This window comes from Aegilops tauschii, chromosome 7 (assembly GCF_002575655.3).
Source record: "Aegilops tauschii subsp. strangulata cultivar AL8/78 chromosome 7, Aet v6.0, whole genome shotgun sequence".
NCBI classification, from domain to species: Eukaryota; Viridiplantae; Streptophyta; class Magnoliopsida; order Poales; family Poaceae; genus Aegilops; species Aegilops tauschii.
In genome coordinates, this window is record NC_053041.3 from 539761415 (window position 1) to 539831804 (window position 70390).

A 70390-nucleotide genomic window follows, 5' to 3' on the forward strand; every position below is an offset into this window, starting at 1 on the left:
CTCTTGATGTGTTTGGTTCTCTTGTGAAATTTGGATTCCTTCGCGAAGGCAATTGCTCCAGTATTGTCACAAAAGATTTTCATTGGACCCGATGCACTAGGTATTACAACTAGATTGGATATGAACTCCTTCATCCAGGCTCCTTCATTTGCTCCTTCCGAAGTAGCTATGTACTCCGCTTCACACGTAGATCCCGCCACGACGCTCTGCTTGGAACTGCACCAACTAACAGCTGCACCATTCAATATAATACGTATCCGGTTTGTGACTTAGAGTCATCCGGATCAGTGTCAAAGCTTGCATCGACGTAACCATTTACGACAAGCTCTTTGTCACCTCCATAAACGAGAAACATATCCTTAGTCCCTTTCAGGTATTTCAGGATGTTCTTGACTGTTGTCCAGTGCTCCAATCCTGGGTTACTTTGGTACCTCCCTGCTAAACTTATAGCAAGGCACACTTCAGGTCTGGTACACAGCATTGCGTACATGATAGAACCTATGGCTGAGGCATAGGGAATAACTTTCATTTTCTCTCTATCTTCTGCAGTGGTCGAGCATTGAGTCTGACTCAATTTCACACCTTGTAACACAGGCAAGAACCCTTTCTTTGACTGATCCATTTTGAACTTCTTCAAAACTTTATCAAGGTATGTGCTTTGTGAAAGTCCAATTAAGCATCTTGATCTATCTCTATAGATCTTGATGCCCAATATATAAGCAGCTTCACCGAGGTCTTTCATTGAAAAATTCTTATTCAAGTATCCTTTTATGCTATCCAGAAATTCTATATCATTTCCAATCAACAATATGTCATCCACATATAACATTAGAAATGCTACAGAGCTCCCACTCACTTTCGTTTAAATACAGGCTTCCCCAAAAGTCTGTATAAAACCATATGCTTTGATCACACTATCAAAGCATATATTCCAACTCCGAGAGGCTTGCACCAGTCCATAAATGGATCGCTGGAGCTTGCACACTTTGTTAGCACCTTTAGGATCGACAAAATCTTCTGGTTGGATCATATACGACTCTTCTTTAAGAAATTCATTAAGGAATGCAGTTTTGACATCCATTTGCCAAATTTCAAAATCATAAAATGCGGCAATTGCTAACATGATTCAGACAGACTTAAGCATCACTACGAGTGAGAAGGTCTCATCGTAGTCAACTCCTTAAACTTGTCGAAAACCTTTCACAACAAGTCAAGCTTTGTAGACAATAACATTACCATCAGCGTCAGTCTTTTTCTTGAAGATCCATTTATTTTCTATGGCTTGCCGATCATAGGGCAAGTCAACCAAAGTCCATACTTTGTTCTCATACATGGATCCCATCTCAGATTTCATGGCCTCAAGCCATTTCGCGGAATCTGGGCTCATCTTGCTTCCTCATAGTTCGTAGGTTTGTCATGGTCTAGTAGCATGACTTCTAGAACAGGATTACCATACCACTCTGGTGTGGAACGTACTCTGGTTGACCTACGAGGTTCGGTAGTAACTTGATCTGAAGTTTCATGATCATCATCATTAGCTTCCTCACTAATTGGTGTAGGCATCACTGGAACTGATTTCTATGGTGAACTACTTTCCAATTCAAGAGAAGGTACAACTACCTCATCAAGTTCTACTTTCCTCCCACTCACTTCTTTCGAGAGAAACTCCTTCTCTAGAAAGGATCCATTCTTAGCAACGAATATCTTGCCGTCGGATCTGTGATAGAAGGTGTACCCAAAAATTTTCTTTTGGGTATCCTATGAAGACGCATTTCTCCGATTTGGGTTCGAGCTTATCAGGTTGAAGCTTTTTCACATAAGCATCGCAGCCCCAAACTTTAAGAAACGACAGCTTAGGTTTCTTGCCAAACCACAGTTCATATGGTGTCATCTCAATGGATTTAGATGGTTCCCTATTTAACGTGAATGCAGCCGTCTCTAAAGCATAACCCCAAAACGATAGTGGTAAATCGGTAAGAGACATCATAGATCGCACCATATCTAATAAAGTACGGTTACGACGTTCGGACACACCATTATGTAGGAGATATGCCCTAGAGGCAATAATAAATGCTATTATTTATCTCCATTTTCATAATTATGTTTATGTTCCATGCTATAAATGCAATGATTCTCGAGTCTGCAATATCCACGAGGCTCGGAGGGAAACTCATGTGCACGTGTGGTATACTAAACGGTAAAATGTATTCCTAGTCTTGCCTCTAAGACTTGCTCATATATTGCATGATGATCCTGTTTAACTGATCATGGGCATGTCTATGCTGGCAATTTTGAGGGCACGATGTTGGTAGAACAGTTGTGTTGAATCGACCCAAATTGATGTTATGCTATGAGATTCTTTTCGTCACAAGTTTATGGTTAATATCACAGAGATAGTTAATGTTTGCACAATTCCTTAGACCATGAGAGTATTGAGTTCCTTCGTGCTTGCTTCGTGAACTTTGGGGTTTGTTAAACGTCATCCGTAACTGGGTGGCTATTACGGCGGCTTACGGGTTCACGGAAAAGTATGGCAAGTAACAAGATAGCTCAAGATTGGGATTTGCTCCTCCAATGATGGAGAGATATTCTCGGGCCCTCTCGGTGTTACGGTATCCATAATCGTCTGGCCAGACACCTTGTGGTTTGATCACTGGGATGCCGGAACACGGAAACGAGAAAAGAGAACAAAACCGGTAACGAGGTAACTTGCATGGCGGACAAATTGTTCATCCGCGGGGATGCAATAAATCTCACCTCGGGTGTTTGTGACATATCGCGAAGCAAAAGAATAGCTCACTGTAACTGGAGGTTCACTCGAATATTTATTCGTGCGGGTATAGGGGTCAATATGGGTGTCCACGGCTCCGATGTTGATCATTGATCGGAAGGGGTTCCGGGTCATGTCTATACTTCATGGAACCTATAGGGTCACACGCTTAAGGGTCATCTATCTGCTGAATACTAGACAGGGAGTGTGAGAGAAATTCGCCGAAAAAGTTTTGGAGACAACGGAAGAGTTCCGGAGAGAGAATAGCGAAATAGTTTCGTAAAACCGAAAAGTTGTTTCGGGGTATTCCATTAAGTCAAATTGGTTCCGGGACATGCCTGATAATTCTTGGAGGGTGCCAGAATTATTCTGGAAACTTCTGGGAATTTTTCGGGATGAAAACCGGAAATGTTCCGGAGCTGCCGGGACCGCTTCAGATGCTTTTCGCAGATGAAGATCACTAAACCGGAATTGTTCCGGAACGCGTTGAAAATTATTTTAGTGGGTACTGGAAATGTTCTAAGCCCACATAAATATTTTCAGTTCGAACGGACGCTGAAAAATCTTGTCGTGAATAGTGAAAAGCACTGATTGGTTGCTTTTTGAGAAAATATCTAAAGGGGATCTTCCAAAAGATCTAGGGATGACATGGAAGGGTGGGAACCACTTTTTGGGGGGCCCCACAAGGGGTGGGACGTTCATGGGTGCAGCTCATCCATGGGGCCCCACTTGTCCCTTGTTTTCACTCTTTAGGTCCTTGGGAAGGACTGCATTTCATGTGGGTTTTGGGTTTTCTTGTAAAACCACCCTACCCCTTGGGTTTCCTATAAATAGAGGAGGTGAGGGCTGCCATCTCTTCACTCCTTTCTCTCATACAAATACCATGCATGATCTGGCTCTCTGTCTCCCTCCCAGCGAAATAGTTTCGTAGAGCCGAAAGGCTGTCTGGGTTCCGGCAGGAACTAGTTCTGGACGGTGAAGCCCTGCCGGATAGATGACATCGTATGTGTGCAACTCTGTAGAGAGATCGTAGTTTCGGTCTTAGTTCAAGAGTGACTCCCAAAGGGCTGTCCGTGTGACCGTCCGAGTTTCAAAGGTCCTCCCGAAGGGCTGTCCGAGTGACCGTCCAAGTTTCGAAGGTCCTCCCGAAGGGCTGTTCGCGACACCGTCTGGGGGACTGTCCGACCACCTCCCGGAGGGCTGTCCGAGGGGCAGATGAGGGTGTACATCCTCACAGTTGGGAGGTTGTAAATCCTAGCTGCGGGGATCTGCACCGCCGATCGTCATCGACTCTACTTCCCGCTGCGCTACGAGTTGGTAACAAAAAAGATCAAACCTTGTATGCAGTCTCCATAGTGGTCCTGGGCTGGTGCTTAAGTCGGGAAATTTTTGTTTTCTGCTACATTTCCCTACAGTGGTATTAGAGTCGTGCTATGCATAGATGCAGGTTGTGATCTAGTATACATAGAGATGTATGGGTGTTGCATAATATAATTAGGTAATAGATGAGTTCTATTACTAAAAATTATTTGTGCGGGTAGCAGATGAAATCTGTTACCCGATGTTCTTGTTGCTTCCCTTGAATTTGCATAATCCTGATCTTGACGGGATGGTGGAATCTCACAAAGTTCTGGCAATCCGCGATCCTTTCATGCTGCTCCTGAGTATGCTGATTGACAGATCAACGAAGTGCTAACAGTTCTTTGGGTTCCATCATAGTTAAAGAAAGATGGATGTTTCGCAGACGAAAGGGCAATGTAGATATGGTCTGCACGGGGGTCATGCGTATGACGAAGTTTAGTATGGGGTTCGAGATTTTATTATCTCGTGCTTCATACACCCCGCAAAGTTAATCTAGCGACTTGAATTATCATACTTGATGATGGACGTTGGTAGCTTCGGTTTGTTTCGAAACCTTAGAAGCCACGAAAAACAAGTTTTTGCATGAACCGATTAGAGGCATCTAACTTGGTTTTGCAGGCGGGTTTTGCATGTGCATGTGATGTGGTATAGCAGTGCTCATAATAATTTGATTATGTATGAGATGACTATATGATGTAAATTGATTAACATGACCTGCGTGTCATGATTCGGCATGATGGCTGGAGCCATATGATTGTCACTTTAATGACCTGCATGTCAACCTTAAGTAATGCACTTATTTTATTAGCTATAGAGATAGCAATATTATCTGGTGCATCGACAAGGTGGTGGCAATCTTTGTGAAGGTGAACACCGACGCGAATGTCGAAGACGAAAGAATGAAAGACTTCTCTGTCATAAAGGGCTATACCATATCATGCTATTATGAATTGCCTAAGATGTTTATCCCTTTGATGCACCCTTTTTTATTGCGCGGTAGTCGCTTTTTATTAGGGTGATCTCTCACTAAAATATCAAGTAGTTAGTGTTCTCCCAAGTGTAGCACCATCACGGCACCTATCTATTCGGGGTGCGCCATGGATGCATGGGTACGAACGATTAGAGAAGTGTGAGGCGGGTGAGGTCAGACCTCGCAGCAAGATCACTTGGTTGTCTTGACGTTCATCGCAGGATCATCCTGAGCTCGGAACACACGCATCGAAAGATGAGCAAGAGTCACATAGAGATGTGATCGGCAAGTTGGCCTACCGACTAAAGTTCCCGTTATGAGATGATGATTCTATGGTGATGAATTGAAGTCTGGATCTTGTATCACTCAAAATTAATTATGAGAGATATTGATTTGAGTGGGATCGCACTGTTGAATTAACATGTTTAATTCTCAGTGCAATTAATTATGAACATTGTCTAAGTGTTTCTTGCAAAATAGTTGTAGAATAATGGCTCACGTTTCCACCTTCCCTATTAAAATTGAATAGCTGTTAAATATCTGGTTAAAACTTTACGATTGGTAACGTAATGTGAGGATTGTCCTCAAAAGTGCCGAGAAGGACTTTGTCCTATCGCATGCTTTCCATATACTCCCGCTAATTGCAATGGATGATGAGACTCTTGTCCTTCGATCCAAAAGCTAGAATTCTGTTGTGGTCAAGTGCAATATGTTTGCTTCCATGAAACTCGAACTTCGAAAGTTTGGGATAGTTATGTGATATTCATGGAACTGGAAATTAATTTTCAGATACAAACAAAGGCTGAAAGATATGAAATATCCAAAGCAATGTTTGTTTGCAAATTATTAGTAAAGTGTTTACTATGCATTAGACTGATAAGAGAGGGATCCAGAAGAACGCATGTCATATGATATGAAGGTGAATAAAACAACAACTTAAAGAGAAAGGAAGTGTCCGAAGGGTGTTAATGAAACTTTCACGCCTAGGAAGTCCGGGGCTAACGCCACTCTTAAGTTGGGTGCTTCTTCTGAGAGTAGGAGAAATACTGAAAGTTAAACTGTTAGAAGTATAAAGGCAGAAAGAAAGATGACTGGAATGTCCATCTCATGTATGAATGTCATACAAGTTTTTGATGTATAGAAGGCTGGTCAAAGATATAGTTCTTGGGAATTATGGTTAAACAAGTTAATCACTAATTCTTGGGTATTGTGAGTTAATCACAAAGATACCCGCTCGATTGCATTCTGTTGCGAATCAATGTAAGAGCTACTATGGCCTAAAAAGACTAGCCAGGAATGAGGTTTTAATACGTGCTGGGAACATAGTAAAAGTTACTATACCTTCCATCGGTGTATTACCTGTGTATTTTCTTTCATAATTCATTTTAGAGTTTCTCACACTCTAGCCCTTTGCATAAGGTATCTTGCAAGAAGGTTGTTCATAAGAGAACTTTTCATGTTCAGTATTATGAATAAACATAAGGGCCATACTTTCATTATGAATGAGATGTATGTTATGAATAATGATATTAATATATTACCTCTGTGTTTACTTTCATAATTCATTTTAGAGTTTCTTACACTCTAGCCCATTGCACAATGTTTATTGCAAAAGGGTTATTCATAAAAGAACAATTGTTGTTCAGTATTATGAATAACATGAAGGGCCATGCTTCCATCCAAGATGGGATGTATGTTATGAATATTGATGGTAAATGATACATCCATAACACTGACGCTAAATGTCGCAAGACTATGAGAATACCACACATGTTTGGCACTGCATTTGGTCACATAGGAGAAACCCGCATGAAAAAATTCCATTATGATGGATTTTGAAGTCGTTTGATTTTGAATCATCTGACACTTGCAACTTCCCTCCGAAAAGTGAAGTGACTGAAATACCGTTCACAGGCCATAAGGAACGAGCACCAAACTTATTGGTGATCATACATTTGATGTGTGTAGTTCAATAAATGTTGTTGCAAGTAGTGGATTTATATATCTTCAGAAATGACTCAAGTAGATATATGGATATTTGCTTGATGAGACATAAGTCTGGATCTTTTGAAATCATTCGAAAGGTTTTCAAAAATGAAGTAGAAGTTATTGTAACAAGGAAATTATGTTTCTACAATTTGATTGCAGAAAGGAATATCTGAGTTACAAGTTTAGAGAATGTCTAAAGAGTTGTGAAAAGAGTTTCATAACTTACACCTCCCGGAACACCACTATGAGTGGAATGTCTGTGAAGATGTAATCAAACCATTTATGACATGGTAAGATCAAAGATGACATAAATAAAATTTGCCATTATCACTTTTAAAGAGTAATGGTTTAGAGACTGCGGCTTTTACATTGAAAAGAGCTCCACCAGGTCTGTTGAAATGACGGCATGGTATGGTATGCCCAACCATGTTATATCTTTTCTTAACATTTGGAATATGGGGCTTGTGTAAAAGGTTACAAACCTATTCCAAATCAGACAAGTGCTACTTTGTAAGTTATCCCAAGTCATTGGGTATTCCCACACCACTATACCGAGGCAAAGGATTTTGCCACAAAACAGTATGCTTTTAAAGAGAATAGTTGATACGTCTCCAACGTATCTATAATTTTTTATTGTTCCATGCTATTATATATTCTGTTTTGGATGTTTATGGGCTTTATTAAACACTTTTATATTATTTCTGGGACTAACCTATTAACCCAGAGCCCAATGCCAGTTTCTGTTTTTCCCTTGTTTCAGTGTTTCGCAGAAAAGGAATATCAAACGGAGTCCAAACGGAATGAAACCTTCGGGAGAGTTTTTTTGGAACGAAAGCAATCCAGGAGACTTGGAGTGCACGTCAGGGAAGCAACGAGGTGGCCACGAGGCAGGGAGGCGCACCTGCCCCCCCCCCCCCAGGGCGCGCCCCCCACCCTCATGGGCCCCTCGTGGCTCCCCTGACCAACTTCTTTCGCCTATATATATCCATATACCCTAAAAACATCGAAGAGCAGAAGAGATCGGGAGTTCCGCCGCCGCAAGCCTCTGTAGCCACCAAAAACCAATCGGGACCCTGTTCCGGCACCCTGCCGGAGGGGGATCCCTCACCGGTGGCCATCTTCATCATCCTGGCGCTCTCCATGACGAGGAGGGAGTAGTTCACCCTCGGGGCAGAGGGTATGTACCAGTAGCTATGTGTTTGATCTCTCTCTTTCTCTCGTGTTCTCGAGATGGTACGATCTTGATGTATCGCGAGCTTTGCTATTATAGTTGGATCTTATGGTGTTTCTCCCCCTCTACTCTCTTGTAATGGATTGAGTTTTCCCTTTGAAGTTATCTTATCAGATTGATTCTTCAAGGATTTGAGAACACTTGATGTATGTCTTGCATGTGCTTAACTGTGGTGACAATGGGATATCACGTGATTCACTTGATGTATGTTTTGGTGATCAACTTGCGGGTTTCGTGACCTCGTGAACTTATGCATAGGGGTTGGCACATGTTTTTGTCTTGACTCTCCGGTAGAAACTTTGGGGCACTCTTTGAAGTTCTTTGTGTTGGTTGAATAGATGAATCTGAGATTGTGTGATGCATATCGTATAATCATACCCACGGATACTTGAGGTGACATTGGAGTATCTAGGTGACATTAGGGTTTTGGTTGATTTGTGTCTTAAGGTGTTATTCTAGTACGAACTCTATGGTAGATCGAACGGAAAGAATAGCTTCGTGTTATTTTACTACGGACTCTTGAATAGATCGATCAGAAAGAATAACTTTGAGGTGGTTTTGTACCCTACCATAATCTCTTCGTTTGTTCTCCGCTATTAGTGACTTTGGAGTGACTCTTTGTTGATGTTGAGGGATAGTTATACGATCCAATTATGTTATTATTGTTGAGAGAACTTGCACTAGTGAAAGTATGAACCCTAGGCCTTGTTTCCTAGCATTGCAATACCGTTTGTGCTCACTTTTATTACTTGTTACCTTGCTGTTTTTATATTTTCAGATTACAAAACCCTATATCTACCATCCATATTGCACTTGTATCACCATCTCTTCACCGAACTAGTGCAGCTATACAATTTACCATTGTATTGGGTGTGTTGGGGACACAAGAGACTCTTTGTTATTTGGTTGCAGGGTTGCTTGAGAGAGACCATCTTCATCCTATGCCTCCCACGGATTGATAAACCTTAGGTCATCCACTTGAGGGAAATTTGCTACTGCCCTACAAACCTCTGCACTTGGAGGCCCAACAACGTCTACAAGAAGAAGGTTGTGTAGTAGACATCAATAGTTCTTACAAAAGGGTGAGTGGGAGGACAGTGCAACTCGACGAGATAATAGGTATCTTCGTCATCAGGTCAAAGGAAAGGAACCTTGGAAGTGATTCCAGAGTTTCCTACTGCGATTGATACGGAATCCTCTACATGAGATGTATGGACTTCGGTCGAACTTGCAGCTGAACAACATAGGCAAAGCTCGTGCAAACCTCTTAGGTGCGCAAACGAGATATTGTTGTTAGACAACAGTATACCTACGATACATAAGGAATCGTTGATGGCCCCTGACTCCGGAATTGGCTAAATGCCAATATAATCCGAGATAGTTTCCATAAATGATTCAAGATTTAAATCTTGATCAACCCTCCGAAAGACTTGGAGTCTAACGGATTGTAATAGGACTATAAACTGATACGGATAAAAATGTTTTATCCATTAAGCTCGACTTGTTGCAATAACAAGTTCAAGGAGTTGACTACAATGAGATTGTCTCACCGTAGCAATGCTTAAAGTCGGCTCGGGTTAAACTAGCAATTAATACATATTTCAAAACGTGAGATATGAAACATGGATGACAAAAGAATTTCCATGAAATGGAAATACAACCTAGGACTTGTATGTGATACAATGCAAAGTAATTTGTCGGTCCAGAGGATGCTAGTAAGTATGCTAGCTTCAGAGTTCCAGCACTGGACAGAAGAGAGCAAAATGGAGTTGGAATCTTCGTTTTTGATGGAATGGTCAAAGGGGTTTGACATCATCAATGGGTAATGAAGATGCTTGTGGTTTCAAGAAAGTAAGTGGGAGCATAATAATATTTCTGAAAACCTTGTAAGCTTGACACATTGTTAATTGGAAATAAATATCTTGACACGAATTAGGACTTCATTTGAAAATAGTTTTTCGATGAAGTACTTGGGCTAAATAGCCTTGATATTAGGCATAATGATCTATGGAGATAGATTTACCTAATAGGGCTGAACAAAAGTACATATTGACAAGATGCTAAAACCGTTTAGCACTAAGAATGACAAGGAGTGATTCTTGCCGAAGTCACATGGAAAGAGTTGTTGCAAGAATCAGTGTCCCAAAACACTAATGAGCAAAATACATGATGGAGATTCTACACACTCATGTGTTTGGATTAATCATGTATTCCATGGTATGTAAACAACCAGATATGTCCAATACTCCCAAGCTGTTGCGAGTATAGATACCAAAGTGATCAAAAATACTGATCATGGGACAACAGTGAAAAAAAGGTCACTGAGTACTAAAGTAGCACCGATGACATGTTTTCTCGCAAGTGGAGATCATGAAGAGTTCGTTGTAAAAGGTTACATCGATACAGTATTCATCATTTCTCCATGCGATTTTTGATTTAAATTCAGGGTTTGTGTAACACACAATATGGTGGCGCAATTAGTTGGAAATTGTTCCAAACAAGTTACTGTGGCGAATTCTATAACAGAGGCGAAGTATGTTACCGCTTTAGAAGCGACAAACAAGATGTTGAATCATATAGTTCATTCATGAACTTAGTATGGTTCCAAGAAGGCTTTGGTCAATGGGACACTATTGCAGATAGTTGATCCATAGCTCAGTCAGAGGAATCGGGTTTCAACCAATGATTCACATATATACAAAGCCAAGTCGGCACAAAATATGAATTTTGTGAAAGCGTGAAAACGCGAGGATATGCAGAGATACACACGGAGTTGAAGTTGTCAGATCCGAAGGACATCAGGCTATACCACATGCGAAGCATTTTTTACACCAGTATGCCATATGTGTAAAGTGAATTAGCATTCACTAGATTATTGACTCTAGTGCAAGTGGGAGTCTGTAGGAGATATGCCCTAGAGGCAATAATAAATGCTATTATTTATCTCCATGTTCATAATTATGTTTATGTTTCATGCTATAACTGCAATGATTCTCGAGTCTGCAATATCCACGAGGCTCGGAGGGAAACTCATGTGCACGTGTGGTATACTAAACGGTAAAATGTATTCCTAGTCTTGCCTCTAAGACTGGCCCATATATTGCATGATGATCTTGTTTTCCTGATCATGGGCATGTCTATGCTGGCAATTTTGAGGGCACGATGTTGGTAGAATAGTTGTGTTGATCGACCCAAATTGATGTTATGCTATGAGATTCTTTTCGTCACAAGTTTATGGTTAATATCACAGAGATAGTTAATGTTTGCACAATTCCTTAGACCATGAGAGTATCAATCCTTCGTGCTTGCTTCGTGAACTTTGGGGTTTGTTAATCGTCATCCGTAACTGGGTGGCTATTACGGCGGCTTACGGGTTCACGGAAAAGTATGGCAAGTAACAAGATAGCTCAAGATTGGGATTTGCTCCTCCGACGATGGAGAGATATTCTCGGGCCCTCTCGGTGTTACGGTATCCATAATCGTCTAGCCAGACACCTTGTGGTTTGATCACTGGGATGCCGGAACACGGAAACGAGAAAAGAGAACAAAACCGGTAACGAGGTAACTTGCATGGCGGACAAATTGTTCATCCGCGGGGATGCAATAAATCTCACCTCGGGTGTTTGTGACATATCGCGAAGCAAAAGAATAGCTCACTGTAACTGGAGGTTCACTCGAATATTTATTCGTGCGGGTATAGGGGTCAATATGGGTGTCCACGGCTCCGATGTTGATCATTGATCGGAAGGGGTTCCGGGTCATGTCTATACTTCATGGAACCTATAGGGTCACACGCTTAAGGGTCATCTATCTGCTGAATACTAGACAGGGAGTGTGAGAGAAATTCGCCGAAAAAGTTTTGGAGACAACGGAAGAGTTCCGGAGAGAGAATAGCGAAATAGTTTCGTAAAACCGAAAAGTTGTTTCGGGGTATTCCATTAAGTCAAATTGGTTCCGGGACATGCCTGATAATTCTTGGAGGGTGCCAGAATTATTCTGGAAACTTCTGGGAATTTTTCGGGATGAAAACCGGAAATGTTCCGGAGCTGCCGGGACCGCTTCAGATGCTTTTCGCAGATGAAAATCACTAAACCGGAATTGTTCCGGAACGCGTTGAAAATTATTTTAGTGGGTACTGGAAATGTTCTAAGCCCACATAAATATTTTCAGTTCGAACGGACGCTGAAAAATCTTGTCGTGAATAGTGAAAAGCACTGATTGGTTGCTTTTTGAGAAAATATCTAAAGGGGATCTTCCAAAAGATCTAGGGATGACATGGAAGGGTGGGAACCACTTTTTGGGGGGCCCCACAAGGGGTGGGACGTTCATGGGTGCAGCTCATCCATGGGGCCCCACTTGTCCCTTGTTTTCACTCTTTAGGTCCTTGGGAAGGACTGCATTTCATGTGGGTTTTGGGTTTTCTTGTAAAACCACCCTACCCCTTGGGTTTCCTATAAATAGAGGAGGTGAGGGCTGCCATCTCTTCACTCCTTTCTCTCATACAAATACCATGCATGATCTGGCTCTCTCTCTCCCTCCCAGCGAAATAGTTTCGTAGAGCCGAAAGGCTGTCTGGGTTCCGGCAGGAACTAGTTCTGGACGGCGAAGCCCTGCCGGATAGATGACACCGTATGTGTGCAACTCTGTAGGGAGATCGTAGTTTCGGTCTTAGTTCAAGAGTGCCTCCCGAAGGGCTGTCTGTGTGACTGTCCGAGTTTCAAAGGTCCTCCCGAAGGGCTGTCCGAGTGACCGTCCGAGTTTCGAAGGTCCTCCCAAAGGGTTGTTCGCGACACCGTCCGGGGGACTGTCCACCTCCCGGAGGGCTGTCCGAGGGTCAGATGAGGGTATACATCCTCGCGGTTGGGAGGTTGTAAATCCTAGCTGCGGGGATCTGCACCGCCGATCGTCATAGACTCTACTTCCCGCTGCGCTACGAGTCGGTAACGAAAAAGATCAAACCTTGTATGCAGTCTCCATAGTGGTCCTGGGCTGGTGCGTAAGTCGGAAAATTTTTGTTTTCTGCTACGTTTCCCTACACATTAGGCTGTGGTATTCCAGGTGGCGTGAGTTGCGAAACTATTCCACATTATTTCAAATGAAGACGAAACTCGTAACTCAAATATTCGCCTCTGCGATCAGATCGTAGAAACTTTATTTTCTTGTTACGATGATTTTCCACTTCACTCTGAAATTCTTTGAACTTTTCAAATGTTTTAGACTTATGTTTCATTAAGTAGATATACCCATATCTACTCAGATCATCTGTGAAGGTCAGAAAATAACGATACCCGCCGCGAGCCTCAACACTCATTGGACCGCATACATCAGTATGTACTATTTCCAATAAGTCAGTGGCTCGCTCCATTGTTCCGGAGAACGGAGTCTTAGTCATCTTGCCCATGAGGCATGGTTCGCAAGCATCAAGTGATTCATAATCAAGTGATTCCAAAAGCCCATCTGCATGGAGTTTCTTCATGCGCTTTACACCAATATGACCTAAACGGCAGTGTCACAAATAAGTTGCACTGTCATTATTTACTTTGCATCTTTTGGCTTCAATATTATGAATATGTGTATCACTACGATCAAGATTCAAACAAAAAAGACCACTCATCAAGGGTGCATGACCATAAAAGATATTACTCATATAAATAGAACAACCATTATTCTCTGATTTAAATGAATAACCATCTCGCATCAAACAAGATCCAGATATAATGTTCATGCTCAACGCTGGCACCAAATAACAATTATTCAGGTCTAAAACTAATCCCGAAGGCAGATGTAGAGGTAGCGTGCCTATGGCGATCACATCGACCTTGGAACCATTTCCGACGCGCATCGCCACCTCGTCCTTGGCCAATCTTCGTTTAATCCGTAGCCCCTGTTTCGAGTTGCAAATATGAGCAACAGAACCAGTATCAAATACACAGGCACTACTACGAGCATTAGTAAGGTACACATCAATAACATGTATATCAAATATACCTTTCACTTTGCCATCCTTCTTATCCGCTAAATACTTGGGGCGGTTCCGCTTCCAGTGACCAGTCCCTTTGCAGTAGAAACACTCAGTTTCAAGCTTAGGTCCAGACTTGGGCTTCTTCCCTTGAGCAGCAACTTGCTTGCTATTCTTCTTGAAGTTCCCCTTCTTCCCTTTGCCTTTTTCTTGAAACTAGTGGTCTTGTTAACCATCAACACTTGATGCTCCTTCTTGATTTCTACCTCCACAGCCTTAAGCATCGCGAAGAGCTCGGGAATTGTCTTTTCCATCCCGTGCATGTTATAGTTCATCACGAAGCCTTTATAGCTTGGTGGCAGTGATTGAAGAACACTGTCAATGACACTATCATCAGGAAGATTAACTCCCAGCTGATTCAAGTGGTTATGGTACCCAGACATTCTGAGTATGTGTTCACTGGCAGAACTGTTTTCCTCCATCTTGCAGCTATAGAACTTGTTGGAGACTTCATATCTCTCAACTCGGGCATTTGCTTGAAATATTAACATCAACTCTCATATGCTCCATGACGTTCAAAACGTCTTTGAAGTCCCGATTCTAAGTCGTAAAGCATGGCACACTGAACTATCGAGTAGTCATCAGATTTAGCTTGCCAGACGTTCATAACGTCCGGAGTTGCTCCTGCAGCGGGACTTGCACCTAGCGGTGCTTCCAGGACGTAATTCTTCTGTGCAGCAATGAGGATAATCCTCAAGTTATGGACCCAGTCCGTGTAGTTGCTACCATCATCTTTCAACTTAGCTTTCTATAGGAACGCATTAAAATTCAAGGGAATGGTAGCACGGGCCATTGATCTACAACAAATAGATATGCAAAAACTATCAGGACTAAGTTCATGATAAATTAAAGTTCAATTAATCATATTACTTAAGAACTCCAAATTAGATAGATATCCCTCTAGTCATCTAAATGATCACGTGATCCATATCAACTAAACCATGTCCGATCATCACGTGAGATGGAGTAGTTTTCAATGGTGAACATCTCTATGTTGATCATATCTACTATGTGATTCACGTTCGACCTTTCGGTCTCAGTGTTCTGAGGCCATATCTGCATATGCTAGGCTCGTCAAGTTTAACCTGAGTATTCTGCTTGTGCAAAACTGTCTTACACCCGTTGTATGTGAACGTCGAGCTTATCACACCCGATCATCACGTGGTGTCTCAGCACGACGAACTGTAGCAACGGTGCATACTCAGGGAGAACACTTATACCTTGGAATTTAGTGAGGGATCATCTTATAATGCTACCGCCGTACTAAACAAAATAAGATGCATAAAAAGATAAACATCACATGCAATCAAAATATGTGACATGATATGGCCATCATCATCTTGTGCCTTTGATCTCCATCTCCAAAGCACCGTCATGATCTCCATCATCACTGGCTTGACACCTTGATCTCCATCGTAGCGTCGTTGTTGTCTCGCCAACTATTGCTTCTACAACTATCGCTACCGCATAGTGATAAAGTAAAGAAATTACATGGCGATTGCATTTCATACAATAAAGCGACAACCATAAGGCTCCTGCCAGTTGCTGATAACTTTTACAAAACATGATCATCTCATACAATAACGTATATCACATCATGTCTTGACCATATCACATCACAACATGCCCTGCAAAAACAAGTTAGACGTCCTCTACTTTGTTGTTGCAAGTTTTACGTGGCTGCTACGGGCTTCTAGCAAGAACCGTTCTTACCTACGCATCAAAACCACAACGATTTTTCGTCAAGTGTGCTGTTTTAACCTTCAACAAGGACCGGTCGTAGTCAAATTCGATTCAACTAAAGTTGGAGAAACACACACCCGCCAGCCACCTATGTGCAAAGCACGTCGGTAGAACCGGTCTCATGAACGTGGTAATGTAATGTTGGTCTGGGCCGCTTCATCCAACAAACCGCTGAATCAAAATAAGACGTTGGTGGTAAGAAGTATGACTATTATCACCCACAACTCTTTGTGTTCTACTCGTGCGTATCATCTACGCATAGACCTGGCTCGGATGCCACTGTTGGGGAACGTAGCATGCATTTTCAAAAAAATTCCTACAATCACGCAAGATCTATCTAGGAGATGCATAGCAACGAGAGGGGGAGAGTGTGTCTACGTACCCTCGTAAACCAAAAGCGGAAGCGTTAGGTTAACGCGGTTGATGTAGTCAAACGTCTACACGATCCAACCGATCTAGCACCGAACGTACGGCACCTCCGAGTTCAGCACACGTTCAGCTCGATGACGTCCCTCGAACTCTTGATCCAGCAGAGGGTCGAGGGAGAGTTTCGTCAGCATGATGGCGTGGTGACGGTGATGGTGATGTGATCCGCGCAGAGCTTCGCCTAAGCACTACGACGCTATGACCGGAGGAGTAAACTGTGGAGGGGGCACCGCACACGGCTAAGAGAATAACTGATGTACTATGGGGTGCCCCCCTGCCCCCGTATATAAAGGAGGGGAGGAGGAGGCCGGCCACCAAGGGGGCGCGCCATGGGGGGAATCCTACTAGGACTCCCCTCCTAGTAGGATTCGCCCCCCCCCCCCTCCTTTTTCCTTTCTCATCGGAGGGGGAAAAGGATGGAGAGGGAGAGGGAGAGGGAAAGGGGGTCGCGGCCCCTCCTCCTTGTCATATTCGGACTCCCTTGGAGGGGGGCGTGCGCCACCCCTTGCGGGCTCCCCTCTCTCTCCACTAAGGCCCATGTAGGCCCAATACTTCCCCGGGGAGTTCCGGTAACCCCTCGATACTTCAAAATATATCCGAGCCTTTCCGAAACCATTCCGGTGTCCGAATATCATCGTCCAATATATAAATCTTTACCTCTCGACCATTTCGAGACTCCTCGTCATGTCCGTGATCTTATCTGGGACTCTGAACAATCTTCAGTCACCAAAACACATAACTCATAATACAAATCGTCATCGAACGTTAAGCGTGCGGACCCTACGGGTTCGAGAACTATGTAGACATGACCGAGACACATCTCTGATCAATAACCAATAGCGAAACCTGGATGCTCATATTGGTTCCTGCATATTCTACGAAGATCTTTATCGGTCAAACCGCAATAACAACATACATTATTCCCTTTGTCGTCGGTATGTTACTTGCCCGAGATTCGACCGTCGGTATCTTCATACATAGTTCAATCTCGTTACCGGCAAGTCTCTTTACTCGTTCTGTAATGCATCATCCCGTAACTAACTCATTAGTCACATTGCTTGCAAGGCTTATAGTGATGTGCATTACCGAGAGGGCCCAGAGATACCTCTCCGATACTCGGAGTGACAAATCCTAATCTTGATCTTTGCCAACCCAACAAACACCTTCGGAGACACCTGTAGAGCATCTTTATAATCACCCAGTTACGTTCCGACATTTGATAGCACACAAGGTGTTCCTCCGGTATTCGGGAGTTGCATAATATCATAGTCAGAGGAATATGTATAAGTCATGAAGAAAGCAATGGCAATAAAACTTAATGATCATTATGCTAAGCTAACGGATAGGTCTTGTCCATCACATCATTCTCTAATGATGTGATCCCGTTCATCAAATGACAACACATGTCTATGGTCAGGAAACTTTAACCATCTTTGATTAACGAGCTAGTCAAGTAGAGGCATACTAGGGACACTCAGTTTTATCTATGTATTCACACATGTACTAAGTTTCCGGTTAATAAAATTCTAGCATGAATAATAAACATTTTATCATGATATAAGGAAATATAAATAACTACTTTATTATTGCCTCTAGGGCATATTTCCTTCAACTTTCCCATGAGCAACTGCCACTCATCAGTGCACTATCCTAAGCATGGAAACATCTAAAAAGAGCAACAGCAAGTGCCACTCATCAATAGCACCCATGTGCACCCATGCAAATTTGGCAGCATCCTAAAATGGTCCTACTACATGCACGTATAACAATCTAAAGCATGCAACATAAACCCTAGCTTGAACATGTATAACAATCTAGAGCATGCAACATGAACATGATCCTAGCTTGAACATGAACATGAACATGCCATTTGCATGAACACAGATCCTAGCAAGACCCTACCATGAACACAGATCCTAGCAAAGCACACTAGCATTGGGGATTCTAGCATGAACACAGCTCCTACCATTAACACAGCACACTAGCAAAGCACACTAGAGCAGAAGAACATTATCCTAGGACACACACTGTAGCAAACAATAACAGACCGGTCCGATTGGATTCGATTCGGATCGCATCCAATCGGATCTAATCGAATCCTATCTAATCCTATCGAATCCACTAAGTACTAGCACATGCCTAAGAAATAAACCCCTAATCTACATCTACGAGCAAGCATTGGGGGGTTTGAATCACCGGAGCACGCGCAGTCGCAGCGAACCGAGGTCGGGGCTAAAACCCCGGCGAGAAGGAGAGAGGTGGCGGAGCAGAGGAGGAGCCGGCCCTGGCTAGGGCCTGCGGCATCGGCACCGTGCTCATGGCCACGCCGGAGGTCGAGGAGGACGGCGCGCCGACGGGAGAAAACCCTTGGACGGGGGTCAAGAAAACCCCACCCGCCCAATGGGGTCCCAAGAAGCGGAGGCTCCGTGGACGGGGCCGGCGCTGAGCCCAGGACCACGAGGTCCGGAATCGGCGGCGGAGCAGGCACGACCGGCACCGCATTGGCCGGCGCTCGTGGTGGCCGGCAGCAGATGGGGGACGGCGCTCGCAGCGCCGATGCCAGGTCCCTGCCCGAGTTCTGCAGCCCGGCCACCCAACGCTCCTGGATGCTGGCGATGCGCTGGTCGACGGGGGTCAGAGGACGGCACGATGGTGGGCGAGGCAGAGCCATCGGAGGAGAGGAGAGGGAGGGGCGGTGAGGCAGACAGGGAGCGGTGGGAACAGTGCGGGCGGGGCGGTGACAGGAGAGTGGGCAGAAGTTATGAGACGTCCCCTCCATCTCCTGCGATGCCCGAGGCTTGCAACCCCCTCGCACGCGTGGCCGCGCCAAGCCAGGCTCGCGAGAAACTGCCGATTCGGCAGTTTCCGCCGGGCCAGGCTCAGGCCTGCTTTAAGTTTCATGCGGGCCACAAAACGCATGCAGCCCAGGCAACCAAACAGGCCACGCACATCCGGCGCGGGCCTGGTTGGGCTGCATGCGGGCAACCAAACGCGCCCTTACCCATTGAGCAAGACATACATGTTAGAGGGAATAAAGAGGGATGTGTTGGATTGTTGTTGTATTGCTTGAGCCTCGTGAATATATATATATATATATATATATATATATATATATATATATATATATATATACACACACACATGCGTGCCCTAAAGTAAGCGCGAGCGCAGATCTCTAATAATGCGCTCCGCCGCACACCGCTCGGCCAAGTCGCACATGCGTGCTGGCTTAATCGCTATTTTCTTCCACCTGCCAGTAAAGTGCTATGAAAAATATAGTAATAGTATTAATTTGGTTACTAGCTCACGCACAGGTTCTCGCCCAGCCACCGTTTAGGTTCTCTGTCGTAACATAAGTAGTACTTGTATGTATATGCATAGTAATGAAACATGGGAAATATAGTAATAGCATTAACTGGATTACTATCTAGCCACCGTCCGGTTAATAAATAATAAAAACTACTCCCTCCGTCTCATAATATAAAAGTGTTTTTGACACTACACTAGTATTAAAAACGCTCTTATATTATGGAACGGAGGGAGTAGATTGCTAGTCCGGTCACCATTTTCTTTTTTCTTATTTTAGAGACAAGCGTATTGAATGGTAATTAGTTTACGACGGCTATACATCTAGTAATTTGGATACTAGTTTACGATGGCATATCTTGTAGTAATAGTGTTACTATTGGGTTTAAGCCATCTGTTAGTAGCCCCAAAGTAACATCGACCACAAAAGTGATACATATTACTTAAACTTTACTACACGGTAATTATTTTACTGTTGGCCTGTTTAGATTTACTACATGGTAATTGGTTTACTACATATTATATATATGAGTTACATGACTATCTTGGAGTACAAGACAAGTTAAATGATAATAATCCAAAGTTAAGCCGACGGATATCCCCCTGCAGTTGTAACAGTCGATGCATCGCGGAAGTTGTGGCTCGAGTGAAAACCGACGAGGTTGCTCAAGCAAGGTGGTAGCCCATTATGCCGATGTCGAGGTAGCCGAGAGCATAGGGTGGTGTAGCCGTGGTCGAGGTAGCCGTGTGAGGGACGCCGTGGTTGATGTCGAGTCGGGGTGGCCAGTGTCGAGGTAGTCGCCATGGACCGGGAAGAAGAGCGGCGGCGGCGGCAACGGCTAGGTTAGGAGCGCAGCAGAGGTGCTTGAAGTGGGCGAGGAAGAACCTGATAGCGTGACGAAGACCGGCGTGGACGGTGGCGTCCCGCGTGCGGCGCGACGCATACCACACAGAAGTCAACGCGCGTGCACGGCGAAGTGGACCGCGTGCCACGATGCTACGGCCCAAAGGAACGACGCAGTGGCAGCGCGCGGGTCGGGGCGACGATGGGGAAGACCTCGGGGCGGCAGCACGGACCGCGTAAACCGATCTTAAATCGAAAAACCAAAAAAACGATCAAATCGATCAGCGAGAGAGAGATAAAAGCCGGGTCAAAAGATCGGGAGAAAAGACTCTCTAGGGCAGTCGGTCAACACAACCGACGGACGATCCCTAGGTAAGGGCGACGTGGCCTCTGGCGGTGATCATGGAGACCGACCGCCCCGGGGGCAGCGTGGAGCGGAAGCGGCAGCTAGGGTTTGGATCAGTTAGGCTAATACCATGTGAGGAGAATAGAGAGGGAATTGATGAAAATTATAAATTGTTGTTGTATTGATTGAGCCTCGTGAACATATATGTAGAAGTATATAACCATCATGGAGTACACGACAAGCTAGAATAAGTTTTGGTCTATCCTATGTTTTTTAATAATTACCATACTCAACAGTACGTTGGTCATGTCGTAAGCTCACGAGTAGAACAACGTGGATATGAACTCAATGATCCTTCAACCTTTTTATTCTTGATAAAGAAAGCTTTTATTAACTCTTATGTGTCTGAATTTGACTGTTTCCACATTCACTAATCAAATACAGTATATAAATAGATTCGTTCGGTGGGTCTGATCTCTGATGGATCAATATGTTCGTCTCGGCAATGACGACACACAGACATGATACAAAATACTCCACCTATGGTCAGGAAAATAAATATAGGTTGCATGTACCTGTCGAACGCCCTTCTTTTTCTTATTTTCGTTTTAAAATTTGGCTACTTTTTCTTCAGTATGATGTATGTGCTTGTCGCACTGACGTTGCTGCAAACATTGGATATGGACATATGGTAACAACGATGAATTGTAATTCCATGGCAGCATGACGTGCCTCGAGGTACGCCCGAGGAGGAGCTGCTTCCACAAAACGGAACTTGACTTGTTAAAAGTAGGTCATGTTTTTCGCCGTGTGACTTATGTTTCGGAAGTCAGTCAACGTTGCATATATTACTCCATACGAGGTGCATGTTTCTATAGTTAGCTAGATTGCTTCCATACGAGGAGGTGCATGTTTCTACCTGCTCAATGGACCTTCTTTTTCTTTATCTTTTCCAATTTGACCTTGTTTTCTTCAGCATTAGGTATGACCTAGTATTATGTATGGCATGAGGAAGTGGAGAGAGAGAGAGAGAGAGAGAGAGAGAGAGAACGCTTGCACTATATATTTGGCATGTTTGTTCTTTGGTACTTGCTTCATCAAAGATATCACAGCTGAGAGGAAGGTGTTTTGCTTCATTATGTTGCCATGCTTCCTTGTACTCTTTCTCCTCTTCATCATCCCTATGTTCAAGCCCTATGCCATTGGTGAAGATGGCTTTAGATACGGTGATGGCATCCCTTTGGGCATGCTCCGGCTTGATGGTGTGGCTTCTATCACAAGCGGAGCACTTATGCTGACCAACAGCGATCCTCAGAGGAGTGGACGGGCTTTCTCTAGGCGCTCATTTGGCTATATTACCTCTTTCTCGACAACCTTTGTGTTCCTCATCATCCCTCCGGATAGCAAGGATGGGGTGAGTGCGCATGGGCTTGCCTTTGCACTTTCATCCACGGTGGGATTTGTGTTCGATGCCCACCCGGGTCCGTACTTGGGCCTGACCAACATGAAGAGCCGTGGTAATGGCACAAATCAACTATTTGCTGTTGAGCTTGATACCATCAAGAATCCCCAATTTTCTTATATTGATGAAAACCATGTTGGGATTGATGTAAACAGCATGGTGTCTATCAATTCCCACACAGCTGGTTACTACGCATCAAATGGTATGTTCTCTCCCTTGAAGCTTGCTAGTGGTCAACCAATGCAAGTATGGGTGGATTATGATGGCACCTCACACAACCTTAGTGTCAGCTTAGCACCTTATTTAGAGCATAAGCCTCAACGTCCACTACTATCAAGCACTGTCAATCTTACATCTGTGTTGGCAAACAACTCATTCTATGTTGGGTTTTCATCTTCAACCGGCCTCCTTAAGTCTAGGCACTACATTATTGGTTGGAGTTTCAATACAACTGGGAAGGCTCAACCACTGAACTACACATCTTTGTCTCAAGTTATAGAAGATGTTAGGCCGAAACCACAGACTCGCTCGCATATCCCTAGGGCCATTATTGTACTGGTTGTCACAATATCAACAGTGATTGTGCTTCTTATTTGTGCTGTTCTTTATGCTCTTAGAAAGAAGGCAAGGAATAATTTTGAGTGGGAAATCGAGGTTGGTCCACCATCTTTCACATATAAAGAGCTAGTCAGTGCAACAAAAGGATTCAGTGATGCAATGCTACTAGGGGAGGGGGGATTTGGAAAGGTGTATAAAGGGATGCTACAAACCTCGAAACAAAATGTTGCAACCAAGCGAGTTTCACCAGAGTCCAGGCAGGGGATGAAGGAGTTCATATCTGAGATTATGATCCTTGGTCACCTCCGCCATCGCAACCTTGTTCAGTTGCTCGGCTATTCTCGTCATCGAAATGAGCTGCTTCTAGTTTATGATTACATGCCAAATGGTAGCCTTGATAGATTTTTGCACGGTCAAGATAGGCAAGACCTAGACTGGGTTTACAGATTTAACATTATCAAGGGCATCGCATCTGGTCTCTTCTACCTCCATTAGGATTGGGAGAAAGTTGTCATCCATCGAGACATCAAGACAAGCAACGTGCTACTCGACGGCGAAATGAATGCAAGACTTGGTGATTTCGGCCTTGCAAGGTTGCACAACCACGAAAATGGAACAGGAGCCCACGTCACAAACATTGCCGGCACACGAGGGTACATTGCTCCTGAGCTGGCCATGCTTGGGAGGGCAACCAAGGCGACTGATGTGTTTGCGTTTGGTGTGTTCATGTTGGAGGTTGCTTGCGGGAGGCATCCGATAGGAGTGAGCTATTCTGGTGAGCAGCTGTTACTAAAAGATTGTGTGCGCCATGCATGGGAACGCGATGCAATCCTTGCAACAGTAGACCCAAGACTGGAAGATTATATAACGGAGGAGGTGGAGTTAGTATTAAAGCTTGGCCTTCTATGCTCACACTCGATATCAAGTGCTAGGCCAAGCATGCGCCTAATTATGCAATACCTTGGAAAGGATGCGCTGCTCCCAGATTTCCCACCGAGTTTTCCAGGAAGAGATGAAGGCTTTGATCAATATATCAGTTCATCCAACTCTGTAGCCACGACCATGACTTATCTTTCAGGAGGAAGATGATCAATACAGTATTTTTTAGTGAAACCGAAAGATGTCATGTATGGTAACGGTGAAGTATGTTTACTGGTGGAATAATCTTGATACCTATGAATGCTCTGCTATTTCATATGAATGCTCTGCTATTACATATGAATGCTCTGCTATTTCTTGAGACTTAACTAGGATACGAGATCGCCCAGGTTGCTCCCGCACCTCCTCCCCGCCTCCCACTTCCCTCGCCGCCGCCGCCGGAGGGCGCCGCCGGGCGAAGCCCAGTTTGGCGTCGGCGGCGGCGGGGCTCTTATCCCTCCTCCCCTGGTGGCTACGGCGCGGGACGTGGCGAGCGGGCGTGGAGCGCGGCGCTCCCGCAGGGCGTTGCGGCGGCGTCTCGAATGGCCGGGCCTTGGGCGCGGTGGTGCGTGGACGCGGTGGTGGCTGTGTGGCAAAGGTGGCGGGATGGGCTGGCGCGGCGTGATGGCGGGGTGGATGGTGCCAGTTCCGTCCGATCTGGCGCTTGGAGTCGCGGGTTGTGAGCAGCGAGGGCCGGTGTCCTCCATCGTGGCGGCGATGGCGTCAACATGATGGAGGCAGCACTGTGGTGGCGGTCCTTGTACTCTTGTCGCATCACGGCATTTATCTCCATGATCGATCCTCTTCGATTTGACTGTTGACGTGTTCCGGAACTACTGCCGGAGATCTTGCCCAAGGATATCTGGACCGGATAGTATCCGGTCGTGCACGTCCATATCAGCCTACGTGGCTCCAGGAGGGCGCGTCGCGAAGCTCTGTCGTTTGTCGACACCATGGAACATGTCGGCATCTCGATTTCCATGGCACAGACAGCAGCGGAGAAAATCTTGATGGCTAAGATCGGAGGATCAGTAAGGCGGATGGGGCCTTATAGGCGATGGAGTCAGCCAGATGTTTGATAACTTTCAGTAGCAGCAGTGTCAAGTGGGGGCGGCAGCACAGGAGGATTTCATTTTTGGTGATGCTCCTCGGGTGCCGAGTTGTGACTTTCAGGGTGAAAACTTAAGGTCTGTCCTTCATTGGATGTGCCTGGTAATTACCTTGTTGAAGGTATTGTTTTGAGAGCTCGGTCTTTCTCCAAGGTGAAAACCTATAATCTTGGATCGGGCGACGACGACGCTTGTGCACTGTTTCTCTTTTGAAGGCGTCGCTTTTGGAGGCCTTTTATGTTTTTCGGGTGCTGTCTTTGATGGTGGTTGTGTGCCGATGTTGAGAGGAGTTGATCACTTTGGCGCGGCCATTTTTTTCATTTCTTTCTCTTTTTTTTCGGGTTGTGTGCATCCTAAATGTCTTTGTAACTTTTTGTTGGGATAGAGGTCGGGTCCCCTTAAAAAAAACTATGTACTACGTATGTTGCTGTATTGGAGGCAGAAGATGAAAACAGCGCTGCTGATGTAGTGATGTTTATATGTACGAATGTAGAGGTGTGGTTTGTCAGAAGATAAAAAAGATAAGATTCATCATCTGTATCGATCCCATGGCGCACAGCCAGAATGATTCTAGTCAATTAAAACCAGAGCTACCGGATGCTGCTACTTCTTCTACACAAAACAAACATACATGCTCAGATCAAGCTGCCGCTCCCGTGGCCATGGAAGGGCGTGCCCTGCCCCTGCCCCTGCCCCTGGGGTAACATAGCAGAGTACGCGTCACCGAACGGATTGGCCTGAGACCCAGAAGCACCGGCACCGGCATGCTGAAACGGCAGCGGCATCCCAAACATCTCCTGCTGCTGTTGCGCCATCATCGACATCTGCACGTCGGTCGGCGGCGCGACGCTCGTCGAGGCGGCGAACGGGTCCCCGGCGGGGTCCGCGTAGGTGGCCTGCGGCTGCTGCCTCCTCGCCGCGTCCTCGTACAAGCTGTCGAGCAGCAGGCCGTCGAAGCCCCCGGCCTGCAAGAAAGCATCAACGACGGCAATGCAAGTGAGAACAGAGTTACAGAAATATGGGGGCAGTTCACATGGATCAATGGATGGTACTGCCGCACGGGGTTCTGCTCTTTGCGTAGTACCAGTTTCATCTCTGTCGATCGGTTGCTGATGTCGGTCCGTGCCGCGACCAACGCCAGCTCCCAGCCCGAAGATCCAGCCATGTCAACGGCAGCAGACGCAGACGCGTCGCTGCTACCACCTGAGCCACAGAGGAATGGAGCAGAGTGAGTCAGCGGCTGTTGAGCTGAATCCATGGGACGACGAGCAGGGAGGAGCTGGGAAGTGGAGCGAGGAAGATGAGAGCCCAGCTGCATGGAACATGCTTGTTACCTGGCGCTACAATGGCCAGGGCCAGTGCGTTGCTCTCCTCGAGCTCAGCGGCAGCAGAGCTCACCTCATGTAAACCCTGCACACACACACACCGGCAGATAACAGTTGGCTAAACATCAGGGCTGTATAATGCAATGACAGACATTGGCAGCTTACCAGTAAATCGAAATCGTCAGTGGTGGTGGTAGGTTGCGGTTCATCGTTGAGCTCAGGTGCAGAGTGGGGTTCCTCTTCGGGCTCCGGCATCGGTTCCTCCACTGCAGGTTCTTTGGTCGTGGCCTCGCGCGGCGGTTCAGGCGGTGGCTGTTCTTCTTGGTCTGCAGTAGGATCCAGCTGCCGATATTCCTACCAATTTGGTTCCAAAGCCAGTGAATTTCACCGGAATTCCAGAATTTTCAGTCGGTCCCGAAATAATTATGTTTCAGTAAAAGAAAAGATCAGGACACACGAATTCGCGGCCAGTATGAACTTGAATGTTAGCAGGATGTTAGTCAAGTTCAAACGACAATGTAACTGGCATTTTGTTCGTTTCAGTGGTAACTGAAGCTGAGAACCTTTTTTAGCTCATAAGCAGTAGGCACTTTTGAGATCAGAGAAAAGACTACTGAAATAATAGCTCCGGGAACTTCTCTGATGACTCACAATGGTCTTATTTGCAACGTGACATTTTTCAAAAATCTATTGAACCTTTCTTAAGCTTAATGACTCACAATGGTCTTATTTGCAACGTGGCCAGCTCTGGGAGCTTCTCTGATGTACTCTTCCATCGTCACAAGAAACGACGCCGGTGGCTGAAGAAAACAAAACACAGGGAAAATAAAATCATCTCAGCATCAAAACATACTCCTGAAGGAGTACTTCCTTGAACTGAAGTGAAACAAATGAAATGCTGAATTAAGTGAGTGTAGGTATCTGCCTCTCTGAGAACTGGAAACTGGAAGTTCCTGGCGAGTTCCAAACCCCTGCAGAGCTCGTAGAATTCAGACAGGCTCTTCGCCTAGCATTCCAAGCACCATCAATTCGCAAAAAACAGTTAATTCCACAGGGGAAAATGCAGAAGAAACGCTGGTCTCATAATAAGTACACGTACCAGAGTTCCTGTTCTTCTGTAGATGTCCTGGGCTTTGATCGCATCGAGCTTGCTCATGTCGAAGAACTGCGCAAGGCCGTCATCCGGTCAGAGCTCAACGATGGAGGAGAAGAGAAAATTTCAGAGATCGCAGGAAGACGCACCACGTCCACGAGGTTGATGATGCCATCGTTGACGGCGCAGTAGATCTTGAAGCTCTCCTTCAGCACCAGAGCTAAGGCGTACTGTATGAGGTAGTTCCCGAACGCCGCTCCTTCAGGCTGCAGTAAAATTTGGGCACGAATGTTTGCAGAAACTGTATGTGCAAAATGTGCAGTCAGTAACACGACGATGGTCTGAACCTCACCTGGCAGCCGACGAGCCGGAAGAGCAGCTGCTGCAGAGCGGGGAGCTGCTCGAGGAGGTCGTCCTTGCCGAGGCCCCTCGTCCTGCCCTGCGCCTTGGTGTGAGGCGTCTGCCCCTCCGCCGCCGGCGCCGGGGCTCTGAGCCGCTCCGCCTCCACGTCGTACCGCAGCACCGCGAAGCACTCGAGCCGCTCCTCGAGGAAGAGCGCGTAGGTGCGCACCCACGCGGAGCAGTCCCAGGCCAGGTGGCCCGAGTCGTCCTTGAAGCTGGACATCTGCAGCGCGTGGCCCCGGCGCCGCCCGTGGCTCAGCAGCTCCTCCCTGAACGCGCCGCCGTCGCCCTCCCGCAGCGCCCTGTGGATCACCACCAGCGCCTTCAGAGCCACCTGCGGGAGCACGATCCGTCCATCAATGCGAGTGTCCGGATTGTCAATGGCGTCGACGTCGTGGTGCCGGCGTGCGTACCACCCAGTTGCTGGTGTTGGAGAGGCGCCTGGCGAGCGCGTGGACGCAGTGGGAGACCTCCGTGCGCGACCGGGCGCTGACGATCTCTGCAGCGACGGCGACGACGCCCGCGGCGCAGGTGACTGGTCAGAACATACGTGTCGCGGGTATGCGGGGGACGATCGAGAGGAGAGAGAGGAGAGGCGATCTCACTGGCGAGGTGTCGGTCCTTGGGCGGCCGCTCGACGTGGCTGGTGGCCTTGACGACGGCGACGTCGAGATCCTTGAGGTGGTCGCGGCCGCTGTTGACCTTGGCGAGGCTGACGGTGGTGGAGTCCTTGATGGCGCCGCACGCCTTGCGCCAGCTCTTCTGCATCGAAGCCGTGCCCATCCCGCTGCCGATGCGCGGCCGGGCGGATACGTGTCGGCGGCTGGCCGGCGAGCGGCGAGCCGGCTTCTCTGTCCAATGTCCGATCCCCCGTCCCCGGGTGTCGCTGGCTTGGTCGTGCTCGAAGGAGTACGTCGTGGCGAGTCGTGCTGGTGCACTCGCGGTCGCGGGTGGACGGATTTTAATTCATTCTCGTGACGGGCCTGGCCCACCCCAGCAGTTCTGTGTGCGGGTGGATATTATTTGGGCCTACTTCTCACATGGGAGCTATCTCTCGCTCCCCTTGGCGTGGCTCTACTAGGTCGGCCCAGTAATGTAGCTGCAGGGCAAGTTTTTTCTCTCTGGGTTTTTATCTTTTTTACTGTTTCCACCGGTTATCTTCGTGTTTCTCTGGTTATCTTCGGTTTTATTTCTTTTTTCTTTGTTCCATAATTTTCCTTCAGATTTCATTTTATTTATTTTTAGCACATATCTAAAAAAATTGTATATATAAGGAATATTTTTTATACATGTTTAACATTTTTTAAATAAACGGTTAACATTTTATAAATATTTTTTTGATCTCTATTTTTTTGTATGCATTGTAAATTTTTCGTATACAAATTAAACAATTTCGTATACACTTTTAACATTATTCATTTCACTTCTAATCTGATTGACAACACACACATATCTTCTCTAGAATGCCAACTCATTCCGCAAACAATAGTTTTCCATGTTCTAGCCCAGAAGAAATATACGGATGCAATTGCAAATATGAAGAACACAAAAGACCCGGTGCTCGTAACTTTCAAACTTGAGTCCAAGCCTTAGTATACCGATAACTCGCTGTCTGGTGATCATCCATTCTTTTTGGTCGAAAACCACCTCATATATTAATTAAATAAAGGAGTCATTACAATCGTTCATTCCAAAATTCACCATGCAGAGCGGAACATTGTTAGCAAGGGCACCATCCACTCTATTATCAAAGCTAAACTTCGCAATCTGACGGGCCATCACATTGGCCAAACGATTGATCTTGGAGATTTTAAAATTACATACTCATCTCACTTCCTTCTTATTCTGTTGGAATGAATAAGATACCATTTATCCAGGTCGTAGTAGCCGGAGAAGCTGCACCTACAAGCAACATGATATAGATCATGTAAAGAATATGGTTCATGTTACGAATTACAAATTGTTTATCATATGGTATATGGTTCGTTTCAATCACTGCCTTTATATGAAATCTAACATTTTATTGATTCAAGTTTTCTTCTACTTTGGAGATGTTCATGTTACTCCAAAAATCAACGGCAAATTTTTGCAATAATGCGGAGGAGGGCATCATCTTGTATATATAATTCCAACGGGCGCTTCATATAGTCGATAGAGTCCAAATAGTACTCGTTCATGGTTAGAGGGAAAGCAAAGATTAATTAACCATAGTTGATTACTTCTTAACAGTTTCACCAAGCCCATTGGATTCAAGTGAATTTCAACATCTAGTGGTTCTCACTAGTGATATCCAAAGCCACGATATCGAGTTTGGCAAGATTGGACATACTAAACTGCAAAACTAAATTGTAAAATATAAATGAAAGTAATAAAATAATGGAGTATATCTCTATTATTAAGAAGTGAGTTGGTGCATTCTCCTCATCTCCTCCGCAGGTTCCCCTACCTTGCCTTTTTCTTCTCCACGCCCCCTCCCCTTGTTTGGAATAATCTAAACCAAATCGTTACTTTCATTTCCTTGTCCTACTAATCAAATTTTACGAAAATCATGTCCTGCATTAACTCAGTCAAATAAAAACAAATCTTACTGAAGCCTCAAACCTTAGATAAATCTTTCATCGACTTCCCTGCCCATACCCAAATTAAATCAAATCTTACCAAAACCTAAACTAAATCAAGGCTTTTCTTGTATTCCCCTAGCCATACTCAAATCAAATCAAATATTACCAAAATCTAGAATATGGTGGGTGTAAAGGTACTACCTCCATTTCTTTATGTAAGGTGTATTATTTTCGGCATGGCGATCAAGGAACATAATTATAGATAATCAATGACGAAATTACACTTGGTCAATTAGTTGATTATCGGCAAATAAATCATTTAGCCTAGGAAGGAAGAGATGCACGCAATCGGGATAAAGATACTTTTCTTTTTTTCTCTACAAGAAGATATTCATGCAATCAGATGAGAGATACTTTGCTTTTTCTGAAGGGTTAATTAGAAGAAATGCACCTTACATTGTGAAATTTTATCGGAAAACAAACACACCTCATATAAAGGAACAGAGGGAGGACTAATATAATATGTTATGCTCCCTCCGTTCCTTAATATAAGTTGTATTAGTTTTTCAAAAAGTCAAACATTGTCTATGTTTGACCAACTTTATAGCAAAATCTATAGATATTTACAATACTGAATATGTAAAATATAAAAATATATTTCATGGTGAATCTAGTGACAATGATTTGGTTCTAGACATTGATATTTTTGTCTAAAAAATTGGTCAAAGTTAGAGAAGTTTTACTTTTTGAAAAAATAATACACCTTATATTTAGGAACGGATGGAGTAATATGTATGCCCCGTTGCAATGCACGGACAATTAACTAGTAAATTAAAAAATGATCAAAATAGCATCTTATCATTTGAAATAGATGTGGTGAATAAAATGTTCTTTGATGATGTAATTGCACTTCGTGACGGTCTTGAGAGCATCGTGTTGATAACGTGTTATAGAGGGCGTGTGTGGGTCTAAGGCAAGAGCTAATCTAGCCTTGCTGGGCAAGGTTATGCGTTTCATATAGACAGAAAAAACTGACTTTTGATGGCTATTAAGTACTACACAATACACACCACAAAGTACAAAGAGAGAGTGGCGTTTTGGCACATGAAAGCATATGCTCCTGGGTTTTAAACAATTTTGAAATGTCATAAAATTCATAAAATCACTTTGGCACATGGGAGCATATGCTCCTGCCATCGAAAAATATACTGTATTTCAAAATGTCAAAAAAAATCCGAACACAAATTTGGCGTGCACATCTCATCACTGTATGTGCGCACGCCAAGTTTCATGAAAAACAGACATTTTATACGCATTGTATAAAAAAGACAAAAAAAGATGTGTCGTGAAAAGCCTTTTTAAACACTAAATTTTGTCCCTTTTGCATATGATATAAAAGTTGTCGGTTTTCCACGAAACAAGTTTGTATGCACATAAAATATTGAAATGTATGCGAGAATCATTTTGTCAGAATTTTATGACATTCTAAAATATGTTTAAAACACATTTTAAAATCCAGGAGCATATGCTCCCAGGTGCCAAAACGCCACTCGGAAATTCACTTTAGCATATGGAAGCATATGCTCTTGCCATCAAAAAAAATATTTCAAAATGTAAAAAAAAATCGAACACAAATTTAACGCGCACATCTCAGCATTGTATGTGGGCACGTCCAAGTTTCGTGAACAATTATACATAGACCACAATATAAATTGAACTAGATTCGTTCTCCAACGGCGGGTGGCAGCGCTTCAGGCCGATCGGTCGGCGCAGCTTAACATCCGCCGCAACGCCGCGTTAGCTCGTCGACGAACTCATCGAAGCTCCGCTGCGATGACCCGCCGTGCGCCGCCGCGGCCTCAAGGGTCGCCCTCACCTTCTTCACCGCCTCCCCGAGGTCCTTCCCCTCTTTTCCGGACATCACGCGCTCGATCCTCGCCTTCACCTCGTCGGCAAACACAGCGCCACGATCCCCGATGGTCACGCCGACGCGCCACTCCCGCACGACGAGTCGCCGGTTGGTGATCTGATCGGTGAGCAGAGGGAAGCACAGCATGGGCACTCCCGCCCACACGCTCTCCAGCACAGAGTTCCACCCGCAGTGCGTCAGGAATCCACCCACCGCGGCGTGGGAGAGCACCTCCACCTGGCAGCACCACGGCACCACCAGCCCACGCCCGGCGGACGCCGCCGCGAACCCCTCGGGCAGCGGGTCCGGGTCGTCGGAGCTCACGATGCCCGGCCGCATCACCCACAGGAACCTCGCGCCGCTGGCCAGGACTCCCCCGGCGATCTCGCGCAGCTCCTGCTTGGTGACGTGCGCGTAGCTACCGAAGGAGATGTAGAGCACGGACCCCGGCGGCTGCGCGTCCAGCCAGTGGGAGCAGTCGGACTCGGCCCACATGGAGGTGGCGACGGCGCTGCGGGCGAAGCCGGCGGGGAGGATGGGGCCCACGGCGTAGAAGGGCTTCTCGGCGCGGAGCGCGGCGATGGTGGACGGCTCCAGCTCCTCCACGGTGTTGCAGAGGACGTAGTCGGCGCCGCGCGCCTGCTCGAACGCCTTGAAGATGATGCGGTGCACCACGCTGGTGGCGTCCGTCTCCTGGAGGTACGACATGAGCTCGTGCGGCTCGATCGCCGGCACGCCCGGGATGTACGTGATCGTGTCCTTCCGTGGCTCTGCAACACGTCCCAGAAAGGATCTTCAAAATCGATGCCATGGCAGACTATTTCGCCACGTTGAATTGAAACGTGAGCATACGTGTGGTGCTCACCGTTGCATCCGAAGTGGCCGTTTTCGGTGAGCAGGTGGACGTGGTAGTAGAGGTTGAAGATGAGCGCGGCCTCCGTCCAGAAGGACACGTACGGGATGCCGAGCTTCCTGGCCAGGGTCGCCGGCCACGAGAAGAAGGTGTCGGCGACGAGGCACGTGGCGGCCGGGTCGACGACGACGCGGCCGAGCAGCTCCTCGACGTGGCCGGAGAGCGCGTGGAGCAGCGAGCCGTGGAACTCGTCGTGGTGCAGCGACCGGTCGAACCCCAAGGGGAGGCCGTCGCTGACGAGCTCGCAGCGCACGTCCATCCCCGCCGAGCGCGCGCCGGCGAAGGCGTCGTGCCCGGCCGGGTCGACGCCGAGCGCGCGCGCCGTCTGGTCGTGCACGGCCTCCGTGGTGACCACCGTCACGGCGAAGCCCCGCGCCGCCAGCCGCAGCGCGAGGTGCGTCTCGGGGATGATGTGGCCCTGCATCGGGTACACCACCACCACCGCGTGCGGCTTGCCCTTGCGGCCGCCGCTCGCCGCCGCTACGCCGGCATCCTTTTGCGCCATGATCACCTAGCTAGCTAGCTAATTCCTCCGATTTTCTGCGAACCGACCGACACTCGCCTTTCAAGAGCGCAAGACCTGAGCACCGCCCGGGGACTAGCTCATTATCAAATTCTCTCTTCGCCGCCGGCCGGCATCCGATTCGATCGCTTGGCATGTGCAGTGTGCTTTTTCTACTGGCTACCGCTCTGAAGTAGTGGTGTTTGGTGCCGACGTTTAGTCAAAATTTGCTAATCTGGCGTTTCGATCTGTACGATCCACGGAGAAGGCACGTCCCTGCAGATTCGCTCCTTAACCGTGCTTAAACTCAGCTCAAAGGTAGGTCATGTGTGTAACCAAAGGGAAAAGGGTACAGCGAAAGTGGTTCTTCAAATATTCCCTCCCATGCGCATATCCGACAGCCAACCACATCATCCCCGAGACGCACCTCCTTCGCGCACATGTACGTACACAGCCCAAAAACCACCATTGCCCCCAAACAGTAACCACCCATCAATGGGAATTTTATAGTCATGGAGAAGCTCTTTGGCACTTGAATCTACCGTAGAGTTGTTCTTCCTGTCCTAGAACGATGGGACATGTTGATAGGTTATATCTATGAGCAGAGCATCCTTGAACAATATGATCTCACACTAGGTAACTCCTTCAAAATGTAGATGAGATGACTCTGAAGAGAAATGGTATAAGATGACACCTAGGTTCCATATTTGCCAAACACGGAAACAACACGCAGCCAACCTCTGGTAACATTTTATCTTATCCTTAAATCTAGAATCACTCGGCTGCTGGCAATAGGCAATTTAGTATCTCAACACCACCGGCATACTGGATACATATTTTTATATATATTTTCGTCTTTCCAAAGTGTTGGGCCGATCAGCAAATATGTTAAGAGTATTTACAACCGGACCCTTTACGACCGTCCCAAAGGGGAGACGGTGGTGCGGGCTCAAATAATAGCCCCGTGCTGCGCACCAATGGGTAGTGGAGACAGCGGCGCGAGGGGGCAGGTCAGCGACGATCGCCGGCAGCCAAGCGGGCGAAGGCAGTGGCGCGACTACACATGAAGTTTCACGCAGTTGGCTCTTGACAACATCATAGGGGAAGGTGTTTTTAGGGTGAGTTCAAAAAACATCGGGTATAGGAATAGGGAAACGTTTCTAATCACCCAACTGGTCACACACGAGCGTCCGCCGTCTCTTCCATGTGATGCGTGTCCTGCGTGGGCTCAGCTAGCATTATCTATAGCATTTTGCAACTGAGCTCTTGTTGCAATCTCCTGCGAGAACTTGTTTGTCGTAGGATATGGATCTATAGCATTACCTCCCGCCTCCCGTATTGCTCCCAAACTCCTTGTCATGTCGCGCCTCCCTGCGTTGTGCGCATCGCCGCCGCCGAACACTTGCCTGCAGCAAGCACACCGATGTGGACCACATGCAACATTCTACCTCTCTTTTCTGCAGATCATCCATGTTGCAGAAGTCCTTCCGCAACATTATCTATGTTGCAAAAAGGTGGAATCGAAAGAAAAAAACCTGCAACACAATCTCTGTTGAATATTTCTGCAGAACGAGCTTTGTTGCAATAATAAGGGTAGGACTGGGCCGCTGGATGGACCAGATCTATGCTCTAAGTGCATCGCGTGCTCCTCTGTCCAAGTCTCCAACAACTGTTGCGCAAAATAGCGGTCTATCGCTCGATTTATCATTACAATCAGTGCATCATCGTCTCCAAGAAAGAATAGCCATCAGTGCGCAGCATCACTGTTTTAATTCTTAGGGGCGGAAACAAAAATGTATGCCAACTTTTGATTTGTTTGTGAATTCTAGTTAACACTACGCAGTATACGATATTGCCACCAATATGAAATCCTCACTTCCAGCTTTCCCCCAGAAAACAAGTCTTCACTTTCAGCTTTCCTCAAAGGAAAATTTTTCCCCTTCAAGCCTCCTTCGGTCAAAAGGCCGTCCGCAGCAGCGATGATGAACTTGCCAGGCTGAACCCACCATGGCTGTTGGTTGATGTATGCTGAACCTTGCAATGTTGGTTTAGTTTCATTCAGAAGCAGGGACATGTCTTCTAACTTATAGTTGTCCGCACCGAATCCGATCGGTCCGGACTGCTGTGCGCCGCGGCCTGTTGGCTGCACTCCTCGACAACCCTCGTCGGTGTCCTAGCCTTGAGCATCATCTCGGCATACTCCGCCTCAGGGTCCGACAGAGCCACAATCGCCCCGCCCGCCCCCACCGAGGCCTCCCCATCATGCAGCACCACCGTCCTGATCACGATGTTCAGGTCGAACGTGCGGTTGTACGAGAAGAACCCGATCGACCCTGAGTAGATGCCCCTCGGGCTGCTCTCGAGTGCGTCGAGGATCTCCATCGACCTCACCTTTGGGGCGCCCGTCATCGAGCCTCCTGGAAAGGCGGCTTTGATGCAGTCGACGGGGCTTAGGTCAGGCTTCTTTGTCCCGCGGATGGTGCTCACCATGGTGTGGACTGACTTGTATGACTCGACGTCCATGAGGCGAGGAACGTGCACGCTTCCGGGCTCACAGACCTTGCCCAGGTCGTTTCTTAAGAGATCAACAATCATCAAGTTCTCAGCCTGATCCTTTTCACTGTTGAACAAATGCAGAACAAAAACAGTATCAGCACTGTGACACCCCAATTCAGAAGTTTGCAGGAATAATAATCGCCACATAAATAACAGTGATACTGAACAACCAGCAGGATAGGGATAGAAACATCAGCAAGCACGGCATTCATATAGTTAAGAGAGACCTCCAAGTACACAAGGGAAAACATATTAAATTATGATGATCTTTTTTACAATTATTGGCTGTAGCAACAAAAGAACTGCATATATTATCATATAATCATATCGTTTTCGATGATAGAACGGTGATATAGTCTGATGCATAAACTAAATAGTTTCGGCAGGCGTAGTTTGTTTCTCTGCAAGATTGTTGAGAAAACCTGATATTAAAGGTCATACAATTTACTTGTTTCCTTAGCACTCAAAAGGGAAATCGTTCACAAAGCAACTTAATCCAAAAGAAAAATTGTGAAACAACTTAGGTCTCATTTGGTTCACAGGAATTTTGTAGGAAAAAAAATCCGTTGGAGCCCTTTGGTTTGTAGGAATGAATTTATATTCCTGTGAAGGATAGGAACCGAACCCCTTTACATTTGAAAGGAAAAAAAATATAGCCTAGACTCAATGGAAAAATTCCTATCATATGCATCAAATATTCAAACAGCATCTCTTTCCCTATAGGAATTGAGATACATGACATCCCACTTCCTATTGTTTTCCTATTCCCATAATATTCCTATCCTATATGAATCAAAAGAGGCCTTATTCAGGAATCTTGTTGTAGTGATTATGAGTAGTGCATAAAAAGGAAATTGGTAAAAGGAAAAAACTAGGTCTCCCAATTGTAACCTCTCCAAAAGGACGCTTAAAAATATCAGCAAAATAAAAGAAGATGTATATTTCATATACTTGCCTGTATTTCAGTTGCAAACGTAGGCATTCATCTTCCTCGGGTGTTCTGCCACGTGCTATAGTACCTTTGATTGGTTTTGCCTCCAGAACTGCATTTTGATCTAGCCGCAGAAACCGTTCAGGAGAAGAGCAGCATATACTCAGGTTTTCTGAGGAGAAGTTAAGCCAGGCTGCATAGGGAGCTGGATTTTGCTTTCTCAATTGAAGGTACAGTTGAAGAGCATTTATATACTCTATCCCTCTCCTCATCCGAGTGGTCAGGCATAACTCGTAGCTTTCTCCGTCTCTGATATAATCCAGGCAACTTCGAACATCCTTAATGTATTGATCCTTTGATTTTTCTACGACAAAACTTTGCTTATTCACATTGGATGATCCAATGAGTGATTTTCCATTAATCGGTAGTCCTGGTGACATAGCAGCCATCCTGAGAAGCCTCTTCTCAGTCTCCAGCAACCATGAAGTATGTGTTGTATTATGGTGCATTCCATTTCCGTTACTTAAAGAATATTCGTCATATAATGACAGAATATATACATCACCACTGTTGTGATCGATTGCCACAAGGTTATCAGCAAAGAAAAAGCATGCATCAGGAGTACTTGATTTAGCTTTGTTAGATGATGCATCACATTCAACCTTAAGACCATACCTGGTTTCAAAGGAAAGCAATTGAGTCAGAGAAAAGCTAAGAGAACTTTGAAAAAATATACTATGGCACTTGATTAAAATGCAAAAGCACTAATGAAATCATGGAAGAAAAATATGAGAATGAGGACACATGATTGAGGCGATTCTTTGTGACGCAAAAAACTATGAACATACTATCTTAAGAAGTAACCTAACTGCAGGCAGGAAAACAGTTAAATGCTAAGCATATGATGAAGCCATGATAACAAATCTACCTACCCTAGATATCCAACAAATCCACCATGGAAGTCAAATGGCAGCCCTTCAAAATCCTCTTCATTGTATTTAATGGACTGGATCTCCTGCAAAATGTGAATCATTGAGTAATTGGAGCTCACAAGCAAGATTCTGCTTTGCTGATAAGTTCAAGGGCTAGTCATAGTACATGAGCTTAATACCAAATCAACCATAGTGGGAATTCATGAGTATATTAGGTGGAGAATACAAATGCTGTGGGTCAAAAAAAATGCTAATAATCAAATGCCTATAAATGGATTTGTTGACACGTCTCCAATATCAATCAAGCACTTACGTTCAGTTTCAGAAAAGAACACTTCTAGTTCCTTGATAATGTGTATGCAGCCTCACATTTGCTTAATTATTGTGATATGCGGTGCGAGCATTGGAACTAAATAACTTGGATACAGTGGCAGAATACAATATTGACATCACAAAAAATAATGTGAGGTTCATCAAGTGCACCATTTCAACTTATACCTTGTGAAGGAATTCCAAGAAGCCATCTTTGAGAGAGTTTTTCACAGCAGATCCATGAGCACCTCGAATAGTAATGGTTCCTCCACAGTTGGCCCTGGAAGAAATCCAGGATAACATGAACATTTAGGATACATGAAAATGCACCAAATATTTTTGCTTCTGTTTTGAGTGCCTTCCTACCTTTGATTGGAGAGGTGAAATGTCATTTGCTTCCACAAAGGTCCACCCTTACCACCCATAAATGAAAAGCGTGCCCTGTTCTGCAAGAAGCAATAGCTCAGAACGAAAATATGATGATCATTTAACCAAAAAAAACAGAGAGAAAAATGCATCGTCGATCGGGGAAGTTAATACATTTCCAATTTATCGACTTGACTGCAAACTGATTCCAACTTAATTCACGCAGATTAAGACAAATATTACCCACATTTGTTCTGATCATTTCATCTCCTAAAGTGAAAGCAAGGTTCTTTTTGAAACAGGCTTGAGTTAGAAGAAATGTAAATGGATAAGTTTTATGCATCTTTTGTTGTTTATGCAGTAAATCTGCATGTAAAATGAGCATCTAATTAGTTGTAATAACATAAAAATCGTATCCTCGTCAAGCTCCACTTACATCAGAGATCAGATGAAATCACACAGTAAAGTAACTGGATGATCAATCAAGAGTAAGCTGATTTGGCACCTGATCAACTGATGAGCTATCCAGCCAAAATGTATCTTCAGCATTTTGATGACCAAAAAGCTCCGAGAAAATGTCTTCAGAGCCATTTGTGCGGCTGAGGAAGTTATCAATCCTCTTCCATCTCAATCGTAGATATTTTTTCTTGATATTTCTCTCTGCAAGCATGTGAACCCCAACAGAATCGCCAAGCTCCAGTCCTTCAGTGTGTGACAAGCCCTTCAGGACATAATTGCATTGATCTGCAGAATTGACCTGGCGAACAATTAGAAAGTCAACTACGATGGAGTATGAAGGGTATGTGCAGGAAATATTTAGTCATGTATGGTACTTGAGGGCTTTCCAGTTTACCAATACTGTGAACCTTTCTTTCCTGAAACAACGATGATTGTGATCCAAAATCAGTTGTTATCCTCTTAAAGTTTTGAAAAATCTGTCTTCCATAATGTGTAGCAACACTCTCTGGATGGAACTGAAATAAAAGGCAATCAATTATAAGAAGAAAAAAATATCAATTTAAGAGGAAACATGAAACAGAAGTAGCCAGTATACCTGCACTCCATAATGAGGCATGCTGGAATGCTTGATGCCCATGACAATCTTGTGGCCGTCTGGCTTACTAGTATTGTTTATGGTAATTGGCACTTCACCATTGTTAATGCGCTCTGAAGGGTCAGTTATGGATAAGTTATTCAATGATCCCCAGAAGGGAGTATTATCAGGCTGATCACTATCAAGGAAAGATAGCATTTTGGGAGAAGCCGTCCATGCTATTGATACAAGATCCTCAGGCAGTGAGCTTGCTTCTATTACAAGTGAATGGTAGCGCACTACCTGAAAATAGCATCAGTAAGTACAATGCTTTTTGCAGCACAAGTGGAAAGTACAGACTGAAACACAAATGGTACAGGGTTTGGTAAATTCAGTGGTACACTAACCTTGAATCCAGAGTTTATACCTGATGGGATGTGATTAAAGAGGTAGCATCCATTATGCTCAATTTCACTGATTAAGGAAAGTTAAGTGTCAGGCCATGTGTTAACCGTAAGAGCAGCTAGAACTTGACGATCATGATAGGGATTTGCATTTATCAGAAAGCTGGAAGTATACATTAGCGCGAAGAAGAGTTCAACATCTTACCTAAGTCGCCCATGTATAGCTTCAGGAGCGTGAACAATCTTAGCGCCATGAACTAATCCCAAGGCCTGCAACAATCAAACACGGTATCATTTTCAGGCCATGACGACACCACACCGTCCATAACTTCCCTTCATAAACAAGTTTACAAGGACAAACATTATTGTTTCACCTGGTGGCCAAGGCAGACACCTAGAATGGGTATATCTCCGCACTCGCAAAGTATCCGCAGACATACACCTGAAAAAACAACACAAGTATATAACATCATTCTTTGACAGATACAAGCGTAGCAAGTAGCAAGTGAATTAGAATTGGTGCATAGCCCTCACCTATGTCGGTAGGACACGACGGAGATCCAGGGCCAGGCGAGATCACGATGTTGTCAAAGGCCCTCTTCTTGTACACCCAATTGTAAACATCCCTCCACGCCCACTCGTCGTTGCGCACCACCACAGGCGGCACTGCAGATTCAGGCGACCGGCCATAAGGACACCGTCCAGTAAAGCAGTAGGAAAGGGGTGATCTCTCTCAATCTACTAGTTCAGAACATCTCCAACAATCAATCGATTCAATTCAACAAATGGGCACTGCGGGAAGCTATAAGGAGACTACTCGTCGTCGGTCGCGGAGCTAGATTGAGGCAAAGATGAGAGTGTTCAGTGAGAGCGAGAGGGGAGCGGCCAAGCGGGGTTGGTGGGGTGGCTCACCGCCGTTGACGACGGAGAGCTCCTGGAAGATGTTGTAGGTGTAGCTGTCGTAGTTGTCGATGAGGAGCGTCCTCACCGGCGGCTCCTCCAGGCCCGGGCCCTCCTCCCCGCCGGCCCGCAACGCCGCGGGACGCCTGGCGCCGCCCCGGCACGGGGGGTGCTGCCACCGCGCGGAGGACGGCGGCGGCGGGGCCCACCTCGCCGTCGGCGGGGCGGGGAGGCGGAGCGCGGCCATCTCTATTCCTCGGCGGCACGGTGCGGCGAGATCAGAGGAGAGGAGGGAGGGAAAAGGAAGCGAGGAGAAAAGGCGGCTCGCTTTTCTGGGGCGGTGGTTCGCTGCTGGTGCGGAAATTGTTTATGAATGAAAATCTTTTGTGCTGCTCCGCCGATCGTCTTGGCGGCTGTGCCCCAGTGCCGTCCCCGTCTCCTCCGCCACCACCAGCCCCAGCGGCCCACTGCGGTCGGCGGGAGGTCATGGGCTGATGCTGGGTGGGGGTTGGTGATGGAAACAGCGACACCAAATTTTGCAAAATTTCAGAGCAGGGATTCAGAATTAGGACTCTTTGATTCAAAGAAATTCTACAGGAGTTTGGGAGGATTTTGTGAGATTTTATAGTAGTTTGATTCATAGGAATAGATTCCTTTTCCCCTCAAAAATAAAATCTTTGACCCAAATTTCTATGATTTTCTAACCTTATATAGGATTCAAAAAATGACATTCCAATCGTACGTTTCCCCTATCCCATGCATTTTAATAACGGAAATATTAACGCCCACACATATGGGTGTCTGCATCTCGCCCACACGCATGAATCAACGTTCGTTTGTGTTTGCACGAATCTTGGCATATTTTGCCAGATTTTTTATGCCACGTAGGACGGGGTTGGTGTGTGGGTGTTGAAGAGTTCGCCCACACGCCCGCAGCACGCGGTTTGCCAGCTGTGCTGTGTGGGCATTCGCCCACACCGCCACCACCTAGTCCATGTGCGTGTGGGCGAACTGTTTTTGCCCACACGACACTCGTACGTTGCTGGGTGGCAACTGCAGTTACACGTACGTGGCAACTAGGTAAACACACATGACAACTATGATTCGTTGCTAAACGGCAACTGCAGTTGCGCGTATGTGGCAACCAGATAAACACACATGACAACTATGGTTGGACCACACGTGGCAAATAGGTAAACACACATGACAACTATGATTCGTTGCTAAACGGCAACTGCAGTTGCGCGTATGTGGCAACCAGATAAACACACATGACAACTATGGTTGGACCACACGTGGCAAATAGGTAAACACACATGACAACTACTGTTTGACCATATGTGGCAAGTAGTTAATCACACACGGCAACTATTGTTTGATTACACGCGGCAACTAGCATAAATTATACATGGCAACTATAGTTAACCAAAACAGATAGAGTTGCCATGCTTTCACAACTGCAGTTGCCATCCCAGATAACTACATCTGCCATCTCGGACGGCAACTAAATCGTCATCCCGCGGGTACCTAACGTAGCCGCGCCAGGACGTGTGGGCATTTTTGCTTCGTGCCACACGCGCAGGGTGGAGATGAGTAGTACTTGTTGGGCGTGTGGCACGAAATAGCTGCGCCCACACGTATGGGCAATTATAATGTTCGCCCACACATAGCCAGTGTGGGCTGCCTCCTGCTCATGCCACACACGGTGTGTGGGCGAATGTTTAGTATGTCATACGTGTGGGCGTTATCGGCGTCCTTTAATAATCCTGCACTCAATAGATTTGGCACTGCAAGAATTGATAAAAATCTTAATTTGGGGAGGCATTTAAACTACAGATCAGATACGACTTATTAATCTTTTATTTTTCTCAGCAAGTGAATGTATCTAGTTTTGATTTGGAATTTGATGGCACAGCACATACACTATGTGATTGAAGATTCTGATGACACGGTAGATACAAAAAATACATGGTTCTTTGATTCAAAGGAATTTCACAGAAATTTTAGGGGATTCAAAATTATCCCTTTGGAGACCATTTGATTCACACAATAGAAATCCTTCGCAAAAATATTTCTTAGGGTCCCTCTTGTGCACTATCTTGGAGAAGAATTCCATCCACTCAGACATCTTGCTTTGTTTTTCCTATCATGTTCTCCAATCCTAGGATTCATACGTAACATTCTAATCCTACTTTTTCATACATCTTGCTTTGCTTCTCTTGTGATCTTTTTTTTTCGAGGGTACGCAAATTGTATACCTTAGCTTTATAGAAGGAGAGAAATAAGACATAACAACGTCCACCATTCGCTGCGGAGAACGAAGGTGACCAACTCCACACCCGGTTCGTACAAGGACAACCAAACACAACAACACGGCTACGACACAAGAAGCCTACCCAACACCGAGCCCCTTGCCGTGTCTCGGCCGACACTGAAGACCTCCGAAGAACAGCAACTCCAGCTTCCTTGGAGTAGCCAGCGACGACCGTACATGGCGCCGAAGGAGAAAGATCCGGGTAGCGGCGAACACCGGAGGAGCGCATCATGGGACCTCGAGTCTCCCAGCACAATGCTCCCAACAGAGTAACAACCTCAAAGACGTTGCCATCATGCCGATCTTACGAATCAAGGCTTTCGCCCCGGAGACAGCTGCCGATACGAGGTCGCGAGGAAGATGGCGTTGCACTCGGCGAAGCCTCCAGGAAGGTGAATGACACCCGCAGGTGCCATCAACGCCGGTCCGGCCACAACCGAACACAATTTTCATCCGTAGCTCTGCACATCTCCAAGTCTCCAAGATCCCGGCCAGTCCCGATCAGATGCCTCGCACCGCCGTCACCGCAACAACTTGCCATCGAAGCCCCCCTCACTGCCGAGGGAACACGCCTAAAGCCATCACCTTCAACATCGACTAGGAGCCGCAGCAACCACCGAGCGGTGCAAAGCCAGTTCCGCCATGGTCGCCTTCACCCACGCCAGGGGACTGCCACCAGAATGAATCTGACCCGCACCTCCGACCACCCTCCGGCACCCACACCGCCGAGGCATCGCCGCACGCCTCACACGGCAGCAACCGAACGCCCGCTGCCCGCCAAGACCCTTCCTGGCAAGGCCTCGCAGCGCCGCCGCCGCCATGGCTGCGCTCGCACCGCCGCCGCCGCCAGTGCCGGTGCACCACCTACATCCTCCATCCTGCTACGCTCCACGCAAGGATCCAGAGACAACCGCCGCACTCCCTGCCGTGAGCACCCCAAGGACGCCGGCCAGCGCTGAAGACGCACCCGATTCGGGCCGAAAACGGATCAACCCGCTCGGATCTGGCCATCCACGAACTCCTTCGCGGCGAGGAGCACCAACCCGCAGCTGGCCTGCGCCCTCCACAGCGTCGCGCCGCCGCGCCGCCTCGCACCACCTCCCGCCAGCGCGCATCCATCCGCCGCGTCGGCCACCGAGATTCGACGCCAGGCTGAAGAAGCGGTCCCGCCGGCCTGCGCCCGCGACGCACCGCCACCAGACCGCCGCGACGCCCTACACCACCTCCCGCCAGCGCGCATCCATCTGCCGCGCCGGCCACCGAGATCCGCCGCCAGGCCGAAGAGGCGGTCCCTCGCGACCACCGCTCCAAGTAAGGGCCATATGAATCCCGCCGCCACCGGCACCACGCGGGCTTTGCCCGGCGGCGGCGGCGGGGAGGAGAGGGAGGGAGGCTGGTGTCGGCGGCAGGGTTAGGGCACCCGAGTCGTCCGCGTGGGGGGGGGGGGGGGACGCGGGGCAGACTTAATACCTAAGTCTTGTGATCTTTTTCAGACCCAGGATTCATACATCTTGCTTTGCTTCTCTTGTGATCTTTTTCAGACCCAGGATTCATGCATGGCATTCTAATCCTGCTTTATTTTCCTTTCATGCTTTATAAATCTTGCAGATCAAATGCTCCCCAAATGCCTAACAGATTTTGCAGATTCATTTTTGTACAAAGGTTTAGAGCTGTGCCGGAACATTTGGGAACACCCGGTGCAGCTCCTCCAGAGAGTTCAGAGTATAAGACAGAAGCAAAGTAACAGAGGCACTTTGGTCATTGCCATAGCACTGTACCATTGTTACCAAGTTTTTGGCTTACGGCCTTCTTTGCCTCAGCAGCATCTGAGCTGGGAAACTAACCAGCAGCTGTATGGGTCATCATCATCCCCATGACAAACAAGCCACTCTAGAGGCAATCCCTACCCTCTCTACATGATCACATAAGTGCAGAAAAGAAAAGAAAATAGGCCATCATCTGCTTCACTTCTAGGGAGAGTGAAATGGAATCCCAAGACAAAATGTTCATGGGAGCAAGCAAGAACGTCCTCCCCTAGGTCTCTTTCTCTGCGGCTTTCTGCAGAAGAGCCGCCTGGCTGACAAACCTCCCCTGCAAGAACCAAAGCAGAGCATGAGAACCTTCACGATCTCTTTTTCAAACTTCAACAAACGACACTACTTGGGAGGGCCCAAAACTCAGCGTTTGGGTTGCGACTGTGAGCTTTTGGCATTGCGAAAATTCATCTGCTCAAGAATGAGTTCTGGTGCTTGCCTTGACCCGAGGGCGAGACTCGGCATGCACCTTCCGTGCTTGGTACCGAGTCTTATTTGAGAGGAGAGGAGTGCACTGCTTCTGCTTGTGCTTCAATTTTTGTATGCTGCCTTCCCTGATAGCACCAGCAGCACCATTCTCTAGAAACAGTTCAATATCTGAAAGTTTAGCCTGCAAACGAAGGTTACACATGTAAGAGATGAATCAGATGTTCATAGCGTTATTGGCTTATAGCTCACATGGTTTTTAGCATGCTAATGTAGTTTATGGCTGCGTAAACCATGTTCCCTGATAGCAATAGTTTCTATGAAATAATGCAACTGTCATATAAAATTGGCTGTACAAAATCATCTAAAAATGATCAGTCCAATAGATGCAATCCCAAAAAATGTAGAAAATACATTTGCCACTTGCTAAGGAAATCTTCAGGGGGAAAAGGTCAAACTAATACGGGATATAATATGTCACAGTATATGTGTCTATGGGTCCAAAAGCACCAGTTTGAGCCCAACCACTCCCTATCAAAAAGAAAGTTATCGGTTGCATGCCTTAAGGTATCTAGTTGTCCAATGTGATACAGTTGAGATAAGCCATCACTCATTGAAAGGTTCCGTTAACCTAGAGTTGTTATAAAGCTCATTTTTCTCGTCCTAATTAAACTGATGCAAACATGTATTCATTCTGTAAGGATTTATTCCTAATATTCTTTACTGCAAATGAGCCTGAAAATCCAGTCTCACCCGAAGAAGCATTTCCTGAAGATTATGACTCAAGGAGACACACTATAGACCAGAATACGATATTGGAATTTTGAGTTACAATGGGTAGTATTGCATATAGTAAAACAAAATGAAGGATCACCACTATGTAGATCAAATAAGATACTACTACAATAGGACAGTGTGGGTTGAAGATCTGTTTTCCTTCTTCCATCTAGACACTCCAAATGATTAAACACTTGGATGTGATGCCCTGTTTTCCTTAATAATATATGAGAAGATGAAATTATCATACAGGAGTAGTACTTACCAAATTAGCTTTACTGAAACATTTTTTTCCCTAGAAGAGACCAGCAGCTAACCAAAGTTAAGTTGTAATGCAGTGGACGCATTTCGATCGATCACTTGTGACATTGATACATGAACAGGAATACCAAAATTATCTAAAGAAACTACAAAATCTTACCAGCCCATCAGCGGATGACGCATCAGGTATGTTGCCGTCAGAGAACACGGAGCCTCTGTCATACCACGCCTTCAGCACCTCCTCGGTGTTGAGGCTCAGGCCCAATCCTGTCTTGGGCGCCTTCAGTCCAAAAATTCCATCATCCCCATAAGCAGGGTCAGGAATCTCCTCCTTAACACATGTAATGCATGGCCCAGCGGCGATGTCCTTCAACGCCTTCTTCTTAGTCTTCTTCTTCTTCTTCTCCACCGGCGGTGGTGGTTCCATGGATGGGGGAGGCACCGGCATAATGTCCTTCAATGGAATGGCAGGGCACATCCACCATTCGCTGTCATCGTCATGCCGCTTGAGCGCCTGCTTGATGTTGGACCGGGAGCGCCGGAACCCGAGTCCGAGCACCATGAGGTTTCTGATGTAGGGGTCTATTCCGGAGCTGGAGAGGACGCGGTTAATGGAAGAGGCATCGCTGCCGCTTTCCATGCTGAGTTTGCCCATGATGCCGTCGATCCCCTCGGCGGCCGCGCCCTCGTCGACGCCGCCGAGGAGGAAGGAGTCGGCGTCGAAGCTGTCGTCATCATCCTCAAAGTCGAGCTCCCCGGGCCCGTCCGCGCCGGCGGCGCCGTCGGGGGTCCCGGGGGACGGCGCGGAGTCGCGGAACTCGGTGAAGGCGCTGCTGACGGCCGCCGGCGAGGGGCAGGCCCTGGCGAGGACGGGGCTCCGCGGCGTGGTCGGCGGCGGCGCGGCGGCGTCGCGGAGGAGGCAGGCGGCGTTGCCGAGGACGGGGAAGGGCGGGAGCAGGTCAACGCGGGAGGGGTCGTCGGCGAGCGCGGAGGCGAGGCCGAGGAGCCGCGGCGACGGCGGCGCCCTGTCCCCGGCGGGGAAGACTGAGGGGTACATGGAGGCGAGCAGCGCGGCCGCCTCGTTGTAGGTCTGGTTGGGGCGCTTCCGCGGCGTGCGCGCCCGCTTGAGCGAGAGCGAGGAGGCCGAGGAGGAGTTGGAGGCGTCGGAGAGCGCGGAGGACGCCGAGGAGTGCGCCGGCCGCAGCGGCCCCGCGCCCGGCGGCCCCACCCCCGCCCCAGCCGCCGCCGCAGCCGCCTTGACCATGTCCAGGTCCGGCAGCCGGATGCCCGTCGGGATGCACGCCATCGATCCGAGCGGGGCGGAGCCCCCTAGAGAGAAAGGAAAAAAATCCGGCCCGATGAGGAGGGATGAGAGGAGGAGATCGCGAGTGATGTGACGGAACAAATCCGGCCGGGGATCAATCAATCTGGACCCGGAATCGCAGGAGGAGGGAGGAGGGGAAATCGGTGCGTGGATGCGCCGCCAGGAAAGGCGAGACCCCCAAACCCCCACCAAACCCCCGCAACCACAAGAGAACGCCTCGTGTACCTGGCTGAAAACCAGGGGGAACAGAGGAAAGGGTAAAGTCCAAAGCAAGCGTGGAAACCGAGGAATTGTTTCTTGTCTAGAAAGACACCACCGCTTGAAGCTGTTGGCCGCTGCCGCCCGCCGACGCTCTTGAGCCTGAGCTGAGAGGACGGCCGGCCGGAAGAGGGAAAAGATAAAAGAAATGCGATGCTGGGGCGAAAGGCGATCGGCAGGCCACCGAGCTGAGCTAAATCGAGGAGGAGGGAAGGGAAGCAGAGCAGACGCTCTGCGGCGGGCAGGGCAGGAGGGAGCAGAGCGTCACGGGCTCACGGGTTCGCCACTACCGGCCTCGGGGGACGGGCGAGACTCATCAATCGAAAGATAATCAATAGCCCACACGCTCTCCCCCTCTCCCTCGCTGCCGTTTCACTTTTCTTTTCTTTTGGATCGAGGCCAGGAGATCGGTCGCAAAAGGAGAAGAAGCAACGGGAGCGGTACAAAACCTCTGCTGGATTACACTCCAGCTCAAGGGGCCAGGGAGTGATCAAGAACAGGGCACTGGGGACATGTGGGGAGTTGGACGGACGGAGAAAACACGGAAGCAATCAAACCAATGAAACCAGCGGATGCGTTACGCCGGCAGGCGGCTGCAGTTGTCCGATACCAGTAGGGTCGCCGTTGGACCCGAGCGAGCGAGACGAGAAACGAGACACGGAATCAGAAGAAAAGAAAAGAAAGGAGAGGAAAAGGAGGCCTCTTAACCTAACTAACAGTCGCCCGTCCGTTCGTTGGGACGCAGACGGAGCTCGCTTTCACTTGTCCCTGTCTTGGCGGGCCCTACCTACCTGCGCACCACGACGCTTCTCGTGTGCAGCGCAGCGGCCATGGTCCATGGGGACGGACACGGTGGGGCCGCGTGCCTGTGTTTCGCTCTCACGTGTCATGTGAGGTTTCTTGAGAGCAACGGCCCTTGTGTGGGTGCGGGGCCTTGTGGGGACTGGCGCTTCGTACGTACATACTACTGTACACGTGTGGGCGCGCTAGCCGTACCAGCTCACCGGTGGACTGACACTAGCGATTGCCGTAATCTCGTGCGCGCAGCACGCTCGCACGCATACGTGTGACCTACTAACCTTGACCACGGCTCTCTGCAATTTTGACCAAAAATAGTGTCACTATGTGATGTAGTATATGTTTTCATCCCTAGTTCATAAGAGCATCTCCAACAGCCGCACAACGTTTCGCGCGCTAAAAGTCAGGATACAGCGCCGGGTGAGTCAGGTTTTGCGCGCGGCGGCGCGCTGGCTCCAGCGGCCGCCGCAAAATAAAGCGCGCCCGAGCCGCTCCAGCAAGCGCGCTATATTTTGTACATAGTTCTCAAGTCTTCTCCTACAATACATAGTCATAGTACATAGTTCTACGATACAACTAAGCGTACATAGTTCTAGTTTTCTCCTACAATACATAGTCTCACATAGAACTACTACTCGTCATTCTCCGACTCGGACTCTGTCTCGGTGATGTCCTCCTCAAACGTTTGAGCATAGGCGTCAAGGAACCGATCGTCGCGGGAGTCCCAGGACGACGCATCTCCTAGCGCCATGTTGTATTTAGCGACCGCCTTCCACGTTCGTTTGTCCTCGCGATAGGCGGCTCGCTCCTTCCTCTTCTCCTTCCTCTCCGCCCTCCTCTCGGCGAAGAACTGCTCCTCGTTGATGATATCTTGCGGGAAGCGTTGCCTCCACAGCGCCATGGCTTCCTCGTCCATCTCGGCTAGGCTGAGACGGCGCTCCCGCCTCCGGTTTTTGCGCCGATCCTCGTCGGTGATAAGTCGCGGGAAAGGAGCCAACTCATGTGCCCGCTCTGGCGTCGCCACGTCGGTGAAGTTCATGTCCCAACGGGACCGCCGGAGGCGCCACGCCGCAGCGTCGTACGCCCTGGCGCCGTCCTGGGCGGTGTCGAAGGTTCCGAGGCCGAGGCGCACGCCGCCGCCCAACCGGATCGATGCGGAGTAGGTGCCGGACGGACGCACGCGGACGCCGCGGAAGCCCGAACCTCCCCGGCGGCGAGGCGGCATGGTGGCGCGGTGGTGTCGTGTCGGCGGCGAGGAAAGAAAGCGCTAGAGCGAGCGAGAGAGAGCGGCAGAGGCGCTGCAATTTATAGGCGCGCCGGACGCGGTGCGCCAAATCTAGCGCGCGAGCTGCCGCCTTTTCCCGCGCGCGCTAGTTTCCCGCCACCGCTGGAGCGCGCGAAAACGTCCCGCGCGCGCTATAAGCCCAGTTTACCGCGCGCGCGTGCCTTTTGGTGCGGCTGTTGGAGATGCTCTAATAGTGTTTCTGTGAGGACTTGCCTGTGTCGCTCCCGGGAAGGGCTCAGGAGCAACCCTACACGTGCCGCCACCACTCTCATCCGGCTCTCCTCCCGCCTCGCCGCCGCTCAAGGTGCGCCGCCAGGCAAAGCCCGCGCGGCGTCGGCGTCGTCCATGTGCAGAGCGACCGCACATGGAACAGGAGGGGGCGTGAGTGGTGGTTCTGGTCGGTAATGTGTTGAATCGGCCGTCTACGAGGCAGCATGTGGTGGTGCGCAAGGAAGGGGGTAGGGGGTTGTGGATCGGGCGGCGCGATGGAGTAACGGCGAGGTGATGGAGCAGAATGATGCGGGTATGTTGGATTTGGTGTCTCCGTTCTTCAAGTGGTAGCGCGTCTGGCACAAGGCTGTGGCCAGGAACCAAGTTGGTTTTTGGCCTCGGGTGCCGCTTCTCTGGTCCTGTTGGCATGGTGCTCGGTAGGGCTCAGAGGTTCGTGTTGCGTCCGGTGGCTTGTTTCCGGTTGGCAGTTGACGGTTTTGGCAGTTGGTGCTCACGGGTGGCTGTCGGCGGCCTCCCCAAGGTGCGGTTGGCTGCGGTGTCGGTGGGATTCTTCGTCGGCAGGCTAGGTCATGATGGTCATGGTGCTTGGTGGACTTGCCGACGCCAGAGCAGGTTGGTGTGTTGGAGCTTGGCTGAAGACCCTATCCCAGCCTTGGGCCCTATGGCAGGTGATGTCGGTGGTTGCAGGCATCGTAGGCCATCTCGGAGGCATCGCTGCATTGTTTTTGCACTCCTCCCACATGGATCCGGCTCCTGGGAAAACCATAGATCATGTGTGATCAGACGATGGCGTCGCCTTGGCGTCACTTCCCCTGTCGAGGGCTTCGTCCTTGGAGTTGGGCATCGGTAATGTTACCAAGGGAAGGCATCAGTGTTAGTATCGAGGCTTATGTGGCAATGATGGCCCAATCGAGCGAAGTCAGAGGCGCGATAATGGTTGCGGTAGTCGTCTCTTCTCAGGTGTGTCAGCGGGAGTACCTCAGGTTGTTTTGTTGTGATGAAGTCAGAGTTACGGTGACGGGTGATGGTGTCCTGGACTACGGGGTGCTAGCGACGTCGGCCTCCAGCCATATGGGCTGGGTCGAGGACTCTCATGAAAACCAGTGGGCCTGATTCGTCGACCCAAGAGAAGCCAAGGTGGAAGATCCCGAAGACTTGGCGTATACTCCAAATATTTAGAGGTAGTCTTCGGGACGATTGCCCTTAGATGCAACTGACCTATGTAAACCCTGGGCACCCCCGACATCCATATAAACCGAGAGGTGAGGGCCGTAGACAACAACTCATACACACACGATCTCTTGGCGAATCACATGTACTCTGTACCCCCTCAAAATCAATACAACCAAAGCAGGACGTAGGGTATTACCTCTTCGAGAGGGCCCAAACCTGGGTAAACTCATGTGTCCTTGTTACCATCGCGCCAACACTACCAGCTCGGGACCCCTTACACAAGATCTGCTGGATTTGACTCCATCAACGGGGCCCCTATGGCGACGATGACAATCAGCAAGTGGTATGTTCGGCGGTCTTCCATGGCGCCAACCATCTTTGAAGTTGTCCATCAGAGTTGGAGTTGTGTTGTCTTCTGTGCGAGTGGCTGAGTCTAGCACCGGTCTTCTTGGGTGTCCGCACGACCTCTACGGTGGTTGAGTCGAAGTTCGTCTTCAATGAAGTCGGATTCACTTGCTCGGATATTAGGGAAGGTGATGACGTGTGTTGGGGAAAGTAATTAAAGACGATGACGCCAGAGTGTATCTCGATGAGACCCTCTTTGTTGTGGTGTGTGTGGGTATCATGTGTTGTGTGTGTCGCTCGATGGTTTGTGACCATTTTAGTCCGCTCTTCCGTTAATTAGTTGAGCACGTCTCTTCTGCTTAATGAATTGACGAGACAAATATTTTGCCTCTGTTCTGAAAAAGAAATGGCCCGTGATCGGTCACCCCTCACTTAGTTGCCTCTGTAGTTATCCTTAATATCTGCCCCCCCCCAAAGCCATGCTATCCATGCAACTACATAGATCAACACACTTAGCAATAGACGGACAGAGTTCATACTAGCAAACATATATAGTTCATACAACCAAAAGATTCATCGCCGGATAGGAAAGGACTAGATTCATACTAAAAGAGCTAAAGAGAAACGAAGACGGAGAAGGGGGGAGGGAGGAAATCACCATTCCCTCGCACGGGCCTTCCCCTTGCCGTCGTCGGTGCCCCTCCGTGTAGTACTCGGCGACAAGAGGTGCGGAGTCAGAAACGTCGAAGGAGAAGATGATGCCGGCCATCCAACGGACCATTCACGTCTGCTCATTGGCTAGCCAAGCGGCCTTGGCTTTGGCCGCCGCATTCTCCGCCACCTTGCGCTTTAGCTGCTCGATGGCGAGCCAGAGCGCCTTCACGTTCTTGCGGCGGAGATGTCGGTCTCCACCGTGGTGAGCGAGCGGAGTAGGACCGCCGCGAGCACGTTGTTGTCCAAATCTACCGGCGTATGCATGCGGGGCCGGCCGGTGGACATCGCCTCCGCCGTCGCCCTCTCCCTCCCCCGCCGCCTCTCATGGCGTGGGACACGTGCCTCTGATTCGGGCCAGCCCCCTCTTTGCTGTTGAGAAGGGGCCACGCCCGCTCGTTCAGCTCCGTCTCACTAGCGAAGGGTATTTTACCGGGAGAAAATGTATTAAAATCCTGGAATGACCATGTTTAGAAAAAAAAATCCTGGAACAACTAGTTTACGGCAAAGAAACAGAATGTTCGGCTGAACTGGAAGATACTATAAAAAACCATAATACGTAATCCGACCGGCATTGCGCTAGCTCTACTAGGACTGCTACTATTGTTTTTTGGTTGTTGTCCCGTTCATTCAATTCATAACAGTGGTGTCAAGATTCGACTCACCTTTGCTTTCTTAAGAAAAGAAAAGAAAAAAGACACTCGAGTGACCTTACTCCGTGGCACCTTGCAGCAGCCAATGATCAGGCAAAAACCCCCTCCTGATCCGGTAGCATTAGTTATCGTTTCCCGATCGGCAGTGTTTGTCGTACGCAGCCTGTTGCCACTAACAAATTACGTGAGGCACCAAGCCACGCAACCAAGTTTGAACCATTCCTGAAAAAAATTATAAAAAGAGAAAAGCGAGGAAGGAGACGGCGACATCCTGTCCCTTCCCGGCTGTATCGCACGCATCATCGAGGGAGAAACACTAGTTCTTGCTGTCCGAAAGATTATGTATTTCCATTGGTTTGGAAAAAAATAGTACTAGAGGAATACGCGCGCCTTGCCGCGCCGGGAACACACATTTGATATGCATCAGTATGGCTGCTTCATCGATTATTGTTGGTATTCAACACGTCGCTTAGTTTGTTGAAAGTGTGGCCTGGAAGGCACACATGCACACATCCAGGAGAAGCCATAATTACTATGTTTTTCACTTGTTCTCGGAAGCCAATTTATCCATTCAAATATATGAAATGTCAGCTGCAATATTTTTGATGATGTATCAAAACACAACATAAGCTAATACACATGAAAAAGCAGAGGTAAAAGCAATAATTTGGTGAGGAAAAAACATCAGCGATACATCGTTTATCATCAGGGAAAAAAAATTAAAAATACAATAATCTTTCCTGATGCACATGCTAATTAATAATCAGCCTTTCTTATATGAGATGTTTAAAGACCAGCCATTTGTCCATTTCCTTTCCGATGCATGATTCAAACTCTTGCTCTCTTTCCTTGTGATCGAATTACAGATCTAAATTTTTCTTTATGGAACATTCAGGAAATGTAAATTCATTTGCTTCTAGGTACGCCAAACATCCTCACACCAAGAGAACTATTAAATGGTCACATCAACAGCCAACCGTGCTTCTATGTACTACCATCATATCAACCTACATGTTATAATTAGTGTGACAAAGGAACTCTATTGCCAGCCTGCCAGAGCTCTTTCTCATCCAGCATGATGGTCAACAGAAAATCTGATAGTAACCAAGTAGCATGACTATATTTTTCAACTAACTGATTGAAAAATGGATATAGATTATACATACATGTACTCTGACATGCAACCTTTCAGGCTTTTCACAATTTCCTGTCCATTTTAGAGAGAAAGACTATTGCACTACCTAAAATCTGAAATGCAGCCGATCAATTCAACCTCAAGAGAAACAGAGACAAATGCATTTCAACTGTTAGTCTCATTGTATGTTTGTAGTTGACTCTCACTGTTGCACGAAATAGGATAGTCTATCATCCTGGACTGTAACTATACTGGATCAGGTTTTTAGATGAACTATACTGGATCCTGGCACACAACCAATTGATAGGTATGTAGAAAAACATAACTCAACTTCCGTTGATTTTTTTCCCCGCACAAGGCACTTCTTTGTGCAGTAAGGGGCAAATCAACCCTGGGACAATTTTATGAACGCGTAATGAGTTAAATGTAATGACTTAACAGGAAAATGTAGCCAAGAAACTCACTTGATCATGACAGAATGTTCCACACTCCACAGATAGCCTAACTAAGCAATTACATATGCAATAACCATCAAATATCTTGTTTCAAGGGGGAAAATGGTAACCAAGTATCATATAGAATCAAAATGAAAAGAAATGTACATCTGGGGAAAAAGGAAACATGGACCAACATGATTGTCTCGTGCTGGTTTGTTGATCTCGAAGTTCGTTTTGTGTGAGAGGATTAGAATTTAGATTAATTTTTTCACAAATGAAAACAATAGCTCTAAGTGTAAGTAGGAAGATCTGAGCAAAAGTCAACCTCTTATGTTAGACTCAACCAAAGCAAACTTCACTTGGAATAAATGGATTGGTAACTGAGTTCTAAGTGCATATGTGATGGTGAATATTACCTGGGAGATAAATTTTCTGGCAGGCACTTCCATAGTTTGCATTTGATAACACCAACCAATGCACCTACTGATATATATATTATGGTGTAGTAGTATTTAAAGGGGAGAACAAAAGAAAGGAAGTTGGAAAACAATGATGCATCACAATTCACAATCTACAAAAATATCAATTGAATTCAGCTTGCATTAAATTCCTTGAAATCCTTGCTCTATAAATACTTACAGACGCAACAATAATCAGATCTTTCAACTTTCACAGAAGAGAAATATAATCATATCTGAACTTACTTGAAAAGGGAGAGGCGGCTAGTAGACTGAGACCTACGAACAAATGGACATTTAGGCTCGAAACTGTCATGTATGCTTACCAGTTGTTGTGCAGCAAAATGACATGAGACATTTGGGTAGTGGTGGCACCACAGGTGAAAAATAAAAAAAATCATCTCATTCCTTACCCCAAGTTGGTTCAAACATGAAAGTGGTTCACATGCCAATTTAGAAATCACCCTTAGACTTTCCCTGGGAAAAGGAATCACATGTCAGTTTACAAATGAAAAATAGAAACCTAATCGAACCTGAATCAGAAGCGACATTCAATTATCAAAGAAGATCTTACAAATCACACAATGTTATAGCTTAATTGAAATTAGAAGTTGCACAACTGAGGGAACCTGGCTCAATCAGAGTTAAGGATATGAGATGAGCTGAACGTAAATTAGAAGTTTCACAAACAGAGACAGTCTAATTGTAGTCTAGTGGTGCACTTTGCCGACAGCTTCTTTGCACAAAACTTGGCAACAATGTCAAGAACCTTGCCATCGAAGCAATAGTTATACAACACTATTAAAATAACGACAGGTCACAATCATTGGGCGCAAAAAATCAAGTGATTTGATAGTGGAAGGATTCATGACCCAATGGGGAATCACACAGTTACATGGTTGATATCCAGGATAACATTGGAGGCCCCAAGTAAGCTGGATGTTAGCGAGGTGAATATGTTAAGCTACAAAAAAGGGTTAACTTCTATAGTACTACAATTGCAGCAAAATTAAATCAAGGTTCCGGTGATAAATGTACATAATACTGAAGCCATACTACTTTCCGTGACAAACTGTGAAGCAATAAACCTTCATACTCTGACAAAAGCCGAATAGAGTGGATCAATCCAACATAAGAAAAACCTTATATGCAAGTACAAGTGACGAATACACAACCTCCTAAATGTCATTTGCAGTTTAATTTTACTGAATCAGTGGAAAGAGATGGAGACAAAAGAGATAACACTGTAAGGCACTGAATATCCGCACTGTTAACTAAATCTATCGAGAAAAGTACATGAATCACAGATCCATGAGACTGATCTATTTAGCACACAAGCAGAGTCAGCTCACAAAAGCATCAGTTGTTAAGTTGGAAAATTTTCCACTGTGTTAACCACATTGGTTATTAGTTGGTAAAATTGAAGGAAATATGCCCTAGAGGCAATAATAAAGTTATTATTTATTTCCTTATATCATGATCAATGTTTATTATTCATGCTAAAATTGTATTAACCGGAAACTTAGTACATGTGTGAATACAAAAACAAAAATAGAGTGTCCCTAGTATGCCTCTACTTGACTAGCTCGTTAATCAAAGATGGTTAAGTTTCCTAGCCATAGACATGTGTTGTCATTTGATCAACAGGATCACATCATTAGAGAATGATGTGATGGACAAGACCCATTCGTTAGCTTAGCACTATGATCGTTTAGTTTATTGCTATTGCTTTCTTCATGACTTATAAATGTTCCTCTGACTATGAGATTATGCAACTCCCGAATACCGGAGGAACACCTTGTGTGCTATCAAACGTCACAAGGTAGCTGGGTGATTATAAAGATGCTCTACAGGTGTCTCCGAAGGTGTTTGTCGGGTTGGCATAGATCGAGATTAGGATTTGTCACTCTGTGTATCGGAGAGGTATCTCTGGGCCCTCTCGGTGATGCACATCACTATAAGCCTTGCAAGCAATGTGACTAATGAGTTAGTTGCGGGATGATGCATTACGGAACGAGTAAAGAGACTTGCCGGTAACGAGATTGAACTAGGTATGGTGATACCGATGATCGAATCTCGGGCAAGTAACATACTGATGACAAAGGGAACAACGTATGTTGTTATGCGGTTTGATCGATAAAGATCTTTGTAGAATATGTAGGAGCCAATATGAGCATCCAGGTTCCGCTATTGGTTATTGATCGGAGACGTGTCTCGGTCATGTCTACATAGTTCTCGAACCCGTAGGGTCCGCATGCTTAACGTTCGATGACGATTTGTATTATGAGTTATGTGATTTGATGACCGAAGTTTGTCCGGAGTCCCGGATGAGATCACGGACATGACGAGGAGTCTCGAAATGGTTGAGAGGTAAAGATCGATATATTGGAAGGCTATATTCGGACATCGGAAAGGTTCCGAGTGATTCGGGTATTTTTTGGAGTACCGGAGAGTTACGGGAATTCGCCGGGGGAAGTAATGGGCCTTAATGGGCCATACGGGAAAGGAGAGAAGGACCTCAAGGGGTGGCCGCTCGCCCCCCATGGGCTGGTCCGAATTGGACTAGGAGGGGGCGGCGCCCCCCTCCTTCCTTCTCCCCTCTTCCTCCTTCCCTTCCTTCTCCTAGTTGGAATATGAAAGGGGGGACCGAATCCTACTTGGACAGGGAGTCAAAGTAGGACCCCCTCCCTTGGCGCGCCCCCTCAAGGGCCGGCCTCCTCTTCCTCCCTCCTTTATATACGTGGGCAGGGGGCACCCCAAAGGCACTCCAAGATTTGTCTTAGCCGTGTGCGGTGCCCCCTCCACAGTTACACACCTCGGTCATATCGTCATAGTGCTTAGGCGAAGCCCTGCGCCGGTAACTTCATCATCACCGTCGGCACGCCGTCGTGCTGACGGAACTCTCCCTCGGCCTCAACTGGATCAAGAGTACGAAGGACGCCATTGAGCTGAACGTGTGCTGAACACGGAGGTGCCGTACGTTCGGTGCTAGGATCGGTCGGATCGTGAAGACGTACGACTACATCAACCGCGTTGATAAAACGCTTCCGCTTTCGGTCTACAAGGGTACGTGGACGCACTCTCCCGCTCGTTGCTATGCATCACATAGATAGATCTTGCGTGATTGTAGGTAATTTTTTTTGAAATTACTGCGTTCCCCAACAGTGGCATCCGAGCCGGGTTTATGCGTACATGTTATATGCACGAGTAGAACACAAAGAGTTATGGGCGATAATAGTCATACTGCTTACCAGCATGTCATACTTTGATTCAGCAGTATTGTTGGATGAAGCGGCCCAGACCGACATTACATGACCGCGTTCATGAGACTGGTTCGGTTGGGTAACGTAGCAGAAATTCAAAATTTTCTACGCATCACCAAGATCAATCTATGGAGTTTACTAGCAACGAGAGGGAAGGAGTGCATCTACATACCCTTGTAGATCGCGAGCGGAAGCGTTCAAGAGAACAGGGTTGATGGAGTCGTACTCGTCGTGATCCAAATCACCGATGATCCTAGCGCCGAACGGACGGCACCTCCGCGTTCAACACACGTACGGAGCAGCGACGTCTCCTCCTTCTTGATCCAGCAAGGGGGGAGGAGAGGTTGATGGAGATCCAGCAGCACGACGGCGTGGTGGTGGAAGTAGCGGGATTCCAACAGGGCTTCGCCAAGCGCTGCGGGAGGAGGGAGATGTGTCACGGGAGGGAGAGGGAGGCGCCAGGGCTTAGATATTGCTGCCCTCCCTCCCCCCCACTATATATAGGGCCAAGGGAGGGGGGGGGGGCGCAGCCTTGGCCCTTCTCCAAGGAAGGGTGCGGCCAGGGAGGAGTCCTTCCCCCCCAAGGCACCTCGGAGGTGCCTTCCCCTTTTAGGACTCTCCCTTTTTTCTTATCTCTTGGCGCATGGGCCTTTTGGGGCTGGTGCCCTTGGCCCATATAGGCCAAGGTGCACCCCCTACAGCCCATGTGGCCCCCCGGGGCTGGTGGACCCCCGGACCCCTTTCGGCACTCCCGGTACAATACCGATAAAGTGCGAAACTTTTCCGGCGACCAAAATAAGACTTCCCATATATAAATCTTTACCTCCGGACCATTCCGGAACTCCTCGTGACGTCCGGGATCTCATCCGGGACTCCGAACAACTTTCGGGTTACCGCATACTAATATCTCTATAACCCTAGCGTCACCGAACCTTAAGTGTGTAGACCCTACGGGTTCGAGAGACATGCAGACATGACCGAGACGACTCTCCGGTCAATAACCAACAGCGGGATCTGGATACCCATGTTGGCTCCCACATGCTCCTCGATGATCTCATCGGATGAACCACGATGTCGAGGATTCAATCAATCCCGTACCCAATTCCCTTTGTCAATCGGTATGGTACTTGCCCGAGATTCGATCGTCGGTATCCCGATACCTTGTTCAATCTCGTTATCGGCAAGTCTCTTTACTCGTTCCGTAACTCACATCATCCCGTGATCAACTCCTTGGTCACATTGTGCACATTATGATGATGTCCTACCGAGTGGGCCCAGAGATACCTCTCCGTTTACACGGAGTGACAAATCCCAGTCTCGATTCGTGCCAACCCAACAGACACTTTCGGAGATACCTGTAGTGCACCTTTATAGTCACCCAGTTACGTTGTGATGTTTGGTACACCCAAAGCATTCCTACGGTATCCGGGAGCTGCACAATCTCATGGTCTAAGGAACTGATACTTGACATTAGAAAAGCTCTTAGCAAACGAACTACACGATCTTGTGCTAGGCTTAGGATTGGGTCTTGTCCATCACATCATTCTCCTAATGATGTGATCCCGTTATCAACGACATCCAATGTCCATGGTTAGGAAACCGTAACCATCTATTGATCAACGAGCTAGTCAACTAGAGGCTTACTAGGGACATGGTGTTGTCTATGTATCCACACATGTATCTGAGTTTCCTATCAATACAATTCTAGCATGGATAATAAACGATTATCATGAACAAGGAAATATAATAATAACCAATTTATTATTGCCTCTAGGGCATATTTCCAACAGGTTCTACAGACGTGCTTCGCATACAGGTGGCTAGTGGGTGTCTATTTCTCCAACTTTAGTTGAATCGAGTTTGACTATGCCCGGTCCTTGTTGAAGGTTAAAACAGCACACTTGACAAAAAATTGTTGTGGTTTTGATGCGTAGGTAAGAATGGTTCTTGCTAGAAGCCTGTAGCAGCCACGTAAAACTTGCAACAACAAAGTAGAGGACGTCTAACTTGTTTTGCAGGGCATGTTGTGATGGAATATGGTCAAGACGTGATGAGATATAAATTGTTGTATGAAATGATCATGTTTTGTTAAAGTTATCGGCAACTGGCAGGAGCCTTATGGTTGTCTCTATATTGCATAAGATGCAAGCGCCATATAATTGCTTTACTTTATCGCTATGCGATAGCAATAGTTGCAAAAGCAATGGTTGGCGAGACGACCATGTGACGACACGTTGATAGAGATCAAGATGATGGAGATCATGGTGTCATGCCGGTGACGATGGAGATCATGACGGTGCTTTGGAGATGGAGATCAAAGGCACAAGATGATGATGGCCATATCATATCACTTATATTGATTGCATGTGACGTTTATCCTTTATGCATCTTATTTTGCTTAGTACGGCAGTAGCATTATAAGATGATCTCTCACTAAATTTAAAGGTACAAGTGTTCTCCCTGAGTATGCACCGTTTCAACAGTTCGTCGTGCCGAGACACCACGTGATGATCGGGTGTGATAAGCTCTACGTTCAAATACACCGGGTGCAAGCCAGTTTTGCACACGCAGAATACTCGGGTTAAACTTGATGAGCCTAGCATATGCAGATATGGCCTCGGAACACTGGAGACCGAAAGGTCGAGCGTGAATCATATAGTAGATATGATCAACATAGTGATGTTCACCATTGAAAACTACTCCATCTCACGTGATGATCGGACATGGTTTAGTTGATTTGGATCACGTGATCATTTAGATGACTAGAGGGATGTCTATCTAAGTGGGAGTTCTTAAGTAATATGATTAATTGAACTTTAATTTATCATGAACTTAGTCCTGGTAGTATTACCATATCTATGTTGTAGATCAATAGCTCGCGATATAGCTCCTCGTTTATTTTTGATATGTTCCTAGAGAAAAATCAGTTGAAAATTTATAGTAGCAATGATGCGGACTTGGTCCGTGATCAGAGGATTATCCTCATTGCTGCACAGAAAAATTATGTCCTTGATGCATCGCTAGGTGACAGATCTATTGCAGGAGCAGATGCAGACGTTATGAATGTTTTGACAAGCTCGGTATGATGACTACTTGATAGTTTAGTGCACCATGCTTTACGGCTTAGAACCGGGACTTCAAAAATGTTTTGAACGCCACAGAGCATATAAGATGTTCCAAGAGTTGAAATTGGTATTTCATACTCATGCCCGTGTCAAGAGGTATGAGACCTCTAACAGTACTTTGTCTACAAGATGGAGGAGAATAGCTCAACCAGTGACCATGTGCTCAGATTGTCTGGGTACTACAATTGCTTGAATCAAGTGGGAGTTAATCTTCCAGATAATATAGTAATTGACAAAGTTCTCTAGTCACTATCACCAAGTTACTAGAACTTCGTGATGAACTATAATATGCAAGGGATAACGGAAACAATTCCCAAGCTCTTCGCGATGCTAAAATCGGCGAAGGTAGAAATCAAGAAAGCATCAAGTGTTGATGGTTAACAAGACCACTAGTTTCAAGAAAAGGGCAAAGGGATAGAAAGGGAACTTCAAGAAGAATGACAAACAAGTTGTAATCCCCGTGAAGAAGCCGAAAGCTAGACCCAAGCCTGAAACTGAGTGCTTCTACTGCAAAGGAAATGGTCACTGGAAGTGGAACTGCCCTAGATACTTGGCGGATAAGAAGGATGGCAAAGTGAACAAATGTATATTTGATATACATGTTATTGATGTGTACTTTACTAGTGTTTATAGCAACCCCTCGGTATTTGATACTGGTTCAGTTGCTAAGAGTAGTAACTCGAAACGGGAGTTGCAAAATAAACAGAGACTAGTTAAGGGCGAGGTGATGATGTGTGTTGGAAGTGAGTCCAAGGTTGATAAGATCACCATCGCACACTCCCTTTACCTTCAGGATTAGTGTTGAACCTAAAATAAATGTTATTTGGTGTTTGCATTGAGCATGAATATGATTGGATCATGTTTATTGCAATACGGTTATTCATTTAAGTCAAAGAATAATTGTTGTTCTATTTACATGAATAAAACCTTCTATGGTCATACACTCAATATAAATGGTTTATTGAATCTCGATCGTAGTGATACACATATTCATAATATTGAAGCCAAAATATGCAAAGTTAATAATGATAGTGCAACTTATTTGTGGCACTGCCGTTTAGGTCATATTGGTGTAAATTGCATGAAGAAACTCCATGCTGATGGGCTTTTGGAATCACTTGATGCTTGCGAACCATGCCTCATGGGCAAGATGACTAAGACTCCGTTCTCCGGAACAATGGAGCGAGCAACTGACTTATTGGAAATAATACATACTGATGTATGCGGTCCGATGAGTGTTGAGGCTCACGGTGGGTATCGTTATTTTCTGACCTTCATAGATGATTTGAGCAAATATGGGTATTTCTACTTGATGAAACATATGTCTGAAACATTTGAAAAGTTCAAAGAATTTCAGAGTGAAGTAGAAAATCATCCTAACAAGAAACTAAAGTTTCTATGATCTGATCGTGGAGGAGAATATTTGAGTTACGAGTTTGGTCTTCATTTGAAACAATGCGGAATAGTTTCACAACTCACGCCACCCAGAACACCACAGCGTAATGGTGTGTCCGAACGTTGTAACCGCACTTTATTAGATATGGTGCGATCTATGATGTCTCTTACTGATTTACCGCTATCGTTTTGGGGTTATGCATTAGAGACAACAGCATTCACGTTAAATAGGGCACCATCTAAATCCGTTGAGACGACACCATATGAACTATGGTTTGGCAAGAAACCTAAGCTGTCGTAACTTAAAGTTTGGGGTGGTGATGCTTATGTGAAAAAGTTTCAACCTAATAAGCTCGAACCCAAATCAAAGAAATGTGTCTTCATAGGATACCCAAAGGAAACTGTTGGGTACACCTTCTATCATAGATCCGAAGGCAAGATATTCGTTGCTAAAAATGGATACTTTCTAGAGAAGGAGTTTATCTCGAAAGAAGTGAGTGGGAGGAAAGTAGAACTTGATGAGGTAATTGTACCTTCTCCCAAATTGGAAAGTAGTTCATCACAGAAATCAGTTCCAGTGATGCCTACACCAATTAGTGAGGAAGTTAATGATGATGATCATGAAACTTCAGATCAAGTTACTACCAAACCTCACAGGTCAACCAGAGTACGTTCCGCACCAGAGTGGTACGGTAATCCGGTTCTGGAAGTCATGTTACTAGACCATGACGAACCTACGAACTATGAGGAAGCGATGATGAGCCCAGATTCCGCAAAATGGTTTAAGGCCATGGAATCTGAGATAGGATCCATGTATGAAAAGAAAGTATGGACTTTGGTGGAATTGCCCTATGATCGGCAAGCCATTGAGAATAAATGGACCTTCAAGAGGAAGACAGACGCTGATGGTAGTGTTACTATCTATAAAGCTCGACTTGTCGCGAAAGGTTTTCGACAAGTTCAAGGTGTTGACTACGATGAGATTTTTTCACTCGTAGCGATGCTTAAGTCTGCTCGAATCATGTTAGCAATTGCCGCATTTTATGAAATCTGGCAAATGGATAACAAAACTACATTCCTTAATGGATTTATTAAAGAAGAGTTGTATATGATGCAACCAGAAGGTTTTGTCAATCCTAAAGGTGCTAACAAAATGTGCAAGCTCCAATGATCCATCTATGGACTGGTGCAAGCATCTCGGAGTTGGAATATACGCTTTGATAAGTTGATCAAAGCATATAGTTTTATACAGACTTGCGGTGAAGCCTGTATTTACAAGAAAGTGAGTGGGAGCACTACAGCCTTTCTGATAAGTATATGTAAATGACATATTGTCGATCGGAAATGATGTAGAATTTTCTGGAAAGCATAAAGGAGTGTTTGAAAGGAGTTTTTCAAAGAAAGACCTCGGTGAAGCTGCTTACATATTGAGCATCAAGATCTATAGAGATAGATCAAGACGCTTGATAAGTTTTTTCAATGAGTACATACCTTGACAAGTTTTTGAAGTAGTTCTAAATGGAATAGTCAAAGAAAGAGTTCTTGCCTGTGTTGCAAGGTGTGAAGTTGAGTAAGACTCAAAGCCCGACCACGACAGAAGATAGAGAGATAATGAAAGCCATTCCCTATGCCTCAACCATAGGTTCTATAAAGTATGCCATGCTGTGTACCAGACCTATTGTATACCCTGCCCTGAGTTTGGCAAGGGAGTACAATTTTGATCTAGGAGTAGATCACTGGACAGCGGTCAAAAATATCCTTAGAGGACTAAGGAAATATTTCTCGGTTATGGAGGTAATAAAGAGTTCGTCGTAAACAGTTACGTCGATGCAAGCTTTGACACTGATCTGGATGACTTTGAGTCTCGATCTGGATACATATTGAAAGTGGGAGCATTAAGCTAGAGTAGCTCCGTGCAGAGCATTGTAGACATAGAAATTTGCAAAATACATCGGATCTGAATGTGGCAGACCCGTTGACTAAACTTCTCTCACAAGCAAAACATGATCACACCTTAGTACTCTTTGGGTGTTAATCACATGGCGATGTGAACTAGATTATTGACTCTAGTAAACCCTTTGGGTATTGGTCACATGGCGATGTGAACTATAGAGTGTTAAATCACATGACGATGTGAACTATTGGTGTTAAATCACATGGCGATGTGAACTAGATTATTGACTCTAGTGCAAGTGGGAGACTGAAAGAAATATGCCCTAGAGGCAGTAAAAAAGTTATTATTTATTTCCTTATATCATGATCAATGTTTATTATTCATGCTAAAATTGTATTAACCGGAAACTTAGTACATGTGTGAATACATAGACAAAAACAGAGTGTCCCTAGTATGCCTCTACTTGACTAGCTCATTAATCAAAGATGGTTAAGTTTCCTAGCCATAGACATGTGTTGTCATTTGATCAACGGGATCACATCATTAGAGAATGATGTGATGGACAAGACCCATTCGTTAGCTTAGCACTATGATCGTTTAGTTTATTGCTATTGCTTTCTTCATGACTTATACATGTTCCTCTGACTATGAGATTATGCAACTCCCGAATACTGGAGGAACACCTTGTGTGCTATCAAACGTCACAAAGTAACTGGGTGATTATAAAGATGCTCTACAGGTGTATCCGAAGGTGTTTGTTGGGTTGGCATAGATCTAGATTAGGATTTGTCACTCCGTGTACCGGAGAGGTATCTCTGGGCCCTCTCGGTAATGCACATCACTATAAGCCTTTCAAGCAATGTGACTAATGAGTTAGTTGCGGGATGATGCATTACGGAATGAGTAAAGAGACTTGCCGGTAACGAGATTGAACTAGGTATGGTGATACCGACGATCGAATCTCGGGCAAGGAACATACCGATGACAAAGGGAACAACGTATGTTGTTATGCGGTTTGACCGATAAAGATCTTCGTAGAATATGTAGGAGCCAATATGAGCATCCAGGTTCTGCTATTTGTTATTGATCGGAGATGTGTCTCGGTCATGTCTACATAGTTCTCGAACCCGTAGGGTCCGCACGCTTAACGTTCGATGACGATTTGTATTATGAGTTATGTGATTTTATGACCGAAGTTTGTTCGGAGTCTTGGATGAGATCACGGACATGACGAGGAGTCTCGAAATGGTCGAGAGGTAAAGATTTGGAAGGCTATATTCGGACATCGGAAAGGTTCCGAGTGATTCGGGTATTTCTCGGAGTACGGAGAGTTACGGGAATTCGCCGGGGGAAGTAGTGGGCCTTAATGGGCCATACGGGAAAGGAGAGAAGGGCCTCAAGGGGTGGCCACGCTCCCCCCCATGGGCTGGTCCGAATTGGACTAGGAGGGGGCGGCGCCCCCCTCCTTCCTTATCCCCTCTTCCTCCTTCCCTTCCTTCTCCTAGTTGGAATAGGAAAGGGGGGACCGAATCCTACTTGGACCGGGAGTCCAAGTAGGACTCCCCCCTTGGCGCACCCCCTCCAGGGCCGGCCTCCTCTTCCTCCCTCCTTTATATACGTGGGCAGGGGCACCCCAAAGGCACTCCAAGATTTGTCCTAGCCATGTGCGGTGCCCCCCTCCACAGTGCTAGGATCGATCGGATCGTGAAGACGTACGACTACATCAACCGCGTTGATAAAACGCTTCTGCTTTCGGTCTACGAGGGTACGTGGACACACTCTCCCGCTCGTTGCTATGCATCACGTAGATAGATATTGCATGATCATAGGTAATTTTTTTTTGAAATTACTGCGCCCCCCATAAAAAATTACCACTGTGTTAACCACATTAGATCAATATATAGAGAAGGTTCTTGAAATTTTAGAAAGCTCGGGGCCATAAGAAGCTCTCTACAAACACTAACAACAGAATCTGATGGCCAATAGTTCGACTTACTTTCTCCTAAACTGAAACCGTAATAATCAAAAGTCAATCCAGTCTATTCGGCCACTTAGCATCACGAATCATTCATATCTCACACCATCAGCAAAACGAGCTCGCACATAGTACCAAGGGAAGAAGCAGCGGCAGGACCTGAATCTGTACATGGTCAATGGCCGAGATGCAGAGCAGATCGGAGGTCAGGGAGCGACTTGGGACTACGGGTCCGCTCGTAGGGAGGTCGGGCACCTGCGGGGCGGCCGTGCCAGAGGTTGATGTTGAACAATGGTGGCATGGTGGGGATGGCTGAAGGAAATGTGCCCTAGAGGCAATGATAAAGTTGTTATTTACATTCCCTTATATCATGATAAATGTTTATTATTCATGCTAGAATTGTATTAACCGAAAACTTAGTACATGTGTGAATACATAGACAAACAGAGTGTCCCTAGTATGCCTCTACTTGACTGGCTTGTTTATCAAAGATGGTTATGTTTCCTAGCCATAGACATGTGTTGTCATTTGATGAACGGGATCACATCATTAGAGAATGATGTGATGGACAAGACCCATCCGTTAGCTTAGCACTATGATCGTTTTGTTTGTTGCTATTGCTTTCATCATGACTTATACATGTTCCTCTGACTATGAGATTATGCAACTCCCGAATACCGGAGGAACACTTAGTGTGCTATCAAACATCACAACGTAACTGGGTGATTATAAAGATGCTCTACAGGTGTCTCCGATGGTGTTTGTTGAGTTGGCATAGATCGAGATTAGGATTTGTCACTCCGATTGTCGGAGAGGTATCTCTAGGCCCTCTCGGTAATGCACATCACTATAAGCCTTGCAAGCAATGTGACTAATGAGTTAGTTGCGGGATGATGCATTACGAAACAAGTAAAGAGACTTGCTGGTAACGAGATTGAACTAGGTATGGTGATACCGACGATCGAATCTCGGGCAAGTAACATACCGATGACAAAGGGAACAACGTATGCTGTTGTGCGGTTTGACCGATAAAGATCTTCATAGAATATGTAGGAACCAATATGAGCATCCAGGTTCTGCTATTGGTTATTGACCGGAGAGGTTTCTCGGTCATGTCTACATAGTTCTTGAACCCGTAGGGTCCTCATGCTTAACGTTCGATGATGATTGGTATTATGAGTTTATGTGATTTGATGTACTGAAGGTTGTTCGGAGTCCCGGATGTGATCACGGACATGACGAGGAGTCTCGAAATGGCCGAGACATAAAGATTCATATATTGGAAGGCTACATTCGGACACCGGAATGGTTCGGGTCGTTTCGGATAAGTTTCGGAGTACCAAGGGTTACCGGAACCCCCCGGGAAGTTATTGGGCCTCATGGGCCAAGTGGTGGAAGAGAGGAGGCAGGCCAAGGTGTGGCGCGCACCCCCCCTAGCCCAAACCGAATTGGAGTAGGGCTAGGGGGGCCGACCCCCCTTTCCTTCTCTTCTTCCTCTCCTTCCTTCTTCTCCTACTTGGACAAGGAAAGGGGGAAACCTACTCCTACTAGGAGTAGGAATCCCCCCCTTGGGTGCGCCGCTTGTGGTCGGCCCTCCTCCTCCTCCCCTCCTTTATATACGGGGGAGGGGGGCACCCCATAGACACACAAGTTGATCTTTAGCCGTGTGCGGTGCCCCCCTCCACAGTTCTACACCTCGGTCATATCGTCGTAGTGCTTAGGCGAAGCCCTATGCCGGTAACTTCATCATCACCGTCACCACGCCGTCATGTTGACGGAACTCTCCCTCGGCTTCAGCTGGATCTAGAGTTTGAGGGACATCACCGAGCTGAACGTGTGCAGATCGCGGAGGTGCCGTGTGTTTGGTACTTGATCGGTTGGATCGCTTAGACGTTCGACTACATCAACCATGTTACTTAATGCTTCCGCTTTTGGTCTACGAGGGTACGTGGACACACTCTCCCCGCTCGTTGCTATGCATCTCCTAGATAGATCTTGCGTGATCGTAGGAGTTTTTTTGAAATACTACGTTCCCCAATAGTGGCATCCGAGCTAGGTCTATGCGTAGATGTTATATGCATGAGTAGAACACAAAGAGTTGTGGGCGATAATAGTCATACTGCTTACCAGCATGTCACACTTTGATTCGGCGGTATTGTTGGATGAAGCGGCCCAGACCGACATTACATGACCGCGTTCATGAGACTGGTTCTACCGCCATGCTTTGCACACAGATGGCTAGTGGGTGTCTGTTTCTCCAACTTTAGTTGAATCGAGTGTGACTACGCCCGGTCCTTGTTGAAGGTTAAAACAACACACTTGACGAAAAATCGTTGTGGTTTTGATGCGTAGGTAAGAACGGTTCTTGCTAAGCCCGTAGAAGCCACATAAAACTTGCAACAACAAAGTAGAGGACGTCTAACTTGTTTTTGGAGGGCTTGCTGTGATGTGATATGGTCAAGACGTGATGATATATAAATTGTTGTATGATATGATCATGTTTTGTAACAGTTATCGGCAACAGGCACATTCCATATGGTTGTCGCTTTATTGTATGAAATGCAATCGCTATGTAATTACTTTACTTCATCACTAAGCGGTAGCGATAGTCGTAGAAGCAATAGTTGGCGAGACGACAACGATGCTTCGGTGGAGATCAAGGTGTCAAGCCGGTGACGATGGTGATCATGATGGTGCTTTGGAGATGGAGATCAAAGGCACAAGATGATGATGACCATATCATATCACTTATAATGATTGCATGTGATGTTTATCCTTTATGCATCTTATTTTGCTTAGTACGGCGGTAGCATTATAAGATGATCTCTCACTAAATTTCAAGGTACAAGTGTTCTCCCTGAGTATGCACCGTTGTGACAGTTCATCGTGACGAGACACCACGTGATGATCGGGTGTGATAAGCTCTACGTTCACATACAACGGGTGCAAGCCAGTTTTGGACACGCAGAATACTCGGGTTAAACTTGACGACCCTAGCATATGCAGATATAGCCTCGGAACACTGAGACCGAAAGGTCGAGCGTGAATCATATAGTAGATATGATCAACATAGTGATGTTCACCATTGGAAACTACTCCATCTCACGTGATGATCGAACATGGTTTAGTTGATTTGGATCACGTGA

General features: G+C 46.5%; 6 protein-coding genes across 10 annotated transcripts; 1 reads left to right on the top strand and 5 right to left on the bottom strand.

Annotated features, from left to right (window-relative positions):
• The first annotated feature begins 21729 nt into the window (after window positions 1–21729).
• LOC109734137 (L-type lectin-domain containing receptor kinase SIT2-like) lies at window positions 21730–24115 on the top strand. Its single transcript, XM_073502893.1, has 3 exons — window positions 21730–21744; window positions 22199–23122; window positions 23522–24115. Exons 1-3 carry the CDS (start codon window positions 21730–21732, stop codon window positions 24113–24115), a joined length of 1533 nt encoding a protein of 510 aa, XP_073358994.1.
• A 1139-nt stretch (window positions 24116–25254) lies between these two features.
• Window positions 25255–28777, bottom strand: LOC109734127 (putative clathrin assembly protein At5g57200). Its single transcript, XM_045231852.1, has 11 exons — window positions 28479–28777; window positions 28287–28372; window positions 27824–28207; window positions 27621–27737; window positions 27478–27543; window positions 27304–27384; window positions 27098–27178; window positions 26544–26732; window positions 26388–26463; window positions 26138–26256; window positions 25255–26018 (listed from the first exon to the last, which is right to left on the bottom strand). The coding sequence occupies exons 1-11, from the start codon at window positions 28654–28656 to the stop codon at window positions 25689–25691; spliced, it is 1707 nt and encodes a 568-aa protein (XP_045087787.1). The 5' UTR covers window positions 28657–28777; the 3' UTR covers window positions 25255–25688.
• A 3217-nt stretch (window positions 28778–31994) lies between these two features.
• On the bottom strand, window positions 31995–34051 carry LOC109734130 (UDP-glycosyltransferase 86A2). The gene is made up of 2 exons (XM_020293352.4): window positions 33209–34051; window positions 31995–33113 (listed from the first exon to the last, which is right to left on the bottom strand). The coding sequence occupies exons 1-2, from the start codon at window positions 33759–33761 to the stop codon at window positions 32209–32211; spliced, it is 1458 nt and encodes a 485-aa protein (XP_020148941.1). The 5' UTR covers window positions 33762–34051; the 3' UTR covers window positions 31995–32208.
• Window positions 34052–35430: 1379 nt separating this feature from the next.
• LOC109734131 (probable aminodeoxychorismate synthase, chloroplastic) lies at window positions 35431–41546 on the bottom strand. Of its 5 annotated transcripts, none has more exons than XM_020293354.4 (13): window positions 41205–41546; window positions 40827–40958; window positions 40667–40734; window positions 40498–40562; window positions 40296–40362; window positions 39910–40191; window positions 39722–39829; window positions 39361–39612; window positions 38856–38935; window positions 38676–38769; window positions 38178–38260; window positions 37270–37920; window positions 35431–36378 (listed from the first exon to the last, which is right to left on the bottom strand). In XM_020293354.4, the coding sequence occupies exons 1-13, from the start codon at window positions 41437–41439 to the stop codon at window positions 35838–35840; spliced, it is 2658 nt and encodes an 885-aa protein (XP_020148943.1). In that variant the 5' UTR covers window positions 41440–41546; the 3' UTR covers window positions 35431–35837. The 5 variants fall into 5 exon arrangements, with proteins under 5 accessions (XP_020148943.1, XP_020148944.1, XP_020148942.1 ...); XM_020293355.4 differs by having other exon boundaries at window positions 39361–39599; window positions 39709–39829; XM_020293353.4 differs by having other exon boundaries at window positions 39689–39829; window positions 41205–41541.
• A 3701-nt stretch (window positions 41547–45247) lies between these two features.
• On the bottom strand, window positions 45248–48915 carry LOC109734132 (protein CHLOROPLAST IMPORT APPARATUS 2). Its single transcript, XM_020293359.4, has 3 exons — window positions 46945–48915; window positions 45760–45930; window positions 45248–45597 (listed from the first exon to the last, which is right to left on the bottom strand). Exons 1-3 carry the CDS (start codon window positions 48088–48090, stop codon window positions 45541–45543), a joined length of 1374 nt encoding a protein of 457 aa, XP_020148948.1. The 5' UTR covers window positions 48091–48915; the 3' UTR covers window positions 45248–45540.
• A 209-nt stretch (window positions 48916–49124) lies between these two features.
• LOC109734138 (uncharacterized) lies at window positions 49125–50389 on the bottom strand. The gene is made up of 3 exons (XM_040396118.1): window positions 49997–50389; window positions 49446–49460; window positions 49125–49232 (listed from the first exon to the last, which is right to left on the bottom strand). The coding sequence occupies exons 1-3, from the start codon at window positions 50387–50389 to the stop codon at window positions 49125–49127; spliced, it is 516 nt and encodes a 171-aa protein (XP_040252052.1).
• Between the last annotated feature and the right edge of the window lie 20001 nt (window positions 50390–70390).

Coding starts and splice junctions, on each gene's coding strand:
- LOC109734130 (XM_020293352.4), bottom strand. CDS start 33,761: ATGGCGCAAAAGGATGCCGGCGTAGCGGCGGCGAGCGGCGGCCGCAAG. Junction 33,114..33,208: donor CGGCCACTTCGGATGCAACG/GTGAGCACCACA, acceptor GACGTGTTGCAG/AGCCACGGAAGGACACGATC.
- LOC109734127 (XM_045231852.1), bottom strand. CDS start 28,656: ATGGGCACGGCTTCGATGCAGAAGAGCTGGCGCAAGGCGTGCGGCGCC. Junction 28,208..28,286: donor CCAACACCAGCAACTGGGTG/GTACGCACGCCG, acceptor GTGCTCCCGCAG/GTGGCTCTGAAGGCGCTGGT. Junction 27,179..27,303: donor AGTTTCCAGTTCTCAGAGAG/GCAGATACCTAC, acceptor TGTTTTCTTCAG/CCACCGGCGTCGTTTCTTGT.
- LOC109734131 (XM_020293353.4), bottom strand. CDS start 41,439: ATGGCCGCGCTCCGCCTCCCCGCCCCGCCGACGGCGAGGTGGGCCCCG. Junction 40,563..40,666: donor GTGTCTGCCTTGGCCACCAG/GTGAAACAATAA, acceptor TGATTGTTGCAG/GCCTTGGGATTAGTTCATGG. Junction 38,770..38,855: donor TTTCACCTCTCCAATCAAAG/GTAGGAAGGCAC, acceptor GATTTCTTCCAG/GGCCAACTGTGGAGGAACCA.
- LOC109734137 (XM_073502893.1), top strand. Junction 23,123..23,521: donor ATTTTGAGTGGGAAATCGAG/GTTGGTCCACCA, acceptor TACCTCCATTAG/GATTGGGAGAAAGTTGTCAT.
- LOC109734138 (XM_040396118.1), bottom strand. CDS start 50,389: ATGCCGCCTCGCCGCCGGGGAGGTTCGGGCTTCCGCGGCGTCCGCGTG.
- LOC109734132 (XM_020293359.4), bottom strand. CDS start 48,090: ATGGCGTGCATCCCGACGGGCATCCGGCTGCCGGACCTGGACATGGTC. Junction 45,931..46,944: donor CGTCATCCGCTGATGGGCTG/GTAAGATTTTGT, acceptor CTTCGTTTGCAG/GCTAAACTTTCAGATATTGA. Junction 45,598..45,759: donor AGTCTCGCCCTCGGGTCAAG/GCAAGCACCAGA, acceptor TGGTTCTTGCAG/GGGAGGTTTGTCAGCCAGGC.